This window comes from Microplitis demolitor, chromosome 8 (assembly GCF_026212275.2).
Source record: "Microplitis demolitor isolate Queensland-Clemson2020A chromosome 8, iyMicDemo2.1a, whole genome shotgun sequence".
Classification (NCBI taxonomy): Eukaryota; Metazoa; Arthropoda; class Insecta; order Hymenoptera; family Braconidae; genus Microplitis; species Microplitis demolitor.
The window spans coordinates 4524831-4596919 of record NC_068552.1 but is presented as its reverse complement, the minus strand read 5'-3'; the positions used below and the strand labels follow the sequence as shown (position 1 = coordinate 4596919).

At 36.7% G+C, this 72089-nt stretch overlaps 3 protein-coding genes across 3 annotated transcripts; all 3 read left to right on the top strand.

Annotated features, from left to right (window-relative positions):
* The first annotated feature begins 28223 nt into the window (after window positions 1-28223).
* On the top strand, window positions 28224-29303 carry LOC128668423 (baculoviral IAP repeat-containing protein 7-B-like). The gene has a single exon (XM_053741366.1). The coding sequence runs from the start codon at window positions 28224-28226 to the stop codon at window positions 29301-29303; it is 1080 nt and encodes a 359-aa protein (XP_053597341.1).
* Window positions 29304-49587: 20284 nt separating this feature from the next.
* On the top strand, window positions 49588-50109 carry LOC128668422 (GATA zinc finger domain-containing protein 24-like). The gene has a single exon (XM_053741365.1). The coding sequence runs from the start codon at window positions 49588-49590 to the stop codon at window positions 50107-50109; it is 522 nt and encodes a 173-aa protein (XP_053597340.1).
* A 5439-nt stretch (window positions 50110-55548) lies between these two features.
* Window positions 55549-56628, top strand: LOC128668421 (baculoviral IAP repeat-containing protein 7-B-like). The gene has a single exon (XM_053741363.1). It carries the CDS (start codon window positions 55549-55551, stop codon window positions 56626-56628), a length of 1080 nt encoding a protein of 359 aa, XP_053597338.1.
* Window positions 56629-72089: the final 15461 nt, after the last annotated feature.

The following is a 72089-nucleotide window of genomic DNA, read 5'->3' as shown; positions in this document are numbered from 1 at the left end:
AATGTACTTTTTCCTAGAGAAAGCAGCAGACATACACAGGTATAATTATGTCGCCGGATAATTCCGTTTATTATCTGCACAAATTCTTAGGATTAATATTTAAATAGGTCTAAATGAGAAGGTAATGAAAGGTGTGAAGTATCCATTGATCCTTATTACAGAGAGCTAACTACTGATGTTTAGCTGCAAATGTCCCGTTAGAACCAAAATCCCCTCCCCGAAGTATTGCAGTCTACTTAAACATCGGTCCTTAAAATTTTAACATCATTCACTTTCAAACTCGAACCAAGTTGTTTCTGAATATAACCAAAATCTCAAACTCCAAGTTTTTGTTATCGTAACGATCATTCAAGTTTATATAAAATCATCATGGGTGACGTCAAGTGTATATCTTCAAGTCCACAATCTGCTTCCAAACGGTCCGCCGATATTTTTGATATTGAGCATGATGCTCAATACAAAAAAATCAAAATCGAGGAATCCAGTGAAGTGACTCCGTCCAACATGTTTTTGCCGACATGTGAAATCGACGGCAATCTCACTTTTCGTCCAGTGAACATTGAACGGATTAAAACGACCATTACCGTCAACATAAAGACGAAAATGGTGCCCAGGAAGAAGGTGGTCCCGGTGCCTGAACCAGTCGTGGAGAAGGAGGTGGAACTGATCAAGGTTCCTAAGCGTGTGAAGCCAAATCTTCAGCGGACTACATTGTGGGTGATGCCGCCAGTTTCAAAAAGCCACGAGAAGTCTGGGCTCTGTTCCATCATGTAAAGGAACCCCATGCACTCATATAGTGCTGATTTGTAAATATGTTATATATTTTTTTTTTACTAATGGTGATCATCTATATATTTAAAAATTCTCATTAAGTAACGTAAAATAAGGACACATATACGTGCAATTATTTTTTTTTTTTTATTTCTTGCTCATGTTTTTTCATTATGGAAATAATTTTTATACATTTCTTGACGTTTTTTTTTTTTTGTAAATAAATAATGAAAGTGATTATTTTTTTAAAATTATTATATTCATTAGTATATTAGCAATAAATATAAGTATAATGTTAATTTTTTTTATTATATATATTTTTTTTTTTTCAATTTTGTATATAATTTTTCGTAAAAATTTTTTCTATTTTTTAATAAAAATTTATTTGTTCTAAAAAAATATTTTTAATTTAAAAATAGTTTTAAGATTCCTTAAATCCCATTGCTTTCAAATAATATTAATTAGTCTCTTTAAGAATAATAATTTTAGTTAAATTTATTATTTAATTTTAATTAGTTTTAATTAATATTAATTTATTTTTAAATAATTTTAATTAGTTTTAATAAATGAAAATTTATTTTTAAATAATTTTAATTTACTACATTTAAGTTACTATTTATTCATTAAGATCAAGACTGAATACCGTCGAAAATTGGGGTTGAAGGTAATTATACAATACTTATATTTATTTAATTTTACAGTATATTTAGGAGGGCAAAATAGGGTACCTTCAAAATTTTATTTAAAAAAAAATTTTTATTCTCAATGGTTTTTTAACATTCAAAAATAACTTTTGTAAATATAATTAAGCGTTATTTAAAATTTTTTTTTTTGTTAAACTTTTTTAAAAATCAATTGTCAGAAAAAAATTTGACCGGGTGTAGATTTTTTTTAAAGAATCTCGTGATTATTCAATGAACAAAATCAATAAGTTCGCGAGTTAATAATTGATTTGTCTAATTAAGTTTTATAATATTTATTGAAACAAACAAAATATTCTAAAGTAAATTTTTGAGTAGAAATTTTAATAAACAGTTAAATTTAAATTATATATAATATACAAAAAAAAATGACTTTTTGGCGCAAAAAAAAATTTTTTACTATAATATGAAAAAAAAAAAAAAAAAAAAAAATCTTTTAGGACTCGAAAAATTGTTTCGCGCCAAGAAATATTCTCTCGCCGCGAAAAATTTTTTCTTGGCTAAAGAAAACTTTTTCTCGCGCCAGGGAAATTTTGATTTAAAATTTTGAATGCATAAAATGTCTTAGGACAAATAGAACTTAATTACGCCAAAAAATCATTTCTTTCTGTGTAATTTTTGATGTAATATTTAGACAATCGCGTCATAACCGTAGTTCGCTCGTTAATATTATAAACATAATTCTGTAATGATAAAATATATATATTACATTTTTTTTTTCTTTTCATCATATACTGATATCTTCGTTATAATTTTATACATACATTATTAAATATATTTTTTTTATATTTTCATACATATAAGTTGAATATATGCTAAGATAGATTGTGAATATATTTAAAACATATAAGTACAAAAATCGGCCAAAAGTTCGCTATTAGAAACATATTTTTTTTTCATACTTAAAATATAGACTTTTTATATTTTGACATATTTTTTTTGAACTTTTTCAATAGGGGTGACTTCACGTGACGTGAGTGGTCAGCGCAGTGAGTAGCAACATTTAGATGAAGCATTAAATGCATCATCCCTCATAACACATACGATAAGTACTCAGAATATTCGATCGACTTTTTTTTTAAATCTAACAAATTTTTTCAACAATAAATACCGTCTCTAAAATTTTTTGAAATTCAACAAATACTTATGGAATTTTATCAGCTTATTCGTTTGTACAAAGTATTGTGAAATCATTCTTTCACGGAGTGGATTATCATAAACGTTTTAATCCTAACTTAGTTACCAATTGTTCACTATAGACGCCAGACAGATATAGTACTTAAGTTATTCATTAGGGTGCTTTGTAAAAGTATACATATATTTTCGTCAATAGATAATATCATATAAACAACGTATCCAATATTTAATGGTTTCAAAATATCATTACCTCAAATGTTCTATACCTGTACTTCAATACAATGTACTTTTTCCTCGAGTAAGCAGCAGACATACGGGTATACCCGGGTCGAAAAATTTGATCTGTTTTTGATCAACTTAAAATTCTAAGTTATTATTATTAAATTTTATTTTTTATTTATATTTTATTAATATGTAAATTTCAATCTAGTTTAGCCCTTACTATTCCTTATTTAGACTATTTTCAGACTTATTTTCAATCGTTTTTAGTCTGTTTTTATTCTTATTTAGTTCAAAATCCGACTTTTTCTGTCAATTATTTTTAGTCTGATTTTGATCAATATCCGATCAAAAAAAGATAAAAAAATTTTCTTTTTATAATTATAATGATAAATAAAAAAAAAACAAAAAATTAATGAAAGTTTGATTTTTTTTACACATTGATATAAAATAATATTTATTTAATGAATAAATTAGACTCAATTAACATATAGACATTACTTTAAAAAAATTTAACTTCATCCTTCTTCTTTTCTTCTGATAGTGCATCCTAGTAACTGAGACTTTTTTGAACATACATTCTGAGAAAAATCAATTATTTTCCTCTGGCTTCTACCTTCAATTCATTCAGTTCCTTATCATCATCTGTTAGATATTTTTATAAATACAGAAATTTGTTATTATAAGTTTATATTCAAAATGAAAGAGAATCTTAATTTATAGGATAATTGATGAAAAACTTTGCCTTAAAAAAATGAATTATTCTAAGAAACTCAAAGATTGTGCGACACTGAGTAATCTTAATTTAAAAAAAAAAATTACGTGACAAATTTTTTTTTCAATTCTTTGCTCCATTAAAAGTGTTATATAAAAGCAATAAATTAGAATTCAAAAACTAATAAAAAAAGAAATTAGTATTTCCATTTATGGACAAAATTAATTACTTCATGATTTATTAAAAATAACAAGAATGAATAAAGTTCAATTAAACTTACTGCTCATGGAAAGTCATTCAGGAGCATCTAGATATAGAGGATTATTTAAATTTTCTTGATATTTAAAACGTGCTGTCGCTATTTCGTATTACAATATCACAGAGGAATATTTTGATACGGTTTTGAATGTCTAAATATTTTTCGACTTTATTCAGTGAATTGGAGAAATTTTTGTTGAGATTTTAACGGTAATTTTACTACTTTCGTTCAATATTATTGATATTTTATCATTACAGAATTATGTTTATAATATTAACGAGCGAACTACGGTTATGACGCGATTGTCTAAATATTACATCAAAAATTAACCAGAAAGAAATGATTTTTTGGCGTAAATAAGTTCTATTTGTCCTAAGACATTATATGCATTAAAAATTTTTAATCAAAATTTCCCTGGCGCGAGAAAAAGTTTTCTTTAGCCAAGAAAAAATTTTTCGCGGCGAGAGAATATTTCTTGGCGCGAAACAATTTTTCGAGTCCTAAAAGATTTTTTTTTTTTTTTTTTTTTTTCATCTTATAGTAGAAAATTTTTTTTGCGCCATCAAGTCATTTTTTTTTTGTATATTATATATAATTTAAATTTAACTGTTTATTAAAATTTCTACTCAAAAATTTACTTTAGAATATTTTGTTTGTTTCAATAAATATTATAAAACTTAATTAGACAAATCAATTATTAACTCGCGAACTTATTGATTTTGTTCATTGAATAATCACGAGATTCTTTAAAAAAAATCTACACCCGGTCAAATTTTTTTCTGACAATTGATTTTTAAAAAAGTTTAACAAAGAAAAAAATTTTAAATAACGCTTAATTATATTTACAAAAGTTATTTTTGAATGTTAAAAAACCATTGAGAATAAAAATTTTTTTTTAAATAAAATTTTGAAGGTACCCTATTTTGCCCTCCTAAATATACTGTAAAATTGAATAAATATAAGTATTGTATAATTACCTTCAACCCCAATTTTCGACGGTATTCAGTCTTGATCTTAATAAATAAATAGTAACTTAAATGTAGTAAATTAAAATTATTTAAAAATAAATTTTTATTTATTAAAACTAATTAAAATTATTTAAAAATAAATTAATATTAATTAAAACTAATTAAAATTAAATAATTAATTTAACTGAAATTATTATTCTTAAAGAGACTAATTAATATTATTTGAAAGCAATGGGATTTAAGGAATCTTAAAACTAATTTTAAATTAAAAATATTTTTTTAGAACAAATAAATTTTTATTAAAAAATAGAAAAAATTTTTACGAAAAATTATATACAAAATTGAAAAAAAAAAAATATATATAATAAAAAAAATTAACATTATAGTTATATTTATTGCTAATATACTAATGAATATAATAATTTTAAAAAAATAATCACTTTCATTATTTATTTACAAAAAAAAAAAAAAACGTCAAGAAATGTATAAAAATTATTTCCATAATGAAAAAACATGAGCAAGAAATAAAAAAAAAAAAAATAATTGCACGTATATGTGTCCTTATTTTACGTTACTTAATGAGAATTTTTAAATATATAGATGATCACCATTAGTAAAAAAAAAATATATAACATATTTACAAATCAGCACTATATGAGTGCATGGGGTTCCTTTACATGATGGAACAGAGCCCAGACTTCTCGTGGCTTTTTGAAACTGGCGGCATCACCCACAATGTAGTCCGCTGAAGATTTGGCTTCACACGCTTAGGAACCTTGATCAGTTCCACCTCCTTCTCCACGACTGGTTCAGGCACCGGGACCACCTTCTTCCTGGGCACCATTTTCGTCTTTATGTTGACGGTAATGGTCGTTTTAATCCGTTCAATGTTCACTGGACGAAAAGTGAGATTGCCGTCGATTTCACATGTCGGCAAAAACGTGTTGGACGGAGTCACTTCACTGGATTCCTCGATTTTGATTTTTTTGTATTGAGCATCATGCTCAATATCAAAAATATCGGCGGACCGTTTGGAAGCAGATTGTGGACTTGAAGATATACACTTGACGTCACCCATGATGATTTTATATAAACTTGAATGATCGTTACGATAACAAAAACTTGGAGTTCGAGATTTTGGTTATATTCAGAAACAACTTGGTTCGAGTTTGAAACTGAATGATGTTAAAATTTTAAGGACCGATGTTTAAGTAGACTGCAATACTTCGGGGAGGGGATTTTGGTTCTAACGGGACATTTGCAGCTAAACATCAGTAGTTAGCTCTCTGTAATAAGGATCAATGGATACTTCACACCTTTCATTACCTTCTCATTTAGACCTATTTAAATATTAATCCTAAGAATTTGTGCAGATAATAAACGGAATTATCCGGCGACATAATTATACCTGTGTATGTCTGCTGCTTTCTCTATGAAAAAGTACATTTTATTTAGGTACAGGTATAGAACATTAGAGGTAATGACATTTTGAAACCATTTAATATTGGGTACATTATTTATATATCACCTTTGACCAAAACACATCTATACTTATACAAATTACCCTGATAGAAAACTTAAGTACTATCTCTGTCTGGCGTCTATAGTGAACAATTGGTAACTAAGTCAGGATTAAAACGTTTATGAATATCCATTTTGTGAAAGAATGACTTTAGAATATTCTGTACAACAAATGCGTTGATGGAATTCCATAAGTTTTTATTGGATTCTAAAAAATTCTGGTCTTTTTACCCCATTAAAAACGTTTCTTATAATTTTTTGAAATTTCTTCACTGAACCAATAAAAAAATTATAAATTTTTGATAAAAATTGCTTCTTTTATTTTAAATAGCTATAATTTTTTTAAAATTTGACTGATTGGGATCTTTTTTCTCACTATTTTTATTTTCAAATTTACATTTCGAAAAAAAAAAACGAAAAAATTATTGTAACCTATCTTCTTTGTTTTTTTTTTTAGATTTTCGGAAAAAATCAAAAATTTTTTAATATTTACCATTTCTGATTTTTTTTTGTTATGTAAAACCTTGACATTTACTGCAAATCCTCAAATTATTTTAAAGTAATATTTTTTCGAAGTAGATTTTTTTTTTCCAAATAAAAAAAAAATTTGAAAACTAGCATTATTTCTTATAACACCATTCTGGCAATTTTTGAAAGTGCTCAGATAACTTCTAAATTTCAAAAAAAAAAAAAAATGAAAACAATAATTTTAGATAGTAGTCGTCGAAAAAATTTGAAATTTTTTTTTTTAAATCAAGTCAAAAAATAGAAGAACGTTCTGAATAATTTTTTTGTATTTTTTGGAAAAAAAAAAAAAATCAAAAAAAAAAAAATCACTCTGAAAAAACTTGAGCATTTGCAGGAAATGCCAAAGTTTTATATAAAAAAAAAAATCAAAACTTAAAAATGGTAAGTCGAAAAATTTTTGATTTTTTTCACAAATCTATAAAAGAAAAAAAAGAAGATAGGTCGCAATAATTTTTTTGTATTTTTTTTTGAAAAGTACATTCAACAACAAAAATTTTTGATCAAAAGATACCATGAGTCAAATTTTGAAAAAGTTATAGCTATTTAAAATACAAAAAACAATTTTTATTGAAAATTTTTTGTTTCTTTATTGATTCAGTAAAAAAATTTCAAAAAATTATGAGAAACGTTTTTGATGAGGTAGAAAAAGAGTAAAAATGTTGAGCCAAATCTAAAGTGGCCGGGTTCAAAAGTGATTGATTTGACGTGGAGTGCTCCATATGTTAAACATACACAAAAAAAGTTATATTGATAAATATATAATTAATATATTGCAGCAATATATATTTTTTTTCTATATATTATCATATATTAATGCGGCAAAACTATAAATACTATTTTATATATTATTCAACATATCACATTATAACATCCATATATTTTAAATCATATTTTTTTGCATAAAGTTTTTTGATGCGGGCCTACTGTTCCGTCGCGAAAGCAGATTTTAATTATAAAATTTATTTTGCATAATTATTTTATTTAACTATTTTATCATTTTTTAAATATTTTTTCTTCAAGTTATTTTTAAAGACGGAATATTATATTTTTAAACTTTTCTTTTTTTTTTTATTATATATTGTACTAAAAGACATCTGATCAAGCTTAAGTTATAAATTTTATTTTTATTTTGTTTGTCCTAATACTTACTGTTTAAATGTAGTACTCGGAGTAGCTCCATTGTTTAGGGATTAAGTTAAAATTTTTAAATTTGTAAAATTTTCCAATCTCCTTCTTTACAACCACTCTATTTCATATTTTGAACATTTTTTTTTTAATCCCTGCAATAAAATCAGTCCAGACACATGGTCCCACGTCCTTCTTGACCAGTCTCATCGTGCCCCTTCCTCTTACCACGTTCCCACGCTGGGTCAGCCCTTTTTCCACTTTTCCAGCTACACCCTACGTCCGTAGCCTCCAATCACAACTCCCGCTTTCCCGCTTTCTCATTTTTTTTACTCCCACTCACTTGGGCCTTAAGCATTTTGTAAATTTTTAACTCTAAGCAATTTTTGTGAGTTTTAAAATTATCAGTTTGTAACTAGAATCTTCACCGAGCAGCAGCTTGGCTCTCGGACAAAATAAATCAGTTTGCAACCAGCAAATTTTTATACTTAGAAATTTTTGTTCATTTTTATTTTTAATTTAGTTACAACTCATTCCCGGCAAACTAGTCGCGGAATCATTCACCTACATATGTGTACGCATAGAAATAAATAGTAGGGAAGACCGCTGCAAGATGGCTCAACCACGGCACGAGAGACCACTTTCAAAATTTAACAGAAAAAAATTTTTTTTTATGGTTAAGTCTAAGATAAAGTCTCGATTTATGGATTTGATGTAATTCACAAATTCCCTCTGTATTAAAAAACATAAATATATTCAAAATATATCTTGGGATACATAAAAAAAAATATTCCTGATTAAAAAAAAAAATGATATGAAATGATTTGACACAATTCGAAATAATTTAAAATAAGTTGAATGCGGACTTAAATATAAATATACACCTAGCTTGAATAAAGTCATTTTCTTCAATCAGGAGAATAAAAATGTAAAAATATATATATTACATTTTTATTTTCTTTTCATCATATACTGATATCTTTGTTATAATTTTATACATACATTATTAAATATATTTTTTTTATATTTTTATACATATAAGTTGAATATATTCTAAGATAGATTGTGAATATATTTAAAACATATAAGTACAAAAATCGGCCAAAAGTTCGCTATTAGAAACATATTTTTTTTTCATACTTAAAATATAGACTTTTTATATTTTGACATATTTTTTTTGAACTTTTTCAATAGGGGTGACTTCACGTGACGTGAGTGGTCAGCGCAGTGAGTAGCAACATTTAGATGAAGCATTAAATGCATCATCCCTTATAACACATACGATAAGTACTCAGAATATTCGATCGACTTTTTTTTTCAATCTAACAAATTTTTTCAACAATAAATACCGTCTCTAAAATTTTTTGAAATTCAACAAATACTTATGGAATTTTATCAGCTTATTCGTTTATACAAAGTATTGTGAAATCATTCTTTCACGGAGTAGATTATCATAAACGTTTTAATCCTAACTTAGTTACCAATTGTTCACTATAGACGCCAGACAGATAGAGTACTTAAGTTATTTATTAGGGTGCTTTGTAAAAGTATACATATTTTTCGTCAATAGATCATATCATATAAACAACGTATCCAATATTTAATGGTTTCAATATTCAATACAATGTACTTTTTCCTCGAGTAAGCAGCAGACATACGGGTATACCCGGGTCGGAAAATTTGATCTGTTTTTAATCAACTAAAAATTCTAAGTTATTATTATTAAATTTTATTTCAGGTCTATGCCTTTGGCTTGACCTTTCGGAGATTACCTTCCGTAACTTTTGCATATACTTGTCCGAATTATACTTAAATTTTGCCACTAGAGGGGCTTCCAGAGGGCTCTGACCCCCTCCTGTGCCCCCTTTTAGAGGTTGTGACGGCTGGTCGGATCAGCCTGCAGATCCGCTCCTCAGTACGCTTTCGTTTACCGAGTAGTGTATATGAGTCCGTTAACGTTGTGTAACGTTCGTAATTTAATGTGATTTGTGGAAATATACATAAGGAAAAGGTAAGGAAATCTTCGACACTAATATTTTGTGTTTCAGAAAACGCTAGAAAGACTTTTTCATCGAGCAGTATTTGTTTCGGCTCATCAGCCGCAGCAGCAGCCGTAAAGGCTCTTGAGGCGCAGCCGTAAAGTCTCATGAGGCGCAGCCGTGAAGGCTCGCTGAGTTCGCAGCCGAAGGAAGGCAGCCTGCCGGGCTCCTTCCTTAGCCGAGAGGCAGCCACACCTGCAGCCGTAGCTGCAGCCGAGGCTCAGCTGAGACGAGACTCTAGCTGCAGGTCACAACGGCTCGAGGCAACTTTATGCACAGCATAAACGTTTTGGCAGGCTAGCTGGCTATCTTCGCCCTCACAGGCGCGAGTATAAATACAACAAAATAATGCATGAAATAAGCTCACAGACAGACTATCTCGAGCGTAATATCCATATCTGGATCAAGAGTATCTTCTAATGATACTCTTATATTTTTTAGATGACTGGAGAACCGCAATGGACAACGATGGAAGAGTTGCTGGAAATAGCAGCGGAAACAGTTGAGGGAGACAGAGTCCTGGATAGGATAAAGTTGCTGGCCCAGGAATCCTTGCCAGTAGGTTGGCAAAATTGGAAAACCTTGGATTTGTCCAAGGAAAGTCTGTTCGGCAACGAACAAGAGGTCGATCCCCAAATTTTAAATAAGTTGCGGTTTGCCTTGCCAACGGTTGGGCTAGCGCAAGCTTTCAATCCGGGGGCAGTAGACTTACCAGAAAAACAATATAGAGATCTCAAGGTCTCTATGTTGAATTGGTCGTTTTGTAGAGCTCTGATCGTGAGCCCCCCGGCCCTGGTAAACAAGCTAAAAGGCTCGTTAGGACAAGCAGAGATCTTCTTGCACGCAATTGAGCCAGTAAAACCTTTCTGCATTTCGCGCATGCAGGCCGCAGGAAAATTGAGACAACAAGCAGAAGACTCACAATTAGAAAATCGTCAGGGCCAAAAAAGGTCAAATAAGAATACCGACGACCATTCGGCGGTAAAGAGATCGAAGTTGGCAGCACTACAGGATCAGATGAACCATATGTTCGAGATCGTATTAGAAAAGATCCAGAAGATTGAGCAGAGGGGAAAAGAAAAGGGGGAGGAAGAATCAAGTGAAGAGGGGGAAGAGCTTGAAAGCAGCTCAGAGCCAGCTAGTGAAGACGATTCTCTCTCGATTGCTTCATCGGCTTGGACCCCTCCGGCGATAGAAGATCCTTCTACAAACTGGCCGACAAGTCAGCCAAATAACTCGTCAGTACAGCCGATGAACGATCTCGAGGCCTTGTCGTTTGATCCGCAGGTTAAGGAAAAGGAACCATTGATTCCTCCACCAACACCTGAAATTAAAGCTCAGGGAATTGCCTGCCAAAAGCTTGGGTCGGCAAGCTGGAATCGGATCAGGTACAAGGTAGTTCAAAAGAAGCTGCAAGCATCTCCGGTATTCGATGCGCTGAAGATCAACACCCAGCTGGATGGTCTCGTTTCTCAGTCCTACTATCACACGCTTTTGGAGCGTATGGATGAACTGACGGGAACCCTAACTCACGGTTTGCTAAAACAGCGACAATTTTTGATGGAAGGAATGAAATCCATAGCAGCTAAACACCCAGAAGCTTACAATGACATAAGAGGGGCATTCTTAGGAGATTCTCGGTTAAAGGAAACTTCAGATGACCTGCTTCAGTTTACGTGCGCGAGAAGAGCAGAAGTAATCGAGATGCGCCGAAAAGTCTTTAAACCCAGTGAGCACTATCACGCGGTGAAGTTGGCGGAGATTCCACCATCAGAAACCCACTTATTCGACGAGGAACAGCTTTCAAAATTTTTAGACCAGCGAGGTGGATTGAGCAAGGTTTTCTCTCAAAGTAGAAAGCCACTTACAGAGAAACCTTCTTTCTATGGTTCGAAAAATAGATCCTTTCGAAAATCGGTTGGATCTGGGAGTTTAGCCTTCGAGAAGCCCAAACCACAGCCAGGGGCTAGTGTTTCCTCTCGTAAACAGGGCCCGAAAGAATCAAGGAGAGAGCATAAGAAACGTGACTACGGTAAAAGAGATCGTAAGTCACCCCGGGCATGACTGCAGGTTTCAGGCGGGCCAACTTCGATTCTTTACCCCCCAATGTCAAGAACTAGATGCTCCAAACCATGTCATGAAGATTATTCAAGGTTATGCCATCCCGTTTACCCAAAAACCAATGTCAGTCCCTTTCTCAACGCAAAATATCAGGCGATTCGGTACAAAAATATCTCGCCTGATGTCAGGGGAAATAAAGGAATTATTGGAAATGGGAATCCTGGAAGTGTCTACACATTCGACAGGTTTTCTTTCTCCGATGTTTTTGATCCAAAAACCAGATGGAAGCTATCGACAAATTTTCAACCTGCAAAGGTTAAACAAATTTCTACATCCAAAGAAATTTCGCTTAGCAAATCAGTCCAAGGTTCCGAAATTCCTTCAGAGAGGCGATTTTTTGGTCAAGGTGGATTTTTCTCGGGCATACTTTTACATCCCAGTAAAAAAGAGCCACCGGAGATATTTGAGCCTGTCGTACAAAGGCATAATTTACAGCTTCACCTGCCTGCCTTTCGGATTGGCGAGTGCACCAAGGGATTTTGCACGAGTAAGCAACTGGTTGGCAAGCCTCTTTCGCCAAATGGGGATGAGAGTCCTGGTATACTTAGACGATTTTCTGTTCGCCCATCAATGCAAAGACATCCTGAGAGAACAGATCAAAACAGCAATTCAATACCTTCAAAGTCTGGGTTGGATGTTGAACTTGGAAAAGTCGGTAACAGAACCAACGAGAGAGTTGGAGTTCTTGGGAATAAAGTGGAACACGAGCTTGAATACTATGGAATTGCCAAGCAACAAAAAATATCGCATTCTCAAGACCTTAGACCAGATAAAGTCATCGAGGAGGTGGAATTGGAAAATGGCGGCTTGCTTGTTAGGTCAGCTGAATTTTGCAGCACTGGTCACTCCATTGGGTCGTCTTTTCTCACGCGAGTTACAGAAGGCCTACAAGAAGTTACCGGAGGAGAAGCCAAGGAAGAACAAGATCATAACACCAGGAGCTCTGGAGGACTGCGCATGGTGGCAAAAGAACATCAACAACTCCAACCCAATTTTCGAGAACGACCCGGACATCTTCTTGACGACAGATGCATCCGATACGGGCTGGGGTTTCCACCTGGACAACAAAACGGAGGCAGGAGTTTGGAAATTGGAGCAGCAGAGTTGGCACGTGAACCGGAAGGAACTGTTCACGGTTTTAATTGCAATCGAGAAGTTCAAGGAGCAATTGAAAAACAGGTCAGTGTTATTGCAGACGGACAACAAGACGGTAGTGGCTTACATTCGGAAACAGGGGGGGACCCGTTCCCAAATCCTTCACACCTTGTCCAAGAGGCTGTTATTAACAGCTCGGCAGTTTCAGATCCGTCTTGTTCCATTTTATCTTCCGGGCCAATACAACTGTCTTGCGGACAGATTATCCAGGGGATTACCCTTGACGGATTGGCATCTGACAAGCAGCCTGACCAAGCTAGTCTTCGAGAAATGGGGAACTCCCCAGCTGGACCTTTTCGCAACAAGCAGATCCAAAGTAGTGCCAAAATATGTGACAATGGAGGTCAACGACCGGAAAGCATGCTTCATCAACGCCTTCAGCAGACCATGGATAGTGGATTTGGGATGGGTATTCCCTCCGCCGCCACTGATTTCCAAGGTATTACAGCACCTGAATTCAGCAAAAGGGATCTTCTTGGTGGTAGCACCTAGATGGGAGAAAACTTTTTGGAGGGGAGACCTCAAGAGCAGGAGTACTGCAGCTCCACTCCAGCTATGGAACCTGGAGAACCAGTTGGTGGACATGGCAACAGGGCGGCCTCCGCAGAATGCCAAGGACCTCTGCTTGGAGGTTTGGAGAGTACGGGGTGGAGTGAACTGATTTCGGGCTTAGAGAAGCAGGACATTACCCTTTTATCTTCGGCTTGGAGAGGGTCAACCTGGAAGACTTACGCAGCAGCATGGAAACAGTGGTTGGATTGGAGTAAAGATAACGGAGTTTCTCCGAGAGATCCATCACCACAGAATCTGGCAACCTACTTTGGTTACCTGTTTAGAGTAAAGAAGCTGGCATACAGGACTATCCTGGTTAGAAAATCAGTTATCAACATGTTCGTAAATCCGGAGGGAAAGTTATGCTCTCACCCCCTGGTGAAATCGATACTAAAGGCAATTGGCACTAGTGAGGCCAAATCGTTGACACCACGGAAAGAAATTTGGAATATTGAATCCATGATCAGCTGGTTAAAGAATAATCCTCCTGATGAGAAGAGTATTTTTCAAGTTTCAAGGCACACAGCCGTTTTATTGCTGCTAGCATCGGGTAGGAGAGTTCATGACCTTACACTGCTGTCAACTGATCAAGATAGAATTGTCATGGAAGATGATTCGGTAACCTTCTGGCCGAGCTTTGGATCTAAAACGGACACTCCAAATCACCGACAATCAGGGTGGAAGCTGACGGAATCAGACCAGGCTGAACTTAATATCGTGTACTGGATTAAGCAGCTGATAAAAATATCAGCAAGCAGAAGAAAAGCAATTCCTGGCCTAATGAACCTCTTTATTACTACCAGGGGTAAAGTAAAAGTGGCATCGAAGGCAATCATTGCTGGTTGGCTAAAAATCATTTTCGCCGCAGCAAAGATTAAGGCAAGCCCTGGGTCATTACGATCGGCGGTGGCTTCCTATAACTACGAGAAGAACGTGGATTTAGATGAAATATTAAAACGGGGAAACTGGAGTGGCCCTGAAAATTTTTTCAAATTTTATTGTAAGTTTGTAAGAAAACCAGAAGCTAGTTCTAAAAATATATTATTTTCATCATTTAAACCAATTTGAAAGATAAGTAAGCACCAAAATTAATTCTATTTGTATTATTATCTAATAATAAATATTTATTTATCGTAGAGTAAATTTATAAGCTGTCTAATTTAAAGCTTAGTAAATGAATTTGAGTATTCAGTGTTTTAAAATTAAACTCTAATTTTTTGTAGGGTAGTGTCCTTTTCCTTAATAGTATAGTTTTCAGGTCACAGTACGCCATAGGTTGTAAGCCGGCAGATTCCAAACATCTCTCCGAAAGGTCAAGCCAAAGGCATAGACCTGAAATATATACCGTTTTCTACCCCGAAGGGAGGAAAACGATTATTTCGGGTCATGCCAAAGGCTTGACCTGAGGAAGGCCTTGCCGGCTACTTCGGAGCAGTACTGAGGAGCGGATCTGCAGGCTGATGCGACCAGCCGTCACAACCTCTAAAAGGGGGCACAGGAGGGGGTCAGAGCCCTCTGGAAGCCCCTCTAGTGGCAAAATTTAAGTATAATTCGGACAAGTATATGCAAAAGTTACGGAAGGTAATCTCCGAAAGGTCAAGCCTTTGGCATGACCCGAAATAATCGTTTTCCTCCCTTCGGGGTAGAAAACGGTATATATTTTTTATTTATATTTTATTGATATGTAAATTTCAATCTAGTTCTGCCCTTACTATTCCTTATTTAGACTATTTTCAGACTTATTTTCAATCATTTTTAGTCTGTTTTTATTCTTATTTAGTTCAAAATCCGACTTTTTCTGTCAATTATTTTTAGTCTGATTTTGATCAATATTCGATCAAAAGAAGATAAAAAATTTTTTTTTTATAATTATAATGATAAATAATAAAAACAAAAAATTAATGAAAGTTTGATATTTTTTACACATTGATATAAAATAATATCTATTTAATAAATAAATTAGACTCAATTAACATATAGACATTACTTAAAAAAAATTTAACTTCATCCTTCTTCTTTTCTTCTGATAGTGCATCCTAGTAACTGAGACTTTTTTGAACATACATTCTGAGAAAAATCAATTATTTTCCTCTGGCTTCTACCTTCAATTCATTCAGTTCCTTATCATCATCTGTTAGATATTTTTATAAATACAGAAATTTATTATTATAAGTTTATATTCAAAATGAAAGAGAATCTTAATTTATAGAATAATTGGTGAAAAACTTTGCCTTAAAAAAATGAATTATTCTAAGAAACTCAAAGATTGTGCGACACTGAGTAATCTTAATTTAAAAAAAAAAAATTACGTGACAAATTTTTTTTTTCAATTCTTTGCTCCATTTAAAGTGTTATATAAAAGCAATAAATTTGAATTCAAAAACTAATAAAAAAAGAAATTAGTATTTCCATTTATGGACAAAATTAATTACTACATGATTTATTAAAAATAACAAGAATGAATAAAGTTCAATTAAACTTACTGCTCATGGAAAGTGATTCAGGAGCATCTAGATATAGAGGATTATTCAAATTTTCTTGATATTTAAAACGTGCTGTCGCTATTTCGTATTACAATATCACAGAGGAATATTTTGATACGGTTTTGAATGTCTAAATATTTTTCGACTTTATTCAGTGAATTGAAGAAATTTTTGTTGAGATTTTAACGGTAATTTTACTACTTTCGTTGAATATTATTAATATTTTATCATTACAGAATTATATTTATAATATTAACGAGCGAACTACGGTTATGACGCGATTGTCTAAATATTACATCAAAAATTAACCAGAAAGAAATGATTTTTTGGCGTAAATAAGTTCTATTTGTCCTAAGACATTTTATGCATTAATAATTTTAAATCAAAATTTCCCTGGCGCGAGAAAAAGTTTTCTTTAGCCAAGAAAAAATTTTTCGCGGCGAGAGAATATTTCTTGGCGCGAAACAATTTTTCGAGTCCTAAAAGATTTTTTTTTTTTTTTTTTTTTTCACTAAAATTATTAATTAATTTAACTAAAATTATTATTCTTAAAGAGACTAATTAATATTATTTGAAAGCAATGGGATTTAAGGAATCTTAAAACTATTTTTAAATTAAAAAAATTTTTTTAGAACAAATAAATTTTTATTCAAAAATGGAAAAAATTTTTACGAAAAATTATATACAAAATTGAAAAAAAAAAATATATATAATAAAAAAAATTAACATTATACTTATATTTATTGCTAATATACTAATGAATATAATAATTTTAAAAAAATGCTCACTTTCATTATTTATTTACAAAAAAAAAAAAAAAAACGTCAAGAAATGTATAAATATTATTTCAATAATGAAAAAACATGAGCAAGAAATAAAAAAAAAAAATAGTTGCACGTATATGTGTCCTTATTTTACGTTACTTAATGAGAATTTTTAAATATATAGATGATCACCATTAGTAAAAAAAAAATATATAACATATTTACAAATTAGCACTATATGAGTGCATGGGGTTCCTTTACATGATGGATCAGAGCCCAGACTTCTCGTGGCTTTTTGAAACTGGCGGCATCACCCACAATGTAGTCCGCTGAAGATTTGGCTTCACACGCTTAGGAACCTTGATCAGTTCCACCTCCTTCTCCACGACTGGTTCAGGCACCGGGACCACCTTCTTCCTGGGCACCATTTTCGTCTTTATGTTGACGGTAATGGTCGTTTTAACCCGTTCAATGTTCACTGGACGAAGAGTGAGATTGCCGTCGATTTCACATGTCGGCAAAAACGTGTTGGACGGAGTCACTTCACTGGATTCCTCGATTTTGATTTTTTTGTATTGAGCATCATGCTCAATATCAAAAATATCGGCGGACCGTTTGGAAGCAGATTGTGGACTTGAAGATATACACTTGACGTCACCCATGATGATTTTATATAAACTTGAATGATCGTTACGATAACAAAAACTTGGAGTTCGAGATTTTGGTTATATTCAGAAACAACTTGGTTCGAGTTTGAAACTAAATGATGTTAAAATTTTAAGGACCGATGTTTAAGTAGACTGCAATACTTCGGGGAGGGGATTTTGGTTCTAACGGGACATTTGCAGCTAAACATCAGTAGTTAGCTCTCTGTAATAAGGATCAATGGATACTTCACACCTTTCATTACCTTCTCATTTAGACCTATTTAAATATTAATCCTAAGAATTTGTGCAGATAATAAACGGGATTATCCGGCGACATAATTATACCTGTGTATGTCTGCTGCTTTCTCTATGAAAAAGTACATTTTATTTAGGTACAGGTATAGAACATTAGAGGTAATGACATTTTGAAACCATTTAATATTGAGTACATTATTTATATATCACCTTTGACCAAAACACATCTATCCTTATACAAATTACCCTGATAGATAACTTAAGTACTATCTCTGTCTGGCGTCTATAGTGAACAATTGGTAACTAAGTCAGGATTAAAACGTTCATGAATATCCATTTTGTGAAAGAATGATTTTAGAATATTCTGTACAACAAATGTGTTGATGGAATTCCATAAGTTTTTATTGGATTCTAAAAAATTTTGGTCTTTATACCCCATCAAAAACGTTTCTTATAATTTTTTGAAATTTCTTCACTGAACCAATAAAAAAATTATAAATTTTTGATAAAAATTGCTTTTTTTATTTTAAATAGCTATAATTTTTTCAAAATTTGACTGATTGGGATCTTTTTTCTCACTATTTTTATTTTCAAATTTACATTTCGAAAAAAAAAAAAACGAAAAAATTATTGTCACCTATCTTCTTTGTATTTTTTTTTAGATTTTCGGAAAAAATCAAAAATTTTTCAATATTTACCATTTCTGATTTTTTTTTGTTATGTAAAACCTTGACATTTACTGCAAATCCTCAAATTATTTCAAAGTAATATTTTTTCGAAGTAGATTTTTTTTTTCCAAATAAAAAAAAATTTTGAAAACTAGCATTATTTCTTATAACACCATTCTGGCAATTTTTGAAAGTGCTCAGATAACTTCTAAATTTCAAAAAAAAAAAAAAAAACGAAAACAATAATTTTAGATAGTAGTCGTCGAAAAAATTTGAATTTTTTTTTTTTAAATCAAGTCAAAAAATAGAAGAACGTTCTGAATAATTTTTTTGTATTTTTTGGAAAAAAAAAAAAAAAAATCAAAAAAAAAAAAATCACTCTGAAAAAACTTGAGCATTTGCAGGAAATGCCATGTTACGTTCTGAGGTAATTAAGTAAATTTTAATAAGGTTTTATTATAAAAGACAAAACCTATGAGCAGCTGTTTCGGTAATCTCGTTCTTGGCTTTCTTATCTCGCGAGCTCTCATAATGAAGGATTGTTTAATTCAGCCACCTGGCCATGGTCGGTTATTCTCAGAATCGGAATATTATAACAACCGCATTCTTCAGTTGCGTTCTTTTACCCGCAGTGAGTCATCATCAGCCACCCTATGTTTACCGAGATTTACCAGTACTCGTCCTTTTATTTTTTTTATTATTAAAATTCAACTCGGTATAGTCTTTTTCCTTACTCTATGACTCTTTGTTCTGGTTATAGATAACAACTACTCCGTGTTTTAACGTTGATGCGTATAAATTATAATATTACCACTGTATCTATTCTCTAAAAATTTTAACAAGAGGCAGCTGTGTAAACTCAAACACAAAGCCGAGATTACAATAAAATTTCTTATAAATCACGATGTCCAAGGTGGCCATTGTTACCAGCTCCCGCAGCCGCGAGTCATGCCTTATCGATAACTCCTTATCCCCCTGGCCTAGTTACACATCTTATTCTACATACACTTCCCCTACCCTGCTTGGAACAAAGGAAATTTCACCTATTTTTTCTCCACCTTCTCGTTACCCCATCTTGTGATATCTCATCCCACCTCCTCCAAATTTCTATCAAGTACAATTTCGGGGCCCACCTACTTCTCTCCTCCTTGTAAATTGTATCTCTCTTTAGTCTAAATGAACTATGTATCTATCTCCCTTATCAAGGGGCCAGGTTTTCCACCCACTCACAACCAAGTTGAGATATATTGGTTCCCTTCAAAAATGGGACCACCCATGCCCCTGTTTCTGACTCAAAAAAAAGAACTTAATGCCCCCAGTTGATCGAAATATTCTCCCAGTAATTACTCAGTTCGAGGGTATATAAAGACCCATCGGTTACCACGCGAGTAGTCGCCGTATTCCATATTTTATTTTTTTCTTCTCAGAGTAATCTGCAACTTAGAAATTCTGAACAACGCTCCAGAAGTATAACTCGTTCGTCTACATAAATCAGTTAAACCAATTTTCAACCCATTAACCCGTCATTGGAGCCAATGTTTGTTCGATTTTCGTGAACTTTCTCGATCGATTCGGGAGTCATTAAATTACTAGGCAATTTCTTGAACATTTTCATTTTTTCTTATTTAATTTTTTTATTATCTTGAACCTCGGTTGTGCGGGACATCTAAGTCAGATTCGGTGACTCATACTAAATTCTAACCTCGTTATTTCGGCCTGGTTACCATCCGAAGGTTCGACTATCGACAATCTTTCATTCGAGAGTAGTTCTAAAATTAAATAAGGGTAAGGTGATTAGTGAACTTGCAAAAGAAGCAACCACACCAGCAGAACGTAGAACGCCTACAATCTACTCGCCGCCACGCCGCAGCAGCGAAAACCGGGAGCATCCGAGTGTATTGTCCAGCCACCACTGATCATTGTGATCGTCATCAAATTGTACATCTTCAACCTAATTATCAATAAACCAGCAAAGTAATAAGTCCTGACATTTTTATTACTAATCTTAAGAACATACACTCTCCTCCTATCCATATCCATGCTCGGCACCAAATAACGTGGTCCCCGTTACCCGAGTAAAGGACTTCGGTGTCTTGACTCAAAATAAGGGACTGAATTCTATGTTATGTCATTTCGGACGCAACATAAATAAAAATTTTGGTGTCAGAAGTGGGATCCGCGATTGAAATGCCCACGGTGTCAGAGCATGCCTAAAGATACTCCCCCGATAACAAGATCGCGTAGCAAAAATCGACAACCGCTCGAAGGCCAAATAGAAAATACCGATTGGCAGAATATAAATCCGCTACTTTTAACTCCGGAGCAACGAGCTTTATTCAACCAACAGTTTTTAATCGCTGGCTCTTCAAGCACGGGCAAAACTAATCCGAGTCAATCAACAATAGCGGAGCAGAAACGGGAAAGAGAAGGGGTACTTGAACGAAACCACGAAAGCAAACTAAGTGCGGAGGAAAAAGCGTGAAAAATCGAGGAAAAGAAACGCTTGCGGGAAAAGCGAGAACGGGAAGAGCAACAAGCGAAAGATCTAGAGAGAGCGCGTTTAGACGACAATAACGACGTTCGACGAACAATTAACTTTGACAATTCTCAACTTGCACAGATCGAAGTGAACGAACAAGCACCGGACATGAATCCAATACATGTCGTTTTACCCAACTCCATTAAGTATGCGGTCGAAGCGGTTCCCTATTTTACGGGCCAGAACATACCCTTGGCCCATTTTCTCGAAGGGTGTAAGGAAGCTCACGCGATGGTGCCGGCAGAACATGAACAAAATTTAGTATTAATGTTGCGGAATAAATTACGGGGCGAAGCGCGACGAACTATCCAGGGGCAAACTTTTGAAACGGTGAATGCTTTATTATCCTACTTAAAGGAATATTATGAGCCCCCCAAATCGTTGTACCAGTTACAAGGAGAAATGGGAAGAATCTTCCAGCGCGACGACGAAACGGCACTATCATACACTAATAGGGTATTCGAATTAGGAAATCAAATATTAGATGTAGTAAAGTCACAAGTACCGGGTAACGCACCTCTGGCTGCAGGGGAAACCCAAAGGTACGAAAATGAATTTCGGAATTGTTTAATACGCGGGCTTAAACCGGAAGTTGAGCAGAAAATTTCCAGAAACCGAGCTTTCCGGGAAACCGCTATCGAAGCGGTCAAAATCGAAAAAGATTTACGCGCTAAGGAACTACTAAGGGGTAAAATTCCGTCAAGAAGAGATATAAATTACTCGAGTCGAAGTTTTGACTATGAACTACCTAATATTCGCGATGGAAAGCGAGTAGGAGTGGTACAAGGGCAATCGGTCGTGTGTCGAATCTGCAATAAAAGCGGTCATAGTGCTTTGACATGTTACCAGCGGGACCCAAATCGTAGCGACAATATTCGTGGACGAATTCCAAATAATCTAACTAATAATTATAACGGCAATCGGTATAATAATAATGATAATAACTCGAACCCATACCATGGAATGAACAATCGATACAATGATAATAACGGGATTCGAAATAATAATTATCCGCAGAATAACTACAGTAATAGAAGTAACGAAAATAACGGCCCAGGGCGGTATGAAGGTTCTTATGGAATCAACCATAGGAGCAATGACCAATACGTCCGTAATAATCCCAGTCAGAATCTCGGTAGTAATACTAGTGCGAGAGGCGAATTAAATACTCCAAATTTTAACCGCGAACGTGTAAATGGTAGGAGGGAGGAAAGGATCTGTTATGATTGTAAATTGCCTGGGCATTTTATGGTAGATTGTACGAAAAGAAGGGATAATAATCGCAGGTCACTTATGGACGGGCTGTCGGGCCCATCCACCAACGAACGAGCACGTGCAGGTAACGAAAACAGGTCGGGAAACTACCAAAACCCCCTGCGATCGGGCGCGGCGCGGGAGGATGGGAGATCCGAGCGCCCGGTTATGCAAGTAGTCGCGGAGGAAATGGACACGGAGGAGTCATTGGAGACGTTCCAGTGGCAGTAGTAAAGCTTAGCCACGATTGCGAAGCTCCTACTATAAAAATAGTTTCTAAGGAAATGGTCGACTCGGCTATCTTAATGATCGATACGGGATGCGAACTAAATTTAATTAAATGCGGTATGGTTACCCCAGACACCTGGGTCGATCGTAGTGAAATATTAAAATTAACGGGAATTACCCCGGAATTTGTTTTCACTCTCGGTAGAATAGACACGGAGTTTTTCGGGATTCCAATTGTATTTCATTTAGTCCCAAACAAGTTTCCCTTAAAAAGGAACGGGATCTTGGGGTCAAAATTCCTAAAAGATAATGACATTGACGTACTTTACTCACAGGGATGTTTAAAGATTAATGGGTGCAAGGTAGAATTTGAACATGAGGAGACGGTAGTCATACCAGCTCGCACAAGGGCTGGATTTTACGTCCGCGTTGCCAATCCGGAAGTAGAAACGGGGTATGTACGGAGACTCAAAATTAATAAAGGAATTTGTTTGGGTAATGCGCTCGTGACGAATAGAAATGGGAGGGCGCACATGTTTATAGTTAATACAACGCCTGACGAAATAGAAGTAGTGGTACCGGTCGTTACATTGGAACCATATACGGAGAGTAATTATTTTAATGCTTTTATTAAAGACGAGAATGTTTGGGTGAATTATAATAGCAGTGGGGATACTGCTCGTGTTTGTGGCATCGGCGGAAAGGCCGATCATTGTATTTATAGCGACGAAAATGTCGCATACGCTGAGGAAATCAAACAAATTGATTTGCGAAGGGATGAAAACGCCCACTTGGTTCCAATGCGCGATGGGGGTACTGGCTGTATTTCAGAGGGTACTCGTAACAACGTAAACAGAGAAAATAAAAATGTCAATGATAATTCTAAAGAATTCGATCGCGGAGAAAAGTTCGCCAGAGTAAGTGATAATTGTGAAATTTTAGAAATGGGCGATCATGCCGTCGGAAAAATAGTCGGGAGAATTAATAGAGAAAATAAAAATGTCAATGATAATTCTAAAGAATTCGATCGCGGAGAAAAGTCCGCCAGAGTAAGTGATAATTGTGAAATTTTAGAAATGGGCGATCATGCCGTCGGAAAAATAGTCGGGAGAATTAATAGAGAAAATAAAAATGTCAATGATAATTCTAAAGAATTCGATCGCGGAGAAAAGTCCGCCAGAGTAAGTGATAATTGTGAAATTTTAGAAATGGGCGATCATGCCGTCGGAAAAATAGTCGGGAGAATTAATAGAAAAAATAAAAATGTCAATGATAATTCTAAAGAATTCGATCGCAGAGAAAAGTCCGCCAGAGTAAGTGATAACTGTGAAATTTTAAAAAAGGGCGATCATGCCGTCGGAAAAATAGTCGGGAGAATTAATAGAGAAAATAAAAATGTCAATGATAATTCTAAAGAATTCGATCGCGGAGAAAAATCCGCCAGAAAAAGTGATAATTGTGAAATTTTAAAAATGGGCGATCATGCCGTCGGAAAAATAGTCGGGAGAATTAATAGAAAAAATAAAAATGTCAATGATAATTCTAAAGAATTCGATCGCGGAGAAAAGTCCGTCAGAGTAAGTGATAATTGTGAAATTTCAAAAATGGGCGATCATGCCGTCGAAAAAATAGTCGGGAGAATAAGTAGAGAAAATAAAAATGTCGATAATAAGTCTAAAGAATTCGATCGCGGGGAAAAGTCCGCCAGAGTAAGTGATAATGGTGAAATCTTAAAAATCGGTGATCACGCCGTCGGAAGAATAGTTACGAGAAGTAATAATAATGAAGGTAAAAATGTTGATGGTGACTTTAAGGGATTGGATCGCGAAGAAAATTTCGCCGGAGTCAAAGAGAACTTTGAAGTTTTACAAATAGACGAGCGTGCCGTCGGAGAATTAAATATTTGCGAGACCGATAGTGGGAGTAGGGAGGTCAGAAATGTTGTTGAAAATTGTGATAACGGGGAAATTAACGATCGATTTTATCGGGACCAACGAGTTGAAATTATAATGCAATTATTAAGACATGAACACATGAACGAGGAAGAACGGGACAGTATATTGGAACATGTCCGGGAACACCACAATAGCTATTTTATTCCGGGAGACAAACTAAGTTGCACAAACGTGCTGACGCACAAAATTAAAACTACTGACGATGTACCGGTATTCACGCGACAGTATCGATACCCCCAAACGTTGAGGGGTGAAATTAATCGACAAGCGAAGGAGTTGGAAGAACAGGGGATCATCGTGCCATCAGTATCGCCGTACAATACAGCCGTGTGGATTGTCCCCAAGAAACCTGATTCTCAGGGTAATAAGAAATATCGACTAGTGCTTGACTTTCGGCCGTTAAACGAAAAAACTGTGGGGGACGCACAGCCGTTACCCCTGATAACCGAAATTTTAGAGCAGTTGGGTGGGGCAATTTATTTCTCCACGTTGGATTTAAAGTCCGGCTATCACCAAGTTGAGGTAGACCCGGCAGATCGCCACAAAACTGCGTTCTCGACCGCTTTCGGCCATTTTGAATTCTCGCGAATGCCCTTTGGGCTTAAAACAGCACCCGCTACCTTTCAGCGTATAATGAATATAGTCTTATCGGGGCTCCAAGGAGTCGAAGTATTTGTTTACTTGGATGATATCGTTATATATGCGAGCTCGTTAGAAGAGCATGCTTTAAAATTAGAACGAGTCATGAAGCGTCTCAGGGCAGCTAGTTTGAAACTTCAACCGGATAAATGCGAATTCTTGCGCAGGGAGGTTATTTACCTAGGTCATATAATATCCGCTGATGGAGTGCGGCCCGACCCGTCCAAGATAACGGCGGTAAAGAATTTTCCGCGTCCACGAACTCAGAAAAATATTCGGCAATTTTTAGGGTTAGCGGGATACTATCGACGATTCATCCATCGGTTCTCGCAAATTGCAAAACCTCTTACAAATTTACTAAAAAAGAATATAACCTTCGAATGGGGTCACAGCCAGCAAGCTGCGTTCGAAACATTACGTGACAGCCTGTGCGAGGAACCAGTCCTCCAATACCCTGACCCGACTCAACCTTTTATTGTAACGACCGACGCGTCAGGTATCGCTATTGCAGGGATACTAAGTCAAGGACTCGTTGGAAAAGACAGGCCAGTCGAGTATACTTCGCGCGTTTTAAATGAAAATGAACAGAAATACAGCACGTACGAAAAAGAAGCGTTAGCCATATTGCACTCCGTATCGCAGTTCCGACCCTACCTGTATGGACGCCCATTTAAACTAGTAACGGATCATAAACCACTAGTTTGGATGCAGACCGCGAAAGATCCTACGTCACGGTTAACTCGATGGAGACTAAAGTTACAGGAATATCAATTCGAGGTTGTATATAAGGCCGGGAAAACAAATGTTAACGCAGACGCACTGTCACGAAACCACCCTGATTACTTCCCCGGAAGGTTGACGGAAAACAGCGAGATGGACGAGGAAGGAGTTATGGATGAGCGCGACCCTCAGATACTGGTAATAACGCGGGCCCAAACTGCCAAGACAAAGGCCGAACTGACCGAGCAGCCACAACCGTCAACATCTTACGATGCTCCAATTGCCGCACGAACAAGGAGTCGGGTTAGATATACGGGCGAAAAATTTAACGATAGTGAGGAAAAGAAATGCTTCAACCCGGACGAAATGGAAATCATAGAATTCACAAAATCAGAGCAACCCCGAATTTCCTCAGGAGAAATCTCAACCCGGGTCGCCAGAAATACGCAATTCCACTGGGAAAACGACGATCAACATGATGGGAGTGAGACAGAAGAAGGCTCGGACGAATCGAAGCTGGGGGAAGAAGATGAAGAAACGCTAGACGTAAGGAAGAACCGGTCGGGTATACCGCGACGGGTAATAGAGACTCGCGATCATATTTACATGCAGAAAAATAACTACCTTTATTTCATAAACGAAGAAGGTGAGCCATGTGACGAGGGGTCTAGGAAAATGAGCGAGCGAGCGTCATTACCCCGTTTTAAAAATTTGAAGGCTAAAAGCGTAACGTTGGTACGGGTGGGAAAACGGCAACATGTCGCGGTGGTACTGAATTCACAAAAGATTCTCAGTTGGGAATGGATACGAAAAGCTCTAACGAATACGCTAGAAAAACTAAGGTTGCGAGCTATAAGTATGGCCAGGTCGCGAGTAATAAACGGGAAAACCTGGAACCAGGTGTTGGCAATATTACGTGGTTGTTTCGTGGGGACCGGTACTACACTAACTATATGCCTCGGTATGGTCGAGTACGTAGACCGCAACGAACGCAAGGGCATCCTTGAGGAAGCTCATGCCTCAGCCATCGGAGGACATAAGGGTATCTCTAAAACCTATAACCGTGTTCGTCTACGCTACTATTGGGAAGATATGAAATTGGATATACAAAAGTTCATCCGAAACTGCTTATCGTGCCAACTGTCCAAGTTGAGACGTGTGAAGACAAAACAACCAATGCAAATAACCGATACTCCGGAAAGTGCATTTGATAAGGTCGCGATAGATATCGTCGGTCCACTTACAAGGACGAGGAACGGAAATTTATATATCCTCACCGCACAAGATTTACTAACAAAATTAGTAGTTGCGGTCCCGTTAAGGAAAACGACGTCTGAACAAATTGCGAAGGCTTTCACCAAACGCGTGATTTGCATATACGGGCCGCCCAAATCCATTCTCACCGATCAAGGTGCAAACCTAATAAGCCAATTGATGCGAGAATTCGCAAAAATATTTAAAATTAAAAGATACCGTGCTACTGCATTTCATCCGCAATCGAACGGATCTCTTGAACGTTCTCACCACTCTCTGGTCGAATATTTGAAACAATTCGCGAACCAGGAGGAGGAATGGGACGAGTGGTTAGAATTAGCCACTTTCTCATATAACACTAGCGTCCACGAGGGAACTCGTTACCAACCCTTCCAACTCGTATACGGTCGACCTGCCCGACTACCGTCCAGCAAGATTGAAGAAGGCCCAGTACACACGTATGAAGATTTCATTACGGAGTTGACGATCCGAATCCACAAGGTACAATCACTGGCCCGCGAAAACCTAGTCCTAGCGAAAGAAAGATCAAAAAAATATTACGATCGTGACATAACCACCGTATCATTCCACCCCGGTGATTACGTGTTCTTATTGAAGGGACACAAAAAGGGCAAGCTACACTTACCGTATGATGGGCCATATGAAATCCTGGAGATCAGGCCTGACGGTAATATTAAGTTAAAAATAAACCGCAAGGTTAAAATAGTCCACCCTAACCGGTGAGCTTACTCCCACATACAGCCACTCGACGAAGAAGGTGATAGTAGCGAGGACGAATGAAAAGAAAAAAAAACACAACACAACAAGAAGACCCAAGCTATACATAACAATGAAACCATAATAGTTATTTTTTTTTATTATTTCCCTCCTGTTCACATCCGATCTTCCCCCTTTCACCCTCTTCCCCACTATTCTTCCAAAAAAAAAGAGAGGAGGAATCAGATTAGTAAGCTCATTAACAGTCATAACGATCGTTGCAGCACCAATGTCGCAGAACCGCGGGCAATCGCCTAGGCGAAGGACGCCTCCTCCGACACTAACCATTGGTTACGGGCCACACTCCCATGTCACAGTACCACGATTTATCCAGTATGCTTGCGAACAACGTCGATTCGAGACTTTCGCCGGCTGGACGGGTCCTCCAACGTTACCACGAGACCTGGCCGCTGCGGGGTTCTTTTACATTGGCGTCGGAGATCAAGTAACGTGCTATGAGTGTGCGGTACGAATTGGCCGATGGGAAGAGGGCGAAGACCCGGTAGCCAGCCATCGGCGTTGGCAGCCCAATTGCCGGTTCGTTCAAACTCTACCTATCGTCGATATAACATTAACTCCAGTCCCAGCCCCTACACCAGCTGAGCAACCCGGACGGGGGAGTCTCCTCATGGACGGGAATTATTTTGTTATACCTGACCCTCCCGCCGAACAGAGTTCACCCAAGGTCCCACAATTCCTCAAACTTGGGCACCTGAATCTGGCGAAACCACGGGGCCCCATGTATCCCGAATGTTCGAGCTACGAACGAAGACTTGAAAGCTTCCACGACTGGCCAACCACTAATCTCCAATCCAAGGAACGGTTAGCGGAAGCCGGATTCCTGTACGCCAATTGTAACGACCAGACCCTGTACTTCCACTGTGGTGGGGGACTAAAATATTGGATAAAGGAAGATGACCCATGGGTCGAGCATGCGAAATGGTTTAATAAATGTTATTGGTTATGGTCAGTAAAGGGTCAGTCATTCATCGATCGTGTCCAAGAACAAATAGGCATTCCAATACTCCCAGATAACCCTGAGCCCCCAGAGCGGGTAATTAGAGTGTCCGAGTGCGAACGCGAGCCCGAAGTTTGTCGCGAAGAGGGAAGCGACGCGGAAACGGTTGTCGAATCCACATGGGGGACTGAAGACCAAAATCGGTGTAAAATATGCCTGTGCGAGGAGCTGGGAATAGTATTTCTACCATGTGGCCATTTGGTAGCCTGCGCGAAGTGTGCCCCTAGTTTAACCCGCTGCGCTGTCTGCCGAGAACTTATTGTCTTGGTAGCCCGCGCTATAATTTCGTAATCCCCACGAGTAAGGTTTCAGGAGGGAAAAGGGTGAGACGTGGCAAATAATAGTAATAGTAAAACCAATAGTCATAGGAATAATAGTGATAATAATTATTAAGTGTAATTTTAAAGCATCTACTACAAAATCGTGGGTTCCCAGATTGTCTTTTCCTCTTCTATAACGGTAGGGTAAAGGCACAAGAAAAGAAGCCTTCCTAAACCTATATACCGTATAGATGTATCTTACTAAGAGCGGTCGTACCACTCAATAGTCCGCTATATGAGAGATCATAATCTATTTGCAGAAGGAACATGACCGCATATCAAAATACAACAACGGGTGCGTATCGCAAAAATATGGTATGGGACAACCCTCACCAAACCTGTATCGTGATCGACGTTCAAGGATTTGAGGATGACCATGGACAGTTGGTGCCAAAGGAAATCGCAGTGCTAGATATGGGACGAGCGAATCAAGAACATTGGATGGTGGATTATCCGTTTTCCTTGTATAACATGAGTTACAAAACTCGTCGGCGTAGTATCGTAAGGACGGCTCTACATGAGATGGTTTGGGAGACCAGGGGCATGGACCTCGAGCTGACTTATGGTCGATTACACCATTTAGTTCGGATTTCGACACAAGTTTTCGGGTTCGGTACCGAAGTATCGAAATTTTTAACTGATATTACAGGGGTACAGGTTGACGATCTCTCGCGTCAAATGCCTCCCCTCGGACAATTACCATGCGCGGAGGAATATTGCTTCTTTCACGGTAAGGAACTGGGTAAACGATACCACTGTGCACTAAATAATGTGTATCGGGCGAAGAAATGGTTGATTAAGGAATCACCGGGATACCTCAACAGCGAGTACGATATTCCCCGCTCGTTGCGTGTAGAAGACAATACTTATGTAGCCATGGGACCGGGGACATAATTAATGCGTTCCAGGGGTCCCTCCTCCCTTCCCCTATTACCAAGCTCGCCCGATACCCCGGGTATAGTGGAGGAATTTCAAGAAGAAGCTGCTCCCTTATTGGACCGGGAACCACTATCGCCCTGGGAGTCGGAGTATGAAGACCCACGGGGTGCTACTACCCTTCCTCATGCTTCAAATGGAAGGAAGAGATTCATCCACAAGCTACGTCGGTCAACGAGCATTCGGGGATGGCAGGCCATGTTCACTCTTTGGTTCGCTTTGCTGCTGAATCCAGTTGGAGCTCTCATTGGCTATGATTGTGGGGCACCTGGTCTAAATGTTACCACGTTGTCGCTACTAAACGTGGGTGAATGCAATATTCCAGAACCTAAGGTAAATACGACTCAATTACGCATTCAATTACTCCAACTAAATGAATATACAAGTACTAGAGTTATTCAATGCAAAATAAATATAAAACGAACTATTACTTATTGCGGAGTTCACAGTCATAGTTCTATAGTTAAGGGCGCAGAAAATACTTATCTGCAATCCATAGGGGCAGATGAGTGTCAAAGTATCCATAACACGGGAATTGCTCACCTTGGGGTAGACACCCAGGTTGTCGGTCTCAAATCAAATTCCTCATCATCTCACAGTATAACCTTAGCGGGAGGAATCGAGGTTAACGGGGGATGCAACCGGGTGACCTACGCAGACCCCTACGGGGTATGGAACAACGTAGTTGTACAGGGGTATGCGACGATAGAGCTGAGGGATTATTACGCCCAAGTAGACTTGGAAAAAAATTTGGTGTTACTGCGATCCGGAGTCGTATGCCCATTGGCTGAGGGCAGTTGTTCCGACATTGACGCGGGAAACACATTCTGGTCACCCCTACCTACTGACGGTTGCGTTGGTGAGCGGTATCAAGTCTTATACGACGGTCCCGCTTCGAAGATAATAGATGAAGGTGGTGCTAATAAGGAAAATAAGGAGGTAGTATATACTGTGGTAAGCCGGGACGTTACATTCGCGTTTCTACGAAAGGGGCGTCAGATGTTATGTGGATATCAGCTAATACGAACAGAACACCCACAACTTTTTGTTGTAGAATATACTGAGGTAAACGTTTTCCCTAAGAAAAAAGCAATCATTAGTAAGAACGCTGATCTTATGGCATACGTGAATTCGAAATTCGTTTACGTCGAACGCCATATTAGAACTCAAGTCGATCACCTTTACCGCGACATTTTGAAAAATAAGTGCGATTTAGAAGTCCAAATATTAAAAAATTCCCTTATGCACGCCACACAGACACCCGACGAATTCGCGTATCACTTAATGAAGGGACCCGGGCATATGGCTGTCGTAGCTGGAGAAGTTATCCATCTAATTAAATGCGTACCAGTAAATGTTCGGGTACGAACAACAAACGAATGTTACCAACAATTACCCGTGTCCAAGGACAATGATTCCAGTGTATTCCTAACTCCCCGAACACACATCCTATTAAATTCCGGTACCCAAATCAATTGTAACTCAATTTTACCTACCATGTATATGTTGGCCGATTCCTGGTAAACTTTTACTCCAAAGTTGACTGCCATTGCCGCGCCTGATAACCTGAAGCCCGCTACGACTGTAACCTGGTCGTATGTGAATCCAAGCTCACTGGCAACCAGCGGGATATATAGTTACGAAGACCTGAAAAATCTACGGTCTAGCATTATGTTCCCTGCGGAACGGCCGACCGTATTAAATACGCTGGCCCGCACTATTACGGGTCAACCATCCCAACGTCAGGGTGCTAATTTTGTAAACTTGCTCGATGAAGACGCTCTAACAAAAATCGCAGAAGGAGCTTGGGTAAGGATATGGGGGTCGTTTTTAACCTTCGGGACCGCTAGCGCCGGGATAATCGGGCTACTGTTAATCATTCGATTCGTCAAACTAGCCGTTGATACGGTGATCCACGGCTACGCCCTTCATTCGATATACGGGTGGTCCATTCACTTAATAGGAGCAGTGTGGAGTTCGATGACCCACTTGCTCATTCACTTAGGAACAAGGAAAACCGTCCAGGAGGAGGCAACACGGGAATCGGTACCCACTGCTCCCACGACAACCGAAAACACAGAAGACACCGAACCTCCAAGGGTCGAACCACCACAGACTTACTACACTTATTTGAGACAGGCGGCTCACGAGCTACATGTTTAATTGTTTTAGGAATAATGGACCCTTTTGACCTTCAATACGTTCTCGGACCGATCTCACAGCAAGACAAAACTAGTTCAGAAGAAGAACTTGAGGAATACCTCGCGAAATTAGCAACTAATTTACCGGAAGAAATGCAACGTGTTTCCTCACTCCCTACATCTTTTTCTACCACCCCTCTTCTTCCTACCCTCGGCAAGGGGCCCTCCCGGAACCTTCCCCTCGCTATTCAGGCAGATTCCCCACTACTAGCAGCAAGAAACCAAGGGGGAGAGATGTCTAATTTAGAAGAAACCGATGAAGAACTTCCCTCATCTCCACTCGCTACGTCCTCCTCGGGAGGCCAAGCACCCCCCCCCCCATACTATACCAGAAAATGAAGCTTCGACTCCTTCTCGAAAAATGTCCCTTAGGAAAAGGCAACCGTCGACACCCTCGGAGCCATATTCTTCACCAGCGCCTTCGGGGTCATCTTCACGGAAACGGTCCCTAAAACGGAAGCCCACTAAAAAGGGCATCTCATCTTTACCCCCTCAGCCAGAATCCTCTTGCACTTCCTCTCAAACTTCCCCCCGCGAAGTAACCACAACCAGCTCTGCTCGAGCCATACTTGCCGCTTATACGTCGGAAGGCAACCAAAAGGGGGATTTACGCCACCGAATGAGCACAATAGAAGTGGCACCACAACTGCGACCCTATTACGACGCAATGTACAGCGTTTACGAAATCCTTCAAGAAATACCCGAATCCCAACCCAAGTTCTCGCGGCTTCGTATGGCAGTAACCAATTTGATTCAACAAGTTTTTTCTGATGTGTTCACTTACAAAACCACTTTAGAACGAGACATATGGCACCCGATAAATCATCTGGTTTGCAAATCAGGCGTTTCATGGGTCAGTGAAAGGGGGAAACTCTGTAAAACTTGCGCCAAGGGTTTTAGGCTAACAAGGACTACAGTCGTAAACCAAACCTGGAGTGTTACTTCCACTCACTCGTTGATCGAAAGGTCCCAAATCACCGACATAATATGTATGCGATGTTATCAACCTATACATCGGATGGACGACGTTACCAAATGTCCCGAGTGTATTTTGGTCTTTTGGGTTGGCCGAGAGTCAGTGCGAAAAGGGGCGGCAATAGATGTGTTGGCATATCAGCGCCACGGATTGAGAATGCAATAATCATACAGAATTTTCTTGAAGGTGTGGGCAATGGAAGGGTACGTGAGACAACTATCGCCAGACCATGCAACCTTCTTCGGGGAGATGATCCATCAACTGCAATCCAAATTCGACCCCGTAATCCAACAAGAGGGAGAAGGATCCATGGAACTCGTTCTAGCACTGCAGGGAATTCCCATCTACTTACCGTACCCACGCGCCGATACGGTGATTACAACGTACGCTGAGGCCAAACGGATCCACCGAGAAGGTCGGACACTTACAACCACGTCACATCCCTCTACAACCTTTGGAAGCTAAGGGGGGTGCAGCTACAGGAAATGATCAGAGACATCAAATTTGTATCCCTAGACACGGATGAGTATAACGCCCTTTGCTACACCACTCAAGAACTTATAATATCGCAGGGTGACAATACTAACGTCAAAAAATACATGACGAGTCGGATCATGTTAATCTGGTACTTCCACCAGATTACGGTGGTGCTATTTAACTACCGACAAACGCTACCTCACAGACACTTGAGCGAAAATCCGGTCCTTGCTATGCAATATCGTGAAACGCACGGGCAATGCTACCTGAGTGGGACTACCAGTACCCGGTATGTGAAAAAGTATACCGAACTTTTCCTGCAAGAACGACAGACCGTCTATACGATGTTCTCGAACCAGAATCCCGATTCTCTGGTTTCACTTCTGCTCAATTACCTGGAGGACAGGCACCCCGCTAGTGATTTCAGAGCGGATATGAGGAAATATTTACTAAAGGCTACCCATTTCAAATATAATTACTTACTGGCGGAGTGCATCGATATGGTGGAATACAGTAGTGGCGAGGAAGACGAGGTCTTAATTTAATCACTAGAAAAAAAAAAACCCGAAAGTCCTTTTTTTTTTTTCTTTCCACCTTGTAAGTCACCTACGATAACCCTTCACAGTATTTCATTCCTTCCCTTCCCCCTTAGTTTGAATAACGATAACCCGCTCATTTTCCCTTATAATCTTATTCAATCAAAAGAAACGGGAGGTCCGTCCTTACTAAACTTCTTCCTTTGCTCTGCTGCCAGGATCCTACCATATTAACTTCGTGAGGTGTACAGAAGTTCTAATTATCCTGAGATTTAGCCCTTGATTGTTTCTGTTCCCTTGTATATACATATATATATATACATTATTTTTTTTTCCTTTCCTCTCCTTCCCTCTCCCTCCTTCACCCTTTACTCTCTCTCTCGGTTCCTATGTACAACTAACCCTAAGGTTGTCATCATCATGAGTGCCGCATATTAATCGTGCAAACTCCCTTGCTTGTCATCTAAGATCAGGTGCTCTGAGAAGAAGGTTAAGATAATAAATTCTTTTTATACCTATATAACTCATTAGATAATAAATTGTCTCATAGCAATACTTCCGTTACGCCCTAGGAATTATAAAATTTGCATTTCGGAAACTGCATGTAATTTTGGGCACACCTAATTATTTGCGAACTCATAGGCTAGACGTTTACATCTTTTCTTTGTGTGTCACTTCTTTTATAAAAAAAAAAAAAAGAGAAAAAAAAATCGAAAAGATAGTTACCATGTAGGCCAAATATTAACCAAATGGCAACGCTCATTATTATGCTACTACAATTTTTTTTTCTCTCTCTCTCTATAAAATGCTTTACTATTGCTAATCAATTGCTTATAACCTTAGATATTATGTAATAAGAAATTTATACTATGTTTTATCACTATGGACGACAATTTAGTCGTTAACCAGTTGCTTATAATTTTTAACTATTTGTGTAAAAAAAAAAGAGAGAAAAACAAAAAAAAGGTATTATATTATTATATATGTTTAATACGACTAATAATCAATTGCTTATAATCTTAGATACCAAGTATAAAAAAATTATACTATGTTTATTCGCATAGACGACGATTTAGTCACTAATTAGTCGCTTATAATTTTTAACTATTTGTGTAAAAAAAAAAAAAAGGGGGGAGAGAAAAACAAAAAAAAGGGTATTATATTATTATATATGTTTAATACGACCAATAATCTATTGTTTATAATCTTAAATACCAAGTATGAAAAAAATTATACTATGTTTTATCGCATAGACGACGATTTAGTCACTAATTAGTCGCTTATAATTTTTAACTATTTGTGCAAAAAAAAGAGAAAAAAACAAAAAAAAAGGGTATTATATTATTATATATGTTTAATACGACCAATAATCAATTGTTTATAATCTTAGATACCAAGTATAAAAATTTTATACTATGTTCTATCGCATAGAGGACAATTTAGTCGCTAATTAGTCGTTTATAATTTTTTACAAATTGTGTCAAAAAAAAAGAAAAGAGAAAAACAAAAAAATTTATATTGTTATCTACGTCAAAATACGAGTGATAATCAATTGCTTGTAATCTTAGAGATAAGGTATAAAAATTCTTTTTTTTTATATACTATGACGACAAACCAGTCGCTAACCAGTTGCTTATAATTTTAACTATTATGGTTCAAAAAGGATTTTTTTTCTCTCTTCAAAAAAAAAAAAAAAAAAATATTATATTATTATATGTGTCAAAAAGGACCAATAATCAATTGTTTATAATCTTCGATATTGTGTGTCAAAATCTTATATTATACTGTACCAAACTGGGCGACCAATTAATCACTAATCAATTGCTTGTAATTTTAAGTATTATGTAAAAAAAAAAACAAAAGGAAAAAAAACTTGATGTTATAATAGAGCCACTCTAAAAGAAAATTTTTTTTATAATCTATCATTATATGCGTTAAATTTAACAACGAATCAGTTGTTGTAACCTGAAATATTGTGTGCCAATGGAAAGCTCCAATGTCGATACCATAATTGAACCACAAGTTAAAATAAACTTCTAATTATATTCTATTATTATATGCGTCGTTTAAAAAAAGGGGGAATCCCTAATATTTGTAACTTAGTTAGTTGCGCATAACACGTACAATTATATACATTTTTTTTTGTTTGAATGCGTCCTAATGAAATTAAAATCACATACAAACCATGAACTCTCTTACGGTCTCACCTTATTCCTTTTGTTTTTTTTTTTCTTTTTTCTCTTCTCTCTCGACATTATTTCCCTTGGATAAGACGGTGACCGCGGGAGTGTCTTAATCCAGGTACTATCGTAAGCCCTTTGGTAAACATAAGAGATTCTTACCTGCTTATAATACTTACTAAAAATAAAAGGCTATTTAACCTTCCTGGTTAATATTATCCACACAACTTACAAAAGAGTTTTGTTTTTATTTTGTGTATGAATAATTAACTAATAAATACAAGAAATCATACCAGGTAAGAGGAGGGACAGGAATCAGGTACTAAACGTTTAACTCTCTCTCCCTTTAGTGTCAGGGGTATTAAACTTATGTCATAATCTAAGAACGGTCCCGCATGAAAAAAAAAATGTATATTTTTATTTTATATATGAAAATATATAATTATATAAAACGGCAAAAATTTATGTATGTTAAATATATTGTTCATATAATTTGAAAGTATATTCTTTCTTATGACATCAACTATAAAAGAAAATATATATTTTATTATAGAGCATTGTATATTTTAAAAGTATAATTTCCCGGTTATAAATTCCTATATAATGAAATATAATCGAGACATATATTTTGAGGTATAGTAACGGCTATATAAAAAAAAAAAAAAAATTTCTTTTTTTTTCATTATATTTTTCCTTATTATATATTGGATAATATACTTAAAAATATATAATATACATATTTTTTTTTTATCGGAAAAATGAACATTCTATTTATCAGCTTAACTCAGGAAAGAAAATAAAGATACAGATTAATAAAGAAAGAACGGATATCTCAGTACATATTAAGTAGAACTGACCATATATATGGTTGCATGTAAGTGTGCGTTTCAATCAGGGGATGTCAATTTACAACTCTGACAAAAAAAAACTGAATTAAGCTTTTCTTAGGTTTACAACTTGATATAGGCTTGGAATAAACCTTTCGGACTTGAAATTTTATGTCGATAATATATATTAGCTTATATATTAATAAATGACTTATGTGGTTATAATATAATTTTCAATATATGGAGTTCATATAGCTTGAATATATGCCAACATATATTATTATATATCAGGTTGTATACCTTGAAAATATATAATTATATAATTAAAGCAAAAAAAAAAAATTTTTTAAAATTAAAATATAATTAAAGAGAAAAAAAATAGTTATGTTAATATATATGACTCCTTACATAAATAATTATGTTGTAATATAAAATGTGTTATATTATTCAGTAGAATTTTAGGATATAAGATTTTTTTTTTTTTCATGCGGGGTAGTTTATTTAATAATAGATGTATTTAAGGTAATTACAATTTAAGGATAGGAGAATCCCCTGGTCACCCCCACCGCTGAACTTACATCCCAATACTACGATGACAAGAGAAAAAAACACAAGAAGGAAAAGGGGGACATCGGGTCACCTAACAAAAGGAACATACTCACAACTCCAAATTAAGGATATTTATTTAACAATTTCTTACGACTAAATACATAAGAGATACAAAAATACAGGCATAATATTATTCAGTTGTGCCTTTTGGCCCGGGAGATCATTTTCTTCGGCTAAGGCCCAACAGTTGATACTCCTTACGCAGCTCCTCCAATCGGAAGGAAATCACAGCAGGAGCCTTGTTGAGGTCCAGCCACTCCAGGAAGTCAAAGTGCTGGAGCTCCATCAGATACTGAAACCAAGAAAAGGGAGAATGAATATAGGCGGTAATACCTTTTTGGTAATGTCAAGAAAGGACGTGAAACTCGGTGATTTCAAAAAAGGGGGTATAATAATTACAATAAATCCTTACCCGAAGAAGAGAGTCCCCTGGGGGAACTTTAGCCAATTCCCGCATAGGGATGTTGTCCAGCCATCGGGTGACTACCTCAGTGTCCAATTTAACCGCGTGTACCAGGGGATCCAGGAGAAGGATTCGCTCCTTCTTGGCACTGCTACTCGCTTGGACGAAGACCAATGGTAGCCGTAGAAGTTCTACGAAGTCATATGCCTGGGCATCGCAGAACAGGGCATGCACCTCTTCCAAGGTCAATCCTAGACCGTACCCCCTGGTGTCCGACTCCACCCGCTGCGCCATCCGTGCCACCAGATTCGCCTCACACTCACCCACGTTATAATGGATGTCGTCCGTCTGGCAACGAGGACAAATGGGACGTCCACAAGGTCCTCTTGGTCGCCTGTCTACGCTCCGGCGGGGCGAACTATCTCGCCCGGATGACCTCTCACGATGCGATCCCTGGGATGGTTGGGATCGCCGGGGTGACCTGGGTCTAGCAGAACTACATCGTAGCGGACGAAAGCGATCCATTGACGGTGACGGTGATCTCCAACTGCTCTTGAGTTGGCTGAACCGGCTCGGGGACCTCGACCGACGTACTTCACCATTCCTTGACGACGACATGGGAAAACTTAACGAAGCAATAGTACTCACAATAGAAGTTGTAATTGCACTAACCACAGTCGAGAAAATGCGCCGCTTTATAAGAGCACCCGGCCCTTACAAACTACCGAGGAAATCCCCACCCCCTCGACATCGCTAAGACAAAATCAGAAATCACGAAGGAAATTTTCCAACACCTGTTTCCCACCTGCAGCGATATCATCAACAGTGTGGGTAGCCAGGTAATGATTCTCCACAATAATATCATAGACATACGCTAGATCAACTGTGCAAATAGACATGCATGGTTTTCGTCGGTACCGGTGTGTCAATAACTCTCTCACCCTGACGGTCGAGGAGTTAAGCGGAAGGAAATTATAATTCACCTGTTTAATAATCACTAGCCGTCATTTTCCGATTAATAATGTTTTGTTTTATTTGTGTTTGTTATTCTGGCTCTCTTAGCCTTTAATTCATGCAAGGGCTAGGAAACCGATACCTGACCCTCATTATCTCTCAACCCTACTGACTTCATGTACCTGTAATGACTTTTAGCATTATCAGCTCTCTGCCATTGTTGATATTCCGTGCATAATCTAACTACCAAAAAAAAAAAAGAAAAAAAAAATTTTTTTTTTTTTGCCATAGTTATTAAGAGACGAGAGATAAAATATTTGCGAATTAAGAAAAAAATCTAAGAACAAAAAAATACCCAGGGAGAGAGAAGGCAAAAAAAAAGGGGGGAGAAAAAAATATGTATATATAAGTTCGGACAACTGTTGTCCACTAAAATAATAATCTCCAAGGTTAACCCCATCTGTTGAGCACATAATGAATTTACCTTATCTAATTACAGATAAGATTGTTATGATTAAAAGATCAATAGACTTAAGAAACAACTATGTGATGCTGGCTGGACACTACACGAGGACATTCACGTCGCGGTCATCGGACCCCAACGTTCATTCTTTAGTGCGAAGGTGTGTTACGTTCTGAGGTAATTAAGTAAATTTTAATAAGGTTTTATTATAAAAGACAAAACCTATGAGCAGCCGTTTCGGTAATCTCGTTCTTGGCTTCCTTATTTCGCGAGCTCTCATAATGAAGGATTGTTTAATTCAGCCACCTGGCCATGGTCGGTTATTCTCAGAATCGGAATATTATAACAACCGCATTCTTCAGTTGCGTTCTTTTACCCGCAGTGAGTCATCATCAGCCACCCTATGTTTACCGAGATTTACCAGTACTCGTCCTTTTATTTTTTTTATTATTAAAATTCAACTCGGTATAGTCTTTTTCCTTACTCTATGACTCTTTGTTCTGGTTAAAGATAACAGCTACTCCGTGTTTTAACGTTGATGCGTATAAATTATAATATTACCACTGTATATATTCTCTAAAAATTTTAACAAGAGGCAGCTGTGTAAACTTAAGCACAAAGCCGAGATTACAATAAAATTTCTTATAAATCACGATGTCCAAGGTGGCCATTGTTACCAGCTCCCGCAGCCGCGAGTCATGCCTTATCGATAACTCCTTATCCCCCTGGCCTAGTTACACATCTTATTCTACATACACTTCCCCTACCCTGCTTGGAACAAAGGAAATTTCACCTATTTTTTCTCCACCTTCTCGTTACCCCATCTTGTGATATCTCATCCCACCTCCTCCAAATTTCTATCAAGTACAATTTCGGGGCCCACCTACTTCTCTCCTCCTTGTAAATTGTATCTCTCTTTAGTCTAAATGAACTATGTATCTATCTCCCTTATCAAGGGGCCAGGTTTTCCACCCACTCACAACCAAGTTGAGATATATTGGTTCCCTTCAAAAATGGGACCACCCATGCCCCTGTTTCTGACTCAAAAAAAAGAACTTAATGCCCCCAGTTGATCGAAATATTCTCCCAGTAATTACTCAGTTCGAGGGTATATAAAGACCCATCGGTTACCACGCGAGTAGTCGCCGTATTCCATATTTTATTTTTTTCTTCTCAGAGTAATCTGCAACTTAGAAATTCTGAACATCGCTCCAGAAGTATAACTCGTTCGTCTACATAAATCAGTTAAACCAATTTTCAACCCATTAACCCGTCATTGGAGCCAATGTTTGTTCGATTTTCGTGAACTTTCTCGATCGATTCGGGAGTCATTAAATTACTAGGCAATTTCTTGAACAGTTTCATTTTTTCTTATTTAATTTTTTTATTATCTTGAACCTCGGTTGTGCGGGACATCTAAGTCAGATTCGGCGACTCATACTAAATTCTAACCTCGTTATTTCGGCCTGGTTACCATCCGAAGGTTCGACTATCGACAATCTTTCATTCGAGAGTAGTTCTAAAATTAAATAAGGGTAAGGTGATTAGTGAAATTGCAAAAGAAGCAACCACACCAGCAGAACGTAGAACGCCTACAATCTACTCGCCGCCACGCCGCAGCAGCGAAAACCGAGAGCATCCGAGTGTATTGTCCAGCCACCACTAATCATTATGATCGTCATCAAATTGTACATCTTCAACCTAATTATCAATAAACCAGCAAAGTAGTAAGTGCTGACATTTTTATTACTAATCTTAAGAACATACACTCTCCTCCTATCCATATCCATGCTCGGCACCAAATAACGTGGTCCCCATTACCCGAGTAAAGGACTTCGGTGTCTTGACTCAAAATAAGGGACTGAATTCTATGTTATGTCATTTCAGACGTAACAGCCAAAGTTTTATATAAAAAAAAAAATCAAAAATTAAAAATGGTAAGTCGAAAAATTTTTGATTTTTTCCACAAATCTATAAAAGAAAAAAAAGAAGATAGGTCGCAATAATTTTTTTGTATTTTTTTTCGAAAAGTACATTTAACAACAAAAATTTTTAATCAAAAGATACCATGAGTCAAATTTTGAAAAAGTTATAGCTATTTAAAATACAAAAAACAATTTTTATTGAAAATTTTTTGTTTTTTTATTGATTCAGTAAAAAAATTTCAAAAAATTATGAGAAACGTTTTTGATGAGGTAGAAAAAGAGTAAAAATGTTGAGCCAAATCTAAAGTGGCCGGGTTCAAAAGTGATTGATTTGACGTGGAGTGCTCTATATGTTAAACATACACAAAAAAAGTTATATTGATAAATATATAATTAATATATTGCAGCAATATATATTTTTTTTCTATATATTATCATATATTAATGCGGCAAAACTATAAATACTATTTTATATATTATTCAACATATCACATTATAACATACATATATTTTAAATCATATTTTTTTGCATAAAGTTTTTTGATGCGGGCCTACATATGTGTACGCATAGAAATAAATAGTAGGGAAGACCGGTGCAAGATGGCTCATCCACGGCACGAGAGACCACTTTCAAAATTTAACAGAAAAAAATTTTTTTTTTATGGTTAAGTCTAAGATAAAGTCTCGATTTATGGATTTGATGTAATTCACAAATTCTCTCTGTATTAAAAAACATAAATATATTCAAAATATATCTTGGGATACATAAAAAAAAGTATTCCTGATTGAAAAAAAAAATGATATGAAATGATTCGACACAATTCGAAATAATTTAAAATAAGTTGAATGCGGACTTAAATATAAATATACACCTAGCTTGAATAAAGTCATTTTTTTCAATCAGGAGAATAAAAATGTAAAAATATATACATTACATTTTTTTTTTTCTTTTCATCGTATACTGATATCTTTGTTATAATTTTATACATACATTATTAAATATATATTTTTTATATTTTCATACATATAAGTTGAATATATTCTAAGATAGATTGTGAATATATTTAAAACATATAAGTACAAAAATCGGCCAAAAGTTCGCTATTAGAAACATATTTTTTTTTCATACTTAAAATATAGACTTTTTATATTTTGACATATTTTTTTTGAACTTTTTCAATAGGGGTGACTTCACGTGACGTGAGTGGTCAGCGCAATGAGTAGCAACATTTAGATGAAGCATTAAATGCATCATCCCTTATAACACATACGATAAGTACTCAGAATATTCGATCGACTTTTTTTTTCAATCTAACAAATGTTTTCAACAATAAATACCGTCTCTAAAATTTTTTGAAATTCAACAAATACTTATGGAATTTTATCAGCTTATTCGTTTGTACAAAGTATTGTGAAATCATTCTTTCACGGAGTGGATTATCATAAACGTTTTAATCCTAACTTAGTTACCAATTGTTCACTATAGACGCCAGACAGATATAGTACTTAAGTTATTTATTAGGGTGCTTTGTAAAAGTATACATATATTTTCGTCAATAGATAATATCATATAAACAACGTATCCAATATTTAATGGTTTCAAAATATCATTACCTCAAATGTTCTATACCTGTACTTCAATACAATGTACTTTTTCCTCGAGTAAGCAGCAGACATACGGGTATACCCGGGTCGAAAAATTTGATCTGTTTTTAATCAACTAAAAATTCTAAGTTATTATTATTAAATTTTATTTTTTATTTATATTTTATTAATATGTGAATTTCAATCTAGTTTTGCCCTTACTATTCCTTATTTAGACTATTTTCAGACTTATTTTCAATCATTTTTAGTCTGTTTTTATTCTTATTTAGTTCAAAATCCGACTTTTTCTGTCAATTATTTTTAGTCTGATTTTGATCAATATTCGATCAAAAGAAGATAAAAAATTTTTTTTTTTATAATCATGATGATAAATAATAAAAACAAAAAATTAATGAAAGTTTGATTTTTTTGACACATTGATATAAAATAATATTTATTTAATAAATAAATTAGACTCAATTAACATATAGACATTACTTAAAAAAAATCTAACTTCATCCTTCTTCTTTTCTTCTGATAGTGCATCCTAGTAACTGAGACTTTTTTGAACATACATTCTGAGAAAAATCAATTATTTTCCTCTGGCTTCTACCTTCAATTCATTCAGTTCCTTATCATCATCTGTTAGATTTTTAATAAATACAGAAATTTATTATTATAAGTTTATATTCAAAATGAAAGAGAATCTTAATTTATAGGATAATTGGTGAAAAACTTTGCCTTAAAAAAATAGATTATTCTAAGAAACTCAAAGATTGTGCGACACTGAGTAATCTTAATTTAAAAAAAAAAATTACGTGACAAATTTTTTTTTCAATTCTTTGCTCCATTAAAAGTGTTATATAAAAGCAATAAATTTGAATTCAAAAACTAATAAAAAAAGAAATTAGTATTTCCATTTATGGACAAAATTAATTACTACATGATTTATTAAAAATAACAAGAATGAATAAAGTTCAATTAAACTTACTGCTCATGGAAAGTGATTCAGGAGCATCTAGATATAGAGGATTATTTGAATTTTCTTGATATTTAAAACGTGCTGTCGCTATTTCGTATTACAATATCACAGAGGAATATTTTGATACGGTTTTGAATGTCTAAATATTTTTCGACTTTATTCAGTGAATTGAAGAAATTTTTGTTGAGATTTTAACGGTAATTTTACTACTTTCGTTGAATATTATTAATATTTTATCATTACAGAATTATATTTATAATATTAACGAGCGAACTACGGTTATGACGCGATTGTCTAAATATTACATCAAAAATTACACAGAAAGAAATGATTTTTTGGCGTAAATAAGTTCTATTTGTCCTAAGACATTTTATGCATTAAAAATTTTGAATCAAAATTTCCCTGGCGCGAGAAAAAGTTTTCTTTAGCCAAGAAAAAATTTTTCGCGGCGAGAGAATATTTCTTGGCGCGAAACAATTTTTCGAGTCCTAAAAGATTTTTTTTTTTTTTTTTTTTTTTTTTCATTTTATAGTAGAAAATTTTTTTTGCGCCAAAAAGTCATTTTTTTTTGTATATTATATATAATTTAAATTTAACTGTTTATTAAAATTTCTACTCAAAAATTTACTCTAGAATATTTTGTTTGTTTTAATAAATATTATAAAAATTTAATTAGACAAATCAATTATTAACTCGCGAACTTATTGATTTTGTTCATTGAATAATCACGAGATTCTTTAAAAAAAATCTACACCCGGTCAAATTTTTTTCTGACAATTGATTTTTAAAAAAGTTTAACAAAAAAAAAAATTTTAAATAACGCTTAATTATATTTACAAAAGTTATTTTTGAATGTTAAAAAACCATTTAGAATAAAAATTTTTTTTTAAATAAAATTTTGAAGGTACCCCATTTTGCCCTCCTAAATATACTGTAAAATTAAATAAATATAAGTATTGTATAATTACCTTCAACCCCAATTTTCGACGGTATTCAGTCTTGATCTTAATAAATAAATAGTAACTTAAATGTAGTAAATTAAAATTATTTAAAAATAAATTTTTATTTATTAAAACTAATTAAAATTATTTAAAAATAAATTAATATTAATTAAAACTTATTAAAATTAAATAATAAATTTAACTAAAATTATTATTCTTAAAGAGACTAATTAATATTATTTGAAAGCAATGGGATTCAAGGAATCTCAAAACTATTTTTAAATTAAAAAAATTTTTTTAGAACAAATAAATTTTTATTAAAAAATAGAAAAAATTTTTACGAAAAATTATATACAAAATTGAAAAAAAAAAAAATATATATAATAAAAAAAATTAACATTATACTTATATTTATTGCTAATATACTAATGAATATAATAATTTTAAAAAAATGCTCACTTTCATTATTTATTTCCAAAAAAAAAAAAAAACGTCAAGAAATGTATAAAAATTATTTCAATAATGAAAAAACATGAGCAAGAAATAAAAAAAAAAAAAATAATTGCACGTATATGTGTCCTTATTTTACGTTACTTGATGAGAATTTTTAAGTATATACATGATCACCATTAGTAAAAAAAAAATATATAACATATTTACAAATTAGCACTATATGAGTGCATGGGGTTCCTTTACATGATGGAACAGAGCCCAGACTTCTCGTGGCTTTTTGAAACTGGCGGCATCACCCACAATGTAGTCCGCTGAAGATTTGGCTTCACACGCTTAGGAACCTTGATCAGTTTCACCTCCTTCTCCACGACTGGTTCAGGCACCGGGACCACCTTCTTCCTGGGCACCATTTTCGTCTTTATGTTGACGGTAATAGTCGTTTTAACCCGTTCAATGTTCACTGGACGAAAAGTGAGATTGCCGTCGATTTCACATGTCGGCAAAAACGTGTTGGACGGAGTCACTTCACTGGAGTCGTCGATTTTGATTTTTTTGTATTGAGCATCATGCTCAATATCAAAAATATCGGCGGACCGTTTGGAAGCAGATTGTGGACTTGAAGATATACACTTGACGTCACCCATGATAATTTTATATAAACTTGAATGATCGTTACGATAACAAAAACTTGGAGTTTGAGATTTTGGTTATATTCAGAAACAACTTGGTTCGAGTTTGAAACTGAATGATCTTAAAATTTTAAGGACCGACGTTTAAGTAGACTGCAATACTTCAGGGAGGGGATTTTGGTTCTAATGGGACATTTGCAGCTAAACATCAGTAGTTAGCTCTCTGTAATAAGGATCAATGAATACTTCACACCTTTCATTACCTTCTCATTTAGACCTATTTAAATATTAATACTAAGAATTTGTGCAGATAATAAACGGGATTATCCGGCGACATAATTATACCTGTGTATGTCTGCTGCTTTCTCTATGAAAAAGTACATTTTATTTAGGTACAGGTCTAGAACATTAGAGGTAATGACATTTTGAAACCATTCAATATTGGGTACATTATTTATATATCACCTTTGACCAAAACACATCTATACTTATACAAATTACCCTGATAGATAACTTAAGTACTATCTCTGTCTGGCGTCTATAGTGAACAATTGGTAACTAAGTCAGGATTAAAACGTTTATGAATATCCATTTTGTGAAAGAATGATTTTAGAATATTCTGTACAACAAATGCGTTGATGGAATTCCATAAGTTTTTATTGGATTCTAAAAAATTTTGGTCTTTTTACCCCATCAAAAACGTTTCTTATAATTTTTTGAAATTTCTTCACTGAACCAATGAAAAAATTATAAATTTTTGATAAAAATTGCTTTTTTTATTTTAAATAGCTATATTTTTTTCAAAATTTGACTGATTGGGATCTTTTTTCTCACTATTTTTATTTTCAAATTTACATTTCGAAAAAAAAAAACGAAAAAATTATTGTAACCTATCTTCTTTGTTTTTTTTTTTTAGATTTTCGGAAAAAATCAAAAATTTTTCAATATTTACCATTTCTGATTTTTTTTTGTTATGTAAAACCTTGACATTTACTGCAAATCCTCAAATTATTTCAAAGTAATATTTTTTCGAAGTAGATTTTTTTTTTCCAAATAAAAAAAAATTTTGAAAACTAGCATTATTTCTTATAACACCATTCTGGCAATTTTTGAAAGTGCTCAGATAACTTCTAAATTTCAAAAAAAAAAAAAAAATGAAAACAATAATTTTAGATAGTAGTCGTCGAAAAAATTTGATTTTTTTTTTTTTTAAATCAAGTCAAAAAATAAAAGAACGTTCTGAAAAATTTTTTTGTATTTTTTGGAAAAAAAAAAAAAAATCACTCTGAAAAAACTTGAGCATTTGCAGGAAATGCCATGTTACGTTCTGAGGTAATTAAGTAAATTTTAATAAGGTTTTATTATAAAAGACAAAACCTATGAGCAGCCGTTTCGGTAATCTCGTTCTTGGCTTCCTTATTTCGCGAGCTCTCATAATGAAGGATTGTTTAATTCAGCCACCTGGCCATGGTCGGTTATTCTCAGAATCGGAATATTATAACAACCGCATTCTTCAGTTGCGTTCTTTTACCCGCAGTGAGTCATCATCAGCCACCCTATGTTTACCGAGATTTACCAGTACTCGTCCTTTTATTTTTTTTATTATTAAAATTCAACTCGGTATAGTCTTTTTCCTTACTCTATGACTCTTTGTTCTGGTTAAAGATAACAGCTACTCCGTGTTTTAACGTTGATGCGTATAAATTATAATATTACCACTGTATCTATTCTCTAAAAATTTTAACAAGAGGCAGCTGTGTAAACTTAAACACAAAGCCGAGATTACAATAAAATTTCTTATAAATCACGATGTCCAAGGTGGCCATTGTTACCAGCTCCCGCAGCCGCGAGTCATGCCTTATCGATAACTCCTTATCCCCCTGGCCTAGTTACACATCTTATTCTACATACACTTCCCCTACCCTGCTTGGAACAAAGGAAATTTCACCTATTTTTTCTCCACCTTCTCGTTACCCCATCTTGTGATATCTCATCCCACCTCCTCCAAATTTCTATCAAGTACAATTTCGGGGCCCACCTACTTCTCTCCTCCTTGTAAATTGTATCTCTCTTTAGTCTAAATGAACTATGTATCTATCTCCCTTATCAAGGGGCCAGGTTTTCCACCCACTCACAACCAAGTTGAGATATATTGGTTCCCTTCAAAAATGGGACCACCCATGCCCCTGTTTCTGACTCAAAAAAAAGAACTTAATGCCCCCAGTTGATCGAAATATTCTCCCAGTAATTACTCAGTTCGAGGGTATATAAAGACCCATCGGTTACCACGCGAGTAGTCGCCGTATTCCATATTTTATTTTTTTCTTCTCAGAGTAATCTGCAACTTAGAAATTCTGAACAACGCTCCAGAAGTATAACTCGTTCGTCTACATAAATCAGTTAAACCAATTTTCAACCCATTAACCCGTCATTGGAGCCAATGTTTGTTCGATTTTCGTGAACTTTCTCGATCGATTCGGGAGTCATTAAATTACTAGGCAATTTCTTGAACAGTTTCATTTTTTCTTATTTAATTTTTTTATTATCTTGAACCTCGGTTGTGCGGGACATCTAAGTCAGATTCGGTGACTCATACTAAATTCTAACTTCGTTATTTCGGCCTGGTTACCATCCGAAGGTTCGACTATCGACAATCTTTCATTCGAGAGTAGTTCTAAAATTAAATAAGGGTAAGGTGATTAGTGAAATTGCAAAAGAAGCAACCACACCAGCAGAACGTAGAACGCCTACAATCTACTCGCCGCCACGTCGCAGCAGCGAAAACCGGGAGCATCCGAGTGTATTGTCCAGCCACCACTGATCATTGTGATCGTCATCAAATTGTACATCTTCAACCTAATTATAGCGTATACACTAATCATACAGCTAAGGAACTACTAAGGGGTGAAATTCCGTCAAGATGAGATATAAATTACTCGAGTCGAAGTTTTGACTATGAACTACCTAATATTCGCGATGGAAAGCGAGTAGGAGTGGTACAAGGGCAATCGGTCGTGTGTCGAATCTGCAATAAAAGCGGTCATAGTGCTTTGACATGTTACCAGCGGGACCCAAATCGTAGCGACAATATTCGTGGACGAATTCCAAATAATCTAACTAATAATTATAACGGCAATCGGTATAATAATAATGATAATAACTCGAACCCATACCATGGAATGAACAATCGATACAATGATAATAACGGGATTCGAAATAATAATTATCCGCAGAATAACTACAGTAATAGAAGTAACGAAAATAACGGCCCAGGGCGGTATGAAGGTTCTTATGGAATCAACCATAGGAGCAATGACCAATACGTCCGTAATAATCCCAGTCAGAATCTCGGTAGTAATACTAGTGCGAGAGGCGAATTAAATACTCCAAATTTTAACCGCGAACGTGTAAATGGTAGGAGGGAGGAAAGGATCTGTTATGATTGTAAATTGCCTGGGCATTTTATGGTAGATTGTACGAAAAGAAGGGATAATAATCGCAGGTCACTTATGGACGGGCTGTCGGGCCCATCCACCAACGAACGAGCACGTGCAGGTAACGAAAACAGGTCGGGAAACTACCAAAACCCCCTGCGATCGGGCGCGGCGCGGGAGGATGGGAGATCCGAGCGCCCGGTTATGCAAGTAGTCGCGGAGGAAATGGACACGGAGGAGTCATTGGAGACGTTCCAGTGGCAGTAGTAAAGCTTAGCCACGATTGCGAAGCTCCTACTATAAAAATAATTTCTAAGGAAATGGTCGACTCGGCTATCTTAATGATCGATACGGGATGCGAACTAAATTTAATTAAATGCGGTATGGTTACCCCAGACACCTGGGTCGATCGTAGTGAAATATTAAAATTAACGGGAATTACCCCGGAATTTGTTTTCACTCTCGGTAGAATAGACACGGAGTTTTTCGGGATTCCAATTGTATTTCATTTAGTCCCAAACAAGTTTCCCTTAAAAAGGAACGGGATCTTGGGGTCAAAATTCCTAAAAGATAATGACATTGACGTACTTTACTCACAGGGATGTTTAAAGATTAATGGGTGCAAGGTAGAATTTGAACATGAGGAGACGGTAGTCATACCAGCTCGCACAAGGGCTGGATTTTACGTCCGCGTTGCCAATCCGGAAGTAGAAACGGGGTATGTACGGAGACTCAAAATTAATAAAGGAATTTGTTTGGGTAATGCGCTCGTGACGAATAGAAATGGGAGGGCGCACATGTTTATAGTTAATACAACGCCTGACGAAATAGAAGTAGTGGTACCGGTCGTTACATTGGAACCATATACGGAGAGTAATTATTTTAATGCTTTTATTAAAGACGAGAATGTTTGGGTGAATTATAATAGCAGTGGGGATACTGCTCGTGTTTGTGGCATCGGCGGAAAGGCCGATCATTGTATTTATAGCGACGAAAATGTCGCATACGCTGAGGAAATCAAACAAATTGATTTGCGAAGGGATGAAAACGCCCACTTGGTTCCAATGCGCGATGGGGGTACTGGCTGTATTTCAGAGGGTACTCGTAACAACGTAAACAGAGAAAATAAAAATGTCAATGATAATTCTAAAGAATTCGATCGCGGAGAAAAGTTCGCCAGAGTAAGTGATAATTGTGAAATTTTAGAAATGGGCGATCATGCCGTCGGAAAAATAGTCGGGAGAATTAATAGAGAAAATAAAAATGTCAATGATAATTCTAAAGAATTCGATCGCGGAGAAAAGTCCGCCAGAGTAAGTGATAATTGTGAAATTTTAGAAATGGGCGATCATGCCGTCGGAAAAATAGTCGGGAGAATTAATAGAAAAAATAAAAATGTCAATGATAATTCTAAAGAATTCGATCGCAGAGAAAAGTCCGCCAGAGTAAGTGATAACTGTGAAATTTTAAAAAAGGGCGATCATGCCGTCGGAAAAATAGTCGGGAGAATTAATAGAGAAAATAAAAATGTCAATGATAATTCTAAAGAATTCGATCGCGGAGAAAAATCCGCCAGAAAAAGTGATAATTGTGAAATTTTAAAAATGGGCGATCATGCCGTCGGAAAAATAGTCGGGAGAATTAATAGAAAAAATAAAAATGTCAATGATAATTCTAAAGAATTCGATCGCGGAGAAAAGTCCGTCAGAGTAAGTGATAATTGTGAAATTTCAAAAATGGGCGATCATGCCGTCGAAAAAATAGTCGGGAGAATAAATAGAGAAAATAAAAATGTCGATAATAAGTCTAAAGAATTCGATCGCGGGGAAAAGTCCGCCAGAGTAAGTGATAATGGTGAAATCTTAAAAATCGGTGATCACGCCGTCGGAAGAATAGTTACGAGAAGTAATAATAATGAAGGTAAAAATGTTGATGGTGACTTTAAGGGATTGGATCGCGAAGAAAATTTCGCCGGAGTCAAAGAGAACTTTGAAGTTTTACAAATAGACGAGCGTGCCGTCGGAGAATTAAATATTTGCGAGACCGATAGTGGGAGTAGGGAGGTCAGAAATGTTGTTGAAAATTGTGATAACGGGGAAATTAACGATCGATTTTATCGGGACCAACGAGTTGAAATTATAATGCAATTATTAAGACATGAACACATGAACGAGGAAGAACGGGACAGTATATTGGAACATGTCCGGGAACACCACAATAGCTATTTTATTCCGGGAGACAAACTAAGTTGCACAAACGTGCTGACGCACAAAATTAAAACTACTGACGATGTACCGGTATTCACGCGACAGTATCGATACCCCCAAACGTTGAGGGGTGAAATTAATCGACAAGCGAAGGAGTTGGAAGAACAGGGGATCATCGTGCCATCAGTATCGCCGTACAATACAGCCGTGTGGATTGTCCCCAAGAAACCTGATTCTCAGGGTAATAAGAAATATCGACTAGTGCTTGACTTTCGGCCGTTAAACGAAAAAACTGTGGGGGACGCACAGCCGTTACCCCTGATAACCGAAATTTTAGAGCAGTTGGGTGGGGCAATTTATTTCTCCACGTTGGATTTAAAGTCCGGCTATCACCAAGTTGAGGTAGACCCGGCAGATCGCCACAAAACTGCGTTCTCGACCGCTTTCGGCCATTTTGAATTCTCGCGAATGCCCTTTGGGCTTAAAACAGCACCCGCTACCTTTCAGCGTATAATGAATATAGTCTTATCGGGGCTCCAAGGAGTCGAAGTATTTGTTTACTTGGATGATATCGTTATATATGCGAGCTCGTTAGAAGAGCATGCTTTAAAATTAGAACGAGTCATGAAGCGTCTCAGGGCAGCTAGTTTGAAACTTCAACCGGATAAATGCGAATTCTTGCGCAGGGAGGTTATTTACCTAGGTCATATAATATCCGCTGATGGAGTGCGGCCCGACCCGTCCAAGATAACGGCGGTAAAGAATTTTCCGCGTCCACGAACTCAGAAAAATATTCGGCAATTTTTAGGGTTAGCGGGATACTATCGACGATTCATCCATCGGTTCTCGCAAATTGCAAAACCTCTTACAAATTTACTAAAAAAGAATATAACCTTCGAATGGGGTCACAGCCAGCAAGCTGCGTTCGAAACATTACGTGACAGCCTGTGCGAGGAACCAGTCCTCCAATACCCTGACCCGACTCAACCTTTTATTGTAACGACCGACGCGTCAGGTATCGCTATTGCAGGGATACTAAGTCAAGGACTCGTTGGAAAAGACAGGCCAGTCGAGTATACTTCGCGCGTTTTAAATGAAAATGAACAGAAATACAGCACGTACGAAAAAGAAGCGTTAGCCATATTGCACTCCGTATCGCAGTTCCGACCCTACCTGTATGGACGCCCATTTAAACTAGTAACGGATCATAAACCACTAGTTTGGATGCAGACCGCGAAAGATCCTACGTCACGGTTAACTCGATGGAGACTAAAGTTACAGGAATATCAATTCGAGGTTGTATATAAGGCCGGGAAAACAAATGTTAACGCAGACGCACTGTCACGAAACCACCCTGATTACTTCCCCGGAAGGTTGACGGAAAACAGCGAGATGGACGAGGAAGGAGTTATGGATGAGCGCGACCCTCAGATACTGGTAATAACGCGGGCCCAAACTGCCAAGACAAAGGCCGAACTGACCGAGCAGCCACAACCGTCAACATCTTACGATGCTCCAATTGCCGCACGAACAAGGAGTCGGGTTAGATATACGGGCGAAAAATTTAACGATAGTGAGGAAAAGAAATGCTTCAACCCGGACGAAATGGAAATCATAGAATTCACAAAATCAGAGCAACCCCGAATTTCCTCAGGAGAAATCTCAACCCGGGTCGCCAGAAATACGCAATTCCACTGGGAAAACGACGATCAACATGATGGGAGTGAGACAGAAGAAGGCTCGGACGAATCGAAGCTGGGGGAAGAAGATGAAGAAACGCTAGACGTAAGGAAGAACCGGTCGGGTATACCGCGACGGGTAATAGAGACTCGCGATCATATTTACATGCAGAAAAATAACTACCTTTATTTCATAAACGAAGAAGGTGAGCCATGTGACGAGGGGTCTAGGAAAATGAGCGAGCGAGCGTCATTACCCCGTTTTAAAAATTTGAAGGCTAAAAGCGTAACGTTGGTACGGGTGGGAAAACGGCAACATGTCGCGGTGGTACTGAATTCACAAAAGATTCTCAGTTGGGAATGGATACGAAAAGCTCTAACGAATACGCTAGAAAAACTAAGGTTGCGAGCTATAAGTATGGCCAGGTCGCGAGTAATAAACGGGAAAACCTGGAACCAGGTGTTGGCAATATTACGTGGTTGTTTCGTGGGGACCGGTACTACACTAACTATATGCCTCGGTATGGTCGAGTACGTAGACCGCAACGAACGCAAGGGCATCCTTGAGGAAGCTCATGCCTCAGCCATCGGAGGACATAAGGGTATCTCTAAAACCTATAACCGTGTTCGTCTACGCTACTATTGGGAAGATATGAAATTGGATATACAAAAGTTCATCCGAAACTGCTTATCGTGCCAACTGTCCAAGTTGAGACGTGTGAAGACAAAACAACCAATGCAAATAACCGATACTCCGGAAAGTGCATTTGATAAGGTCGCGATAGATATCGTCGGTCCACTTACAAGGACGAGGAACGGAAATTTATATATCCTCACCGCACAAGATTTACTAACAAAATTAGTAGTTGCGGTCCCGTTAAGGAAAACGACGTCTGAACAAATTGCGAAGGCTTTCACCAAACGCGTGATTTGCATATACGGGCCGCCCAAATCCATTCTCACCGATCAAGGTGCAAACCTAATAAGCCAATTGATGCGAGAATTCGCAAAAATATTTAAAATTAAAAGATACCGTGCTACTGCATTTCATCCGCAATCGAACGGATCTCTTGAACGTTCTCACCACTCTCTGGTCGAATATTTGAAACAATTCGCGAACCAGGAGGAGGAATGGGACGAGTGGTTAGAATTAGCCACTTTCTCATATAACACTAGCGTCCACGAGGGAACTCGTTACCAACCCTTCCAACTCGTATACGGTCGACCTGCCCGACTACCGTCCAGCAAGATTGAAGAAGGCCCAGTACACACGTATGAAGATTTCATTACGGAGTTGACGATCCGAATCCACAAGGTACAATCACTGGCCCGCGAAAACCTAGTCCTAGCGAAAGAAAGATCAAAAAAATATTACGATCGTGACATAACCACCGTATCATTCCACCCCGGTGATTACGTGTTCTTATTGAAGGGACACAAAAAGGGCAAGCTACACTTACCGTATGATGGGCCATATGAAATCCTGGAGATCAGGCCTGACGGTAATATTAAGTTAAAAATAAACCGCAAGGTTAAAATAGTCCACCCTAACCGGTGAGCTTACTCCCACATACAGCCACTCGACGAAGAAGGTGATAGTAGCGAGGACGAATGAAAAGAAAAAAAAACACAACACAACAAGAAGACCCAAGCTATACATAACAATGAAACCATAATAGTTATTTTTTTTTATTATTTCCCTCCTGTTCACATCCGATCTTCCCCCTTTCACCCTCTTCCCCACTATTCTTCCAAAAAAAAAGAGAGGAGGAATCAGATTAGTAAGCTCATTAACAGTCATAACGATCGTTGCAGCACCAATGTCGCAGAACCGCGGGCAATCGCCTAGGCGAAGGACGCCTCCTCCGACACTAACCATTGGTTACGGGCCACACTCCCATGTCACAGTACCACGATTTATCCAGTATGCTTGCGAACAACGTCGATTCGAGACTTTCGCCGGCTGGACGGGTCCTCCAACGTTACCACGAGACCTGGCCGCTGCGGGGTTCTTTTACATTGGCGTCGGAGATCAAGTAACGTGCTATGAGTGTGCGGTACGAATTGGCCGATGGGAAGAGGGCGAAGACCCGGTAGCCAGCCATCGGCGTTGGCAGCCCAATTGCCGGTTCGTTCAAACTCTACCTATCGTCGATATAACATTAACTCCAGTCCCAGCCCCTACACCAGCTGAGCAACCCGGACGGGGGAGTCTCCTCATGGACGGGAATTATTTTGTTATACCTGACCCTCCCGCCGAACAGAGTTCACCCAAGGTCCCACAATTCCTCAAACTTGGGCACCTGAATCTGGCGAAACCACGGGGCCCCATGTATCCCGAATGTTCGAGCTACGAACGAAGACTTGAAAGCTTCCACGACTGGCCAACCACTAATCTCCAATCCAAGGAACGGTTAGCGGAAGCCGGATTCCTGTACGCCAATTGTAACGACCAGACCCTGTACTTCCACTGTGGTGGGGGACTAAAATATTGGATAAAGGAAGATGACCCATGGGTCGAGCATGCGAAATGGTTTAATAAATGTTATTGGTTATGGTCAGTAAAGGGTCAGTCATTCATCGATCGTGTCCAAGAACAAATAGGCATTCCAATACTCCCAGATAACCCTGAGCCCCCAGAGCGGGTAATTAGAGTGTCCGAGTGCGAACGCGAGCCCGAAGTTTGTCGCGAAGAGGGAAGCGACGCGGAAACGGTTGTCGAATCCACATGGGGGACTGAAGACCAAAATCGGTGTAAAATATGCCTGTGCGAGGAGCTGGGAATAGTATTTCTACCATGTGGCCATTTGGTAGCCTGCGCGAAGTGTGCCCCTAGTTTAACCCGCTGCGCTGTCTGCCGAGAACTTATTGTCTTGGTAGCCCGCGCTATAATTTCGTAATCCCCACGAGTAAGGTTTCAGGAGGGAAAAGGGTGAGACGTGGCAAATAATAGTAATAGTAAAACCAATAGTCATAGGAATAATAGTGATAATAATTATTAAGTGTAATTTTAAAGCATCTACTACAAAATCGTGGGTTCCCAGATTGTCTTTTCCTCTTCTATAACGGTAGGGTAAAGGCACAAGAAAAGAAGCCTTCCTAAACCTATATACCGTATAGATGTATCTTACTAAGAGCGGTCGTACCACTCAATAGTCCGCTATATGAGAGATCATAATCTATTTGCAGAAGGAACATGACCGCATATCAAAATACAACAACGGGTGCGTATCGCAAAAATATGGTATGGGACAACCCTCACCAAACCTGTATCGTGATCGACGTTCAAGGATTTGAGGATGACCATGGACAGTTGGTGCCAAAGGAAATCGCAGTGCTAGATATGGGACGAGCGAATCAAGAACATTGGATGGTGGATTATCCGTTTTCCTTGTATAACATGAGTTACAAAACTCGTCGGCGTAGTATCGTAAGGACGGCTCTACATGAGATGGTTTGGGAGACCAGGGGCATGGACCTCGAGCTGACTTATGGTCGATTACACCATTTAGTTCGGATTTCGACACAAGTTTTCGGGTTCGGTACCGAAGTATCGAAATTTTTAACTGATATTACAGGGGTACAGGTTGACGATCTCTCGCGTCAAATGCCTCCCCTCGGACAATTACCATGCGCGGAGGAATATTGCTTCTTTCACGGTAAGGAACTGGGTAAACGATACCACTGTGCACTAAATAATGTGTATCGGGCGAAGAAATGGTTGATTAAGGAATCACCGGGATACCTCAACAGCGAGTACGATATTCCCCGCTCGTTGCGTGTAGAAGACAATACTTATGTAGCCATGGGACCGGGGACATAATTAATGCGTTCCAGGGGTCCCTCCTCCCTTCCCCTATTACCAAGCTCGCCCGATACCCCGGGTATAGTGGAGGAATTTCAAGAAGAAGCTGCTCCCTTATTGGACCGGGAACCACTATCGCCCTGGGAGTCGGAGTATGAAGACCCACGGGGTGCTACTACCCTTCCTCATGCTTCAAATGGAAGGAAGAGATTCATCCACAAGCTACGTCGGTCAACGAGCATTCGGGGATGGCAGGCCATGTTCACTCTTTGGTTCGCTTTGCTGCTGAATCCAGTTGGAGCTCTCATTGGCTATGATTGTGGGGCACCTGGTCTAAATGTTACCACGTTGTCGCTACTAAACGTGGGTGAATGCAATATTCCAGAACCTAAGGTAAATACGACTCAATTACGCATTCAATTACTCCAACTAAATGAATATACAAGTACTAGAGTTATTCAATGCAAAATAAATATAAAACGAACTATTACTTATTGCGGAGTTCACAGTCATAGTTCTATAGTTAAGGGCGCAGAAAATACTTATCTGCAATCCATAGGGGCAGATGAGTGTCAAAGTATCCATAACACGGGAATTGCTCACCTTGGGGTAGACACCCAGGTTGTCGGTCTCAAATCAAATTCCTCATCATCTCACAGTATAACCTTAGCGGGAGGAATCGAGGTTAACGGGGGATGCAACCGGGTGACCTACGCAGACCCCTACGGGGTATGGAACAACGTAGTTGTACAGGGGTATGCGACGATAGAGCTGAGGGATTATTACGCCCAAGTAGACTTGGAAAAAAATTTGGTGTTACTGCGATCCGGAGTCGTATGCCCATTGGCTGAGGGCAGTTGTTCCGACATTGACGCGGGAAACACATTCTGGTCACCCCTACCTACTGACGGTTGCGTTGGTGAGCGGTATCAAGTCTTATACGACGGTCCCGCTTCGAAGATAATAGATGAAGGTGGTGCTAATAAGGAAAATAAGGAGGTAGTATATACTGTGGTAAGCCGGGACGTTACATTCGCGTTTCTACGAAAGGGGCGTCAGATGTTATGTGGATATCAGCTAATACGAACAGAACACCCACAACTTTTTGTTGTAGAATATACTGAGGTAAACGTTTTCCCTAAGAAAAAAGCAATCATTAGTAAGAACGCTGATCTTATGGCATACGTGAATTCGAAATTCGTTTACGTCGAACGCCATATTAGAACTCAAGTCGATCACCTTTACCGCGACATTTTGAAAAATAAGTGCGATTTAGAAGTCCAAATATTAAAAAATTCCCTTATGCACGCCACACAGACACCCGACGAATTCGCGTATCACTTAATGAAGGGACCCGGGCATATGGCTGTCGTAGCTGGAGAAGTTATCCATCTAATTAAATGCGTACCAGTAAATGTTCGGGTACGAACAACAAACGAATGTTACCAACAATTACCCGTGTCCAAGGACAATGATTCCAGTGTATTCCTAACTCCCCGAACACACATCCTATTAAATTCCGGTACCCAAATCAATTGTAACTCAATTTTACCTACCATGTATATGTTGGCCGATTCCTGGTAAACTTTTACTCCAAAGTTGACTGCCATTGCCGCGCCTGATAACCTGAAGCCCGCTACGACTGTAACCTGGTCGTATGTGAATCCAAGCTCACTGGCAACCAGCGGGATATATAGTTACGAAGACCTGAAAAATCTACGGTCTAGCATTATGTTCCCTGCGGAACGGCCGACCGTATTAAATACGCTGGCCCGCACTATTACGGGTCAACCATCCCAACGTCAGGGTGCTAATTTTGTAAACTTGCTCGATGAAGACGCTCTAACAAAAATCGCAGAAGGAGCTTGGGTAAGGATATGGGGGTCGTTTTTAACCTTCGGGACCGCTAGCGCCGGGATAATCGGGCTACTGTTAATCATTCGATTCGTCAAACTAGCCGTTGATACGGTGATCCACGGCTACGCCCTTCATTCGATATACGGGTGGTCCATTCACTTAATAGGAGCAGTGTGGAGTTCGATGACCCACTTGCTCATTCACTTAGGAACAAGGAAAACCGTCCAGGAGGAGGCAACACGGGAATCGGTACCCACTGCTCCCACGACAACCGAAAACACAGAAGACACCGAACCTCCAAGGGTCGAACCACCACAGACTTACTACACTTATTTGAGACAGGCGGCTCACGAGCTACATGTTTAATTGTTTTAGGAATAATGGACCCTTTTGACCTTCAATACGTTCTCGGACCGATCTCACAGCAAGACAAAACTAGTTCAGAAGAAGAACTTGAGGAATACCTCGCGAAATTAGCAACTAATTTACCGGAAGAAATGCAACGTGTTTCCTCACTCCCTACATCTTTTTCTACCACCCCTCTTCTTCCTACCCTCGGCAAGGGGCCCTCCCGGAACCTTCCCCTCGCTATTCAGGCAGATTCCCCACTACTAGCAGCAAGAAACCAAGGGGGAGAGATGTCTAATTTAGAAGAAACCGATGAAGAACTTCCCTCATCTCCACTCGCTACGTCCTCCTCGGGAGGCCAAGCACCCCCCCCCCCCCCATACTATACCAGAAAATGAAGCTTCGACTCCTTCTCGAAAAATGTCCCTTAGGAAAAGGCAACCGTCGACACCCTCGGAGCCATATTCTTCACCAGCGCCTTCGGGGTCATCTTCACGGAAACGGTCCCTAAAACGGAAGCCCACTAAAAAGGGCATCTCATCTTTACCCCCTCAGCCAGAATCCTCTTGCACTTCCTCTCAAACTTCCCCCCGCGAAGTAACCACAACCAGCTCTGCTCGAGCCATACTTGCCGCTTATACGTCGGAAGGCAACCAAAAGGGGGATTTACGCCACCGAATGAGCACAATAGAAGTGGCACCACAACTGCGACCCTATTACGACGCAATGTACAGCGTTTACGAAATCCTTCAAGAAATACCCGAATCCCAACCCAAGTTCTCGCGGCTTCGTATGGCAGTAACCAATTTGATTCAACAAGTTTTTTCTGATGTGTTCACTTACAAAACCACTTTAGAACGAGACATATGGCACCCGATAAATCATCTGGTTTGCAAATCAGGCGTTTCATGGGTCAGTGAAAGGGGGAAACTCTGTAAAACTTGCGCCAAGGGTTTTGGGCTAACAAGGACTACAGTCGTAAACCAAACCTGGAGTGTTACTTCCACTCACTCGTTGATCGAAAGGTCCCAAATCACCGACATAATATGTATGCGATGTTATCAACCTATACATCGGATGGACGACGTTACCAAATGTCCCGAGTGTATTTTGGTCTTTTGGGTTGGCCGAGAGTCAGTGCGAAAAGGGGCGGCAATAGATGTGTTGGCATATCAGCGCCACGGATTGAGAATGCAATAATCATACAGAATTTTCTTGAAGGTGTGGGCAATGGAAGGGTACGTGAGACAACTATCGCCAGACCATGCAACCTTCTTCGGGGAGATGATCCATCAACTGCAATCCAAATTCGACCCCGTAATCCAACAAGAGGGAGAAGGATCCATGGAACTCGTTCTAGCACTGCAGGGAATTCCCATCTACTTACCGTACCCACGCGCCGATACGGTGATTACAACGTACGCTGAGGCCAAACGGATCCACCGAGAAGGTCGGACACTTACAACCACGTCACATCCCTCTACAACCTTTGGAAGCTAAGGGGGGTGCAGCTACAGGAAATGATCAGAGACATCAAATTTGTATCCCTAGACACGGATGAGTATAACGCCCTTTGCTACACCACTCAAGAACTTATAATATCGCAGGGTGACAATACTAACGTCAAAAAATACATGACGAGTCGGATCATGTTAATCTGGTACTTCCACCAGATTACGGTGGTGCTATTTAACTACCGACAAACGCTACCTCACAGACACTTGAGCGAAAATCCGGTCCTTGCTATGCAATATCGTGAAACGCACGGGCAATGCTACCTGAGTGGGACTACCAGTACCCGGTATGTGAAAAAGTATACCGAACTTTTCCTGCAAGAACGACAGACCGTCTATACGATGTTCTCGAACCAGAATCCCGATTCTCTGGTTTCACTTCTGCTCAATTACCTGGAGGACAGGCACCCCGCTAGTGATTTCAGAGCGGATATGAGGAAATATTTACTAAAGGCTACCCATTTCAAATATAATTACTTACTGGCGGAGTGCATCGATATGGTGGAATACAGTAGTGGCGAGGAAGACGAGGTCTTAATTTAATCACTAGAAAAAAAAAAACCCGAAAGTCCTTTTTTTTTTTTCTTTCCACCTTGTAAGTCACCTACGATAACCCTTCACAGTATTTCATTCCTTCCCTTCCCCCTTAGTTTGAATAACGATAACCCGCTCATTTTCCCTTATGATCTTATTCAATCAAAAGAAACGGGAGGTCCGTCCTTACTAAACTTCTTCCTTTGCTCTGCTGCCAGGATCCTACCATATTAACTTCGTGAGGTGTACAGAAGTTCTAATTATCCTGAGATTTAGCCCTTGATTGTTTCTGTTCCCTTGTATATACATATATATATATACATTATTTTTTTTTCCTTTCCTCTCCTTCCCTCTCCCTCCTTCACCCTTTACTCTCTCTCTCGGTTCCTATGTACAACTAACCCTAAGGTTGTCATCATCATGAGTGCCGCATATTAATCGTGCAAACTCCCTTGCTTGTCATCTAAGATCAGGTGCTCTGAGAAGAAGGTTAAGATAATAAATTCTTTTTATACCTATATAACTCATTAGATAATAAATTGTCTCATAGCAATACTTCCGTTACGCCCTAGGAATTATAAAATTTGCATTTCGGAAACTGCATGTAATTTTGGGCACACCTAATTATTTGCGAACTCATAGGCTAGACGTTTACATCTTTTCTTTGTGTGTCACTTCTTTTATAAAAAAAAAAAAAAGAGAAAAAAAAATCGAAAAGATAGTTACCATGTAGGCCAAATATTAACCAAATGGCAACGCTCATTATTATGCTACTACAATTTTTTTTTCTCTCTCTCTCTATAAAATGCTTTACTATTGCTAATCAATTGCTTATAACCTTAGATATTATGTAATAAGAAATTTATACTATGTTTTATCACTATGGACGACAATTTAGTCGTTAACCAGTTGCTTATAATTTTTAACTATTTGTGTAAAAAAAAAAGAGAGAAAAACAAAAAAAAGGTATTATATTATTATATATGTTTAATACGACTAATAATCAATTGCTTATAATCTTAGATACCAAGTATAAAAAAATTATACTATGTTTATTCGCATAGACGACGATTTAGTCACTAATTAGTCGCTTATAATTTTTAACTATTTGTGTAAAAAAAAAAAAAAGGGGGGAGAGAAAAACAAAAAAAAGGGTATTATATTATTATATATGTTTAATACGACCAATAATCTATTGTTTATAATCTTAAATACCAAGTATGAAAAAAATTATACTATGTTTTATCGCATAGACGACGATTTAGTCACTAATTAGTCGCTTATAATTTTTAACTATTTGTGCAAAAAAAAGAGAAAAAAACAAAAAAAAAGGGTATTATATTATTATATATGTTTAATACGACCAATAATCAATTGTTTATAATCTTAGATACCAAGTATAAAAATTTTATACTATGTTCTATCGCATAGAGGACAATTTAGTCGCTAATTAGTCGTTTATAATTTTTTACAAATTGTGTCAAAAAAAAAGAAAAGAGAAAAACAAAAAAATTTATATTGTTATCTACGTCAAAATACGAGTGATAATCAATTGCTTGTAATCTTAGAGATAAGGTATAAAAATTCTTTTTTTTTATATACTATGACGACAAACCAGTCGCTAACCAGTTGCTTATAATTTTAACTATTATGGTTCAAAAAGGATTTTTTTTCTCTCTTCAAAAAAAAAAAAAAAAAAATATTATATTATTATATGTGTCAAAAAGGACCAATAATCAATTGTTTATAATCTTCGATATTGTGTGTCAAAATCTTATATTATACTGTACCAAACTGGGCGACCAATTAATCACTAATCAATTGCTTGTAATTTTAAGTATTATGTAAAAAAAAAAACAAAAGGAAAAAAAACTTGATGTTATAATAGAGCCACTCTAAAAGAAAATTTTTTTTATAATCTATCATTATATGCGTTAAATTTAACAACGAATCAGTTGTTGTAACCTGAAATATTGTGTGCCAATGGAAAGCTCCAATGTCGATACCATAATTGAACCACAAGTTAAAATAAACTTCTAATTATATTCTATTATTATATGCGTCGTTTAAAAAAAGGGGGAATCCCTAATATTTGTAACTTAGTTAGTTGCGCATAACACGTACAATTATATACATTTTTTTTTGTTTGAATGCGTCCTAATGAAATTAAAATCACATACAAACCATGAACTCTCTTACGGTCTCACCTTATTCCTTTTGTTTTTTTTTTTCTTTTTTCTCTTCTCTCTCGACATTATTTCCCTTGGATAAGACGGTGACCGCGGGAGTGTCTTAATCCAGGTACTATCGTAAGCCCTTTGGTAAACATAAGAGATTCTTACCTGCTTATAATACTTACTAAAAATAAAAGGCTATTTAACCTTCCTGGTTAATATTATCCACACAACTTACAAAAGAGTTTTGTTTTTATTTTGTGTATGAATAATTAACTAATAAATACAAGAAATCATACCAGGTAAGAGGAGGGACAGGAATCAGGTACTAAACGTTTAACTCTCTCTCCCTTTAGTGTCAGGGGTATTAAACTTATGTCATAATCTAAGAACGGTCCCGCATGAAAAAAAAAATGTATATTTTTATTTTATATATGAAAATATATAATTATATAAAACGGCAAAAATTTATGTATGTTAAATATATTGTTCATATAATTTGAAAGTATATTCTTTCTTATGACATCAACTATAAAAGAAAATATATATTTTATTATAGAGCATTGTATATTTTAAAAGTATAATTTCCCGGTTATAAATTCCTATATAATGAAATATAATCGAGACATATATTTTGAGGTATAGTAACGGCTATATAAAAAAAAAAAAAAAATTTCTTTTTTTTTCATTATATTTTTCCTTATTATATATTGGATAATATACTTAAAAATATATAATATACATATTTTTTTTTTATCGGAAAAATGAACATTCTATTTATCAGCTTAACTCAGGAAAGAAAATAAAGATACAGATTAATAAAGAAAGAACGGATATCTCAGTACATATTAAGTAGAACTGACCATATAAATGGTTGCATGTAAGTGTGCGTTTCAATCAGGGGATGTCAATTTACAACTCTGACAAAAAAAAACTGAATTAAGCTTTTCTTAGGTTTACAACTTGATATAGGCTTGGAATAAACCTTTCGGACTTGAAATTTTATGTCGATAATATATATTAGCTTATATATTAATAAATGACTTATGTGGTTATAATATAATTTTCAATATATGGAGTTCATATAGCTTGAATATATGCCAACATATAATATTATATATCAGGTTGTATACCTTGAAAATATATAATTATATAATTAAAGCAAAAAAAAAAAATTTTTTAAAATTAAAATATAATTAAAGAGAAAAAAAATAGTTATGTTAATATATATGACTCCTTACATAAATAATTATGTTGTAATATAAAATGTGTTATATTATTCAGTAGAATTTTAGGATATAAGATTTTTTTTTTTTTTCATGCGGGGTAGTTTATTTAATAATAGATGTATTTAAGGTAATTACAATTTAAGGATAGGAGAATCCCCTGGTCACCCCCACCGCTGAACTTACATCCCAATACTACGATGACAAGAGAAAAAAACACAAGAAGGAAAAGGGGGACATCGGGTCACCTAACAAAAGGAACATACTCACAACTCCAAATTAAGGATATTTATTTAACAATTTCTTACGACTAAATACATAAGAGATACAAAAATACAGGCATAATATTATTCAGTTGTGCCTTTTGGCCCGGGAGATCATTTTCTTCGGCTAAGGCCCAACAGTTGATACTCCTTACGCAGCTCCTCCAATCGGAAGGAAATCACAGCAGGAGCCTTGTTGAGGTCCAGCCACTCCAGGAAGTCAAAGTGCTGGAGCTCCATCAGATACTGAAACCAAGAAAAGGGAGAATGAATATAGGCGGTAATACCTTTTTGGTAATGTCAAGAAAGGACGTGAAACTCGGTGATTTCAAAAAAGGGGGTATAATAATTACAATAAATCCTTACCCGAAGAAGAGAGTCCCCTGGGGGAACTTTAGCCAATTCCCGCGTAGGGATGTTGTCCAGCCATCGGGTGACTACCTCAGTGTCCAATTTAACCGCGTGTACCAGGGGATCCAGGAGAAGGATTCGCTCCTTCTTGGCACTGCTACTCGCTTGGACGAAGACCAATGGTAGCCGTAGAAGTTCTACGAAGTCATATGCCTGGGCATCGCAGAACAGGGCATGCACCTCTTCCAAGGTCAATCCTAGACCGTACCCCCTGGTGTCCGACTCCACCCGCTGCGCCATCCGTGCCACCAGATTCGCCTCACACTCACCCACGTTATAATGGATGTCGTCCGTCTGGCAACGAGGACAAATGGGACGTCCACAAGGTCCTCTTGGTCGCCTGTCTACGCTCCGGCGGGGCGAACTATCTCGCCCGGATGACCTCTCACGATGCGATCCCTGGGATGGTTGGGATCGCCGGGGTGACCTGGGTCTAGCAGAACTACATCGTAGCGGACGAAAGCGATCCATTGACGGTGACGGTGATCTCCAACTGCTCTTGAGTTGGCTGAACCGGCTCGGGGACCTCGACCGACGTACTTCACCATTCCTTGACGACGACATGGGAAAACTTAGCGAAGCAATAGTACTCACAATAGAAGTTGTAATTGCACTAACCACAGTCGAGAAAATGCGCCGCTTTATAAGAGCACCCGGCCCTTACAAACTACCGAGGAAATCCCCACCCCCTCGACATCGCTAAGACAAAATCAGAAATCACGAAGGAAATTTTCCAACACCTGTTTCCCACCTGCAGCGATATCATCAACAGTGTGGGTAGCCAGGTAATGATTCTCCACAATAATATCATAGACATACGCTAGATCAACTGTGCAAATAGACATGCATGGTTTTCGTCGGTACCGGTGTGTCAATAACTCTCTCACCCTGACGGTCGAGGAGTTAAGCGGAAGGAAATTATAATTCACCTGTTTAATAATCACTAGCCGTCATTTTCCGATTAATAATGTTTTGTTTTATTTGTGTTTGTTATTCTGGCTCTCTTAGCCTTTAATTCATGCAAGGGCTAGGAAACCGATACCTGACCCTCATTATCTCTCAACCCTACTGACTTCATGTACCTGTAATGACTTTTAGCATTATCAGCTCTCTGCCATTGTTGATATTCCGTGCATAATCTAACTACCAAAAAAAAAAAAGAAAAAAAAAATTTTTTTTTTTTTGCCATAGTTATTAAGAGACGAGAGATAAAATATTTGCGAATTAAGAAAAAAATCTAAGAACAAAAAAATACCCAGGGAGAGAGAAGGCAAAAAAAAAGGGGGGAGAAAAAAATATGTATATATAAGTTCGGACAACTGTTGTCCACTAAAATAATAATCTCCGAGGTTAACCCCATCTGTTGAGCACATAATGAATTTACCTTATCTAATTACAGATAAGATTGTTATGATTAAAAGATCAATAGACTTAAGAAACAACTATGTGATGCTGGCTGGACACTACACGAGGACATTCACGTCGCGGTCATCGGACCCCAACGTTCATTCTTTAGTGCGAAGGTGTGTTACGTTCTGAGGTAATTAAGTAAATTTTAATAAGGTTTTATTATAAAAGACAAAACCTATGAGCAGCCGTTTCGGTAATCTCGTTCTTGGCTTCCTTATTTCGCGAGCTCTCATAATGAAGGATTGTTTAATTCAGCCACCTGGCCATGGTCGGTTATTCTCAGAATCGGAATATTATAACAACCGCATTCTTCAGTTGCGTTCTTTTACCCGCAGTGAGTCATCATCAGCCACCCTATGTTTACCGAGATTTACCAGTACTCGTCCTTTTATTTTTTTTATTATTAAAATTCAACTCGGTATAGTCTTTTTCCTTACTCTATGACTCTTTGTTCTGGTTAAAGATAACAGCTACTCCGTGTTTTAACGTTGATGCGTATAAATTATAATATTACCACTGTATATATTCTCTAAAAATTTTAACAAGGGGCAGCTGTGTAAACTTAAACACAAAGCCGAGATTACAATGAAATTTCTTATAAATCACGATGTCCAAGGTGGCCATTGTTACCAGCTCCCGCAGCCGCGAGTCATGCCTTATCGATAACTCCTTATCCCCCTGGCCTAGTTACACATCTTATTCTACATACACTTCCCCTACCCTGCTTGGAACAAAGGAAATTTCACCTATTTTTTCTCCACCTTCTCGTTACCCCATCTTGTGATATCTCATCCCACCTCCTCCAAATTTCTATCAAGTACAATTTCGGGGCCCACCTACTTCTCTCCTCCTTGTAAATTGTATCTCTCTTTAGTCTAAATGAACTATGTATCTATCTCCCTTATCAAGGGGCCAGGTTTTCCACCCACTCACAACCAAGTTGAGATATATTGGTTCCCTTCAAAAATGGGACCACCCATGCCCCTGTTTCTGACTCAAAAAAAAGAACTTAATGCCCCCAGTTGATCGAAATATTCTCCCAGTAATTACTCAGTTCGAGGGTATATAAAGACCCATCGGTTACCACGCGAGTAGTCGCCGTATTCCGTATTTTATTTTTTTCTTCTCAGAGTAATCTGCAACTTAGAAATTCTGAACATCGCTCCAGAAGTATAACTCGTTCGTCTACATAAATCAGTTAAACCAATTTTCAACCCATTAACCCGTCATTGGAGCCAATGTTTGTTCGATTTTCGTGAACTTTCTCGATCGATTCGGGAGTCATTAAATTACTAGGCAATTTCTTGAACAGTTTCATTTTTTCTTATTTAATTTTTTTATTATCTTGAACCTCGGTTGTGCGGGACATCTAAGTCAGATTCGGCGACTCATACTAAATTCTAACCTCGTTATTTCGGCCTGGTTACCATCCGAAGGTTCGACTATCGACAATCTTTCATTCGAGAGTAGTTCTAAAATTAAATAAGGGTGTGATTAGTGAACTTGCAAAAGAAGCAACCACACCAGCAGAACGTAGAACGCCTACAATCTACTCGCCGCCACGCCGCAGCAGCGAAAACCGAGAGCATCCGAGTGTATTGTCCAGCCACCACTAATCATTATGATCGTCATCAAATTGTACATCTTCAACCTAATTATCAATAAACCAGCAAAGTAGTAAGTGCTGACATTTTTATTACTAATCTTAAGAACATACACTCTCCTCCTATCCATATCCATGCTCGGCACCAAATAACGTGGTCCCCATTACCCGAGTAAAGGACTTCGGTGTCTTGACTCAAAATAAGGGACTGAATTCTATGTTATGTCATTTCAGACGTAACAGCCAAAGTTTTATATAAAAAAAAAAATCAAAAATTAAAAATGGTAAGTCGAAAAATTTTTGATTTTTTCCACAAATCTATAAAAGAAAAAAAAGAAGATAGGTCGCAATAATTTTTTTGTATTTTTTTTCGAAAAGTACATTTAACAACAAAAATTTTTAATCAAAAGATACCATGAGTCAAATTTTGAAAAAGTTATAGCTATTTAAAATACAAAAAACAATTTTTATTGAAAATTTTTTGTTTTTTTATTGATTCAGTAAAAAAATTTCAAAAAATTATGAGAAACGTTTTTGATGAGGTAGAAAAAGAGTAAAAATGTTGAGCCAAATCTAAAGTGGCCGGGTTCAAAAGTGATTGATTTGACGTGGAGTGCTCCATATGTTAAACATACACAAAAAAAGTTATATTGATAAATATATAATTAATATATTGCAGCAATATATATTTTTTTTCTATATATTATCATATATTAATGCGGCAAAACTATAAATACTATTTTATATATTATTCAACATATCACATTATAACATCCATATATTTTAAATCATATTTTTTTGCATAAAGTTTTTTGATGCGGGCCTACATATGTGTACGCATAGAAATAAATAGTAGGGAAGACCGGTGCAAGATGGCTCATCCACGGCACGAGAGACCACTTTCAAAATTTAACAGAAAAAAATTTTTTTTTTATGGTTAAGTCTAAGATAAAGTCTCGATTTATGGATTTGATGTAATTCACAAATTCTCTCTGTATTAAAAAACATAAATATATTCAAAATATATCTTGGGATACATAAAAAAAAGTATTCCTGATTGAAAAAAAAAATGATATGAAATGATTCGACACAATTCGAAATAATTTAAAATAAGTTGAATGCGGACTTAAATATAAATATACACCTAGCTTGAATAAAGTCATTTTTTTCAATCAGGAGAATAAAAATGTAAAAATATATACATTACATTTTTTTTTTTCTTTTCATCGTATACTGATATCTTTGTTATAATTTTATACATACATTATTAAATATATATTTTTTATATTTTCATACATATAAGTTGAATATATTCTAAGATAGATTGTGAATATATTTAAAACATATAAGTACAAAAATCGGCCAAAAGTTCGCTATTAGAAACATATTTTTTTTTCATACTTAAAATATAGACTTTTTATATTTTGACATATTTTTTTTGAACTTTTTCAATAGGGGTGACTTCACGTGACGTGAGTGGTCAGCGCAATGAGTAGCAACATTTAGATGAAGCATTAAATGCATCATCCCTTATAACACATACGATAAGTACTCAGAATATTCGATCGACTTTTTTTTTCAATCTAACAAATGTTTTCAACAATAAATACCGTCTCTAAAATTTTTTGAAATTCAACAAATACTTATGGAATTTTATCAGCTTATTCGTTTGTACAAAGTATTGTGAAATCATTCTTTCACGGAGTGGATTATCATAAACGTTTTAATCCTAACTTAGTTACCAATTGTTCACTATAGACGCCAGACAGATATAGTACTTAAGTTATTTATTAGGGTGCTTTGTAAAAGTATACATATATTTTCGTCAATAGATAATATCATATAAACAACGTATCCAATATTTAATGGTTTCAAAATATCATTACCTCAAATGTTCTATACCTGTACTTCAATACAATGTACTTTTTCCTCGAGTAAGCAGCAGACATACGGGTATACCCGGGTCGAAAAATTTGATCTGTTTTTAATCAACTAAAAATTCTAAGTTATTATTATTAAATTTTATTTTTTATTTATATTTTATTAATATGTGAATTTCAATCTAGTTTTGCCCTTACTATTCCTTATTTAGACTATTTTCAGACTTATTTTCAATCATTTTTAGTCTGTTTTTATTCTTATTTAGTTCAAAATCCGACTTTTTCTGTCAATTATTTTTAGTCTGATTTTGATCAATATTCGATCAAAAGAAGATAAAAAATTTTTTTTTTTATAATTATGATGATAAATAATAAAAACAAAAAATTAATGAAAGTTTGATTTTTTTGACACATTGATATAAAATAATATTTATTTAATAAATAAATTAGACTCAATTAACATATAGACATTACTTAAAAAAAATCTAACTTCATCCTTCTTCTTTTCTTCTGATAGTGCATCCTAGTAACTGAGACTTTTTTGAACATACATTCTGAGAAAAATCAATTATTTTCCTCTGGCTTCTACCTTCAATTCATTCAGTTCCTTATCATCATCTGTTAGATTTTTAATAAATACAGAAATTTATTATTATAAGTTTATATTCAAAATGAAAGAGAATCTTAATTTATAGGATAATTGGTGAAAAACTTTGCCTTAAAAAAATAGATTATTCTAAGAAACTCAAAGATTGTGCGACACTGAGTAATCTTAATTTAAAAAAAAAAATTACGTGACAAATTTTTTTTTCAATTCTTTGCTCCATTAAAAGTGTTATATAAAAGCAATAAATTTGAATTCAAAAACTAATAAAAAAAGAAATTAGTATTTCCATTTATGGACAAAATTAATTACTACATGATTTATTAAAAATAACAAGAATGAATAAAGTTCAATTAAACTTACTGCTCATGGAAAGTGATTCAGGAGCATCTAGATATAGAGGATTATTTGAATTTTCTTGATATTTAAAACGTGCTGTCGCTATTTCGTATTACAATATCACAGAGGAATATTTTGATACGGTTTTGAATGTCTAAATATTTTTCGACTTTATTCAGTGAATTGAAGAAATTTTTGTTGAGATTTTAACGGTAATTTTACTACTTTCGTTGAATATTATTAATATTTTATCATTACAGAATTATGTTTATAATATTAACGAGCGAACTACGGTTATGACGCGATTGTCTAAATATTACATCAAAAATTACACAGAAAGAAATGATTTTTTGGCGTAAATAAGTTCTATTTGTCCTAAGACATTTTATGCAT

What these genes read in the sequence shown, in the direction of transcription:
- LOC128668423 (XM_053741366.1), top strand. Translation starts at nt 28,224, where the DNA reads ATGTCGCAGAACCGCGGGCAATCGCCTAGGCGAAGGACGCCTCCTCCG.
- LOC128668422 (XM_053741365.1), top strand. Translation starts at nt 49,588, where the DNA reads ATGAACAATCGATACAATGATAATAACGGGATTCGAAATAATAATTAT.
- LOC128668421 (XM_053741363.1), top strand. Translation starts at nt 55,549, where the DNA reads ATGTCGCAGAACCGCGGGCAATCGCCTAGGCGAAGGACGCCTCCTCCG.